Source organism: Mus caroli, unplaced genomic scaffold (assembly GCF_978045245.1).
Source record: "Mus caroli unplaced genomic scaffold, Mus_caroli_1 scaffold_8, whole genome shotgun sequence".
In the NCBI taxonomy this organism is placed as follows: domain Eukaryota; kingdom Metazoa; phylum Chordata; class Mammalia; order Rodentia; family Muridae; genus Mus; species Mus caroli.
This window is the reverse complement of record NW_028227263.1, coordinates 5,678,409-5,730,954: the sequence shown is the minus strand read 5'-3', so window position 1 is coordinate 5,730,954 and position 52,546 is coordinate 5,678,409. Positions and strand designations below refer to the sequence as shown.

General features: G+C 50.8%; 2 protein-coding genes across 4 annotated transcripts; both read left to right on the top strand.

Moving 5' to 3' along the window:
• The first annotated feature begins 1,480 nt into the window (after positions 1 to 1,480).
• On the top strand, positions 1,481 to 48,499 carry Kndc1 (kinase non-catalytic C-lobe domain containing 1). Its single transcript, XM_021167366.2, has 30 exons — positions 1,481 to 1,900; positions 7,544 to 7,742; positions 8,409 to 8,467; positions 14,294 to 14,440; positions 14,805 to 14,922; positions 16,283 to 17,019; positions 19,504 to 19,618; positions 20,004 to 20,075; positions 20,176 to 20,237; positions 24,955 to 25,113; positions 25,566 to 25,643; positions 26,201 to 26,294; positions 26,840 to 27,002; positions 27,079 to 27,692; positions 27,945 to 28,089; positions 28,830 to 28,915; positions 29,893 to 30,302; positions 33,552 to 33,645; positions 33,731 to 33,828; positions 34,057 to 34,277; positions 36,644 to 36,757; positions 37,287 to 37,434; positions 37,528 to 37,707; positions 38,340 to 38,546; positions 39,164 to 39,246; positions 39,495 to 39,645; positions 43,760 to 43,882; positions 43,958 to 44,017; positions 44,963 to 45,120; positions 46,731 to 48,499. The coding sequence occupies exons 1-30, from the start codon at positions 1,799 to 1,801 to the stop codon at positions 46,960 to 46,962; spliced, it is 5,229 nt and encodes a 1,742-aa protein (XP_021023025.1). The 5' UTR covers positions 1,481 to 1,798; the 3' UTR covers positions 46,963 to 48,499.
• Positions 48,500 to 50,969: 2,470 nt separating this feature from the next.
• On the top strand, positions 50,970 to 52,223 carry Utf1 (undifferentiated embryonic cell transcription factor 1). 3 transcript variants are annotated; one of them, XM_021168656.2, is made up of 2 exons: positions 50,970 to 51,594; positions 51,695 to 52,223. In XM_021168656.2, the coding sequence occupies exons 1-2, from the start codon at positions 51,039 to 51,041 to the stop codon at positions 52,153 to 52,155; spliced, it is 1,017 nt and encodes a 338-aa protein (XP_021024315.2). In that variant the 5' UTR covers positions 50,970 to 51,038; the 3' UTR covers positions 52,156 to 52,223. The 3 variants fall into 3 exon arrangements, with proteins under 3 accessions (XP_021024315.2, XP_021024314.2, XP_085698633.1); XM_021168655.2 differs by having other exon boundaries at positions 51,692 to 52,223; XM_085842507.1 differs by having other exon boundaries at positions 50,970 to 51,600.
• The last annotated feature ends 323 nt before the right edge of the window (positions 52,224 to 52,546 follow it).

Sequence of the window (52,546 nt, the reverse complement as noted above, 5' to 3'; positions counted from 1 at the left end):
CTGGGGAGCACACACCAGGGAGAGGATAGGCTGGAAGTGTACAGGCTGAGTGGAGAACAGGCTGGGGAGCACAGACCATGGGGAGGACAGGCTGGGGAGCACAGACCAGGGGGAGGACAGGCTGGGGAGCACAGACCATGGGGAGGACAGGCTGGGGAGCACAGACCAGGGGGAGGACAGGCTGGGGAGCACAGACCAGGGGGAGGACAGGCTGGGGAGCACAGACCATGGGGAGGAGAGTCTGGGGAGACAGACCAGGGGGAGGACAGGCTGGGGAGCATAGACCAGGGGGAGGACAGGCTGGGGAGCACAGACCAGGGGGAGGACAGGCTGGGGAGCACAGACCAGGGGGAGGACAGGCTGGGGAGCACAGACCATGGGGAGGAGAGTCTGGGGAGCACAGACCAGCGGGAGGACAGGCTGGGGAGCACAGACCAGGGGGAGGACAGGCTGGAAGTGTATAGGCTGGGTGGAGGACAGGTTAGGAGAGCACAGACCAGGGCAGCACATGGAGGAAAAGGTGGCTGAGAAGCATCAAAGCCTGAACAAAGGAAGGAGTCAGCTTGGCCCAAAGCAGAGGACTGAGGCACAGGGCTCAGCCATCTATCTAGAGCCTGGAGACAGGTTGTAGCTAAAGCCGGGGAGTCCAGACAGTGTCTGCTGGTCACATCTGTCACCTTCTGACCCAAAACAGTGTTGGAGGAGTGAGCAGACCAGAGCAGCACACCTGTAAGGTGTCTATTCTCCAACTCAAGTTTCCAGTATCTTCCATCACCTACCCTGGCTGCTAGCTCTTGAATAGCTAATAATTGGAAGCCCTAAGGGCAGGCTGTTGAGAATTAGCATCCCTAATTGTATCCTTGAACTCTGCATGACCAGTTACAAACCCACCCTCCTTCACTCAAGGAGCACATAGCAGAGTGTCTACTATTATGTCTGATCAGGCTAGGCTCTAGGGATAGGGCCAGCAATGCCAGGAGCCAATCTGACCTGCAGTGTGCTTCAGGAGCTGTGGTCCATAGTTCTGCCAGCTAAGGTTGTAAAGACTGTCAGAAACAAAAACACTAGCCTGTGGAAAGGGTTCTATGTCTGTCCTTTGTCAAGTTTGGGAGAGCCATCTAGTCCTTTACTGTGCTTGGGGTGAATGAACATCTGATTCTCTACCCATCACCGGACCCAACCAAGGAAAAGACTCCAGGAGCTAAAGAACCCAGTACCTGCCCCAGTCCGTGGCTGCCACTGGAGGTGACTGCAGCAACCCCGCCCCTGGGTTGGGTGGGACGGGAACTGCGAACATCCTGAGGCCCGGTGTGATCTAGGTGGGCTCAGCCCTGGTACCCTCAGCCTAGGCAGGTGCAGACCCCTAGGACGGCCGCTGCGCGGAGTGGCTCCGCCCCGAACTGTCACGGACAGCGCAGGCAGGCGCAGGGTGCATCCCAGAGGCTGACGTAGTTGAAGACATCTGCGGAGCCCAAACTCGGCCCCGGCCCGCCAGTGACCACGGCCCTCAGGGAGCCACCCCCGGCCCCGCCCCAGGCGTCCCCGCGCCACCGTTTGGCGACACTGCGGCAGGCAGCGGGCGCGTTGCCATGGCGGCCGGGCGCGCGTAGCTGGCGGTGCCCAGCTCAGCCCGGCAGGCTCAGAGGCGGCAGCCAGCTTGGACGGGGATCTGCCCGGGAAAGGACCCGCCAGAGAGGGGATCTGACCCAGAGAAAACCTGCTGGGGAGGGGATCCCAGACCGGAGATCTGTCCAGGGCCAGAGTTCCAACCTGCGCGCAGGCCCTGCTGAGCGCCAAGATGCAGGCCATGGACCCAGCCTCCCGGGGCTTCTACGAGGAAGATGGCAAGGACTTGGACTTCTACGACTTCGAGCCGCTCCCCACCCTGCCGGAGGATGAGGTGAGCCCGTCCCAGAAGCCCACCTGCTCCAGAAAAGGGGTGGGGAAAAGAAGTGGGTGGAACACAGCTCTCCTGCTGCATAGATTCTGGCCCCTCGTAGTAGCAACTGCTAGGGGATCCTGTCCTCAACCCCACCCGCCACAGAACAGCTGGAATGCTATATGGGACAGCAATGGGACTGTTCCTGTAAAGTTGGCTACTGGAGGAATGGGCTCTTGGTTCTAATCCTTGAACAGAATTGGGAGGGGGTGGGGAGATTCTGGCAGGTAGGGACAATAGGGACACACCTGACCTCCACAGCTGGCCAGGTGCTGAAGCAGATGAGCTTAGGAATGGCCAGTGAGACCCCTTCCCATAATTGAGGGTTCTTCCTTCTCTGGAAAAACCTCCCTCCCCCAAGTCCCCTGAGAGCTTCTAGTACAGAGTGGCTGGAGCTACACACAGCCCCTCTTGGTTGGAGAAGCGAGGGACCCCTCCCCTAGGCCCCCAAACGATGGTCATGCACAAACTCCATGTTTTGAAAAAGCATGGCAAGCAGCCCCCCAAAATGCTCCCGGGGGTATCTTGACCTCCCTCAAGAATACAGGACCTTTGAGGAGCTCCTCCAAACCAGGCTCTGGAGTCCCTGTGAAGAATACACCATTCTTTAGCCCCTTAAGTACCCTGGTGCTAGAGACCCTCCACCAGCCTTTGCAGCTGGCCTGGCCAGCAGATGAGTGAAAGTTAGCCAGAACCCTCCTGAAGCATAAGCCTATGTGGTCTGCAGCACCAGGCCCTGGCAGCTCTTCCCTTCCTTTTCCCTAAAAGAGTGGGCTCTGAAAGCATTAAAAAAAAAATTGCTCCTGCCTGTCCCACCTCCAGGGCCCTCTGAGTAGTGCTGGGGTTGGTGCTGCCCCCCACCCCTGAGTGGCCTGGATTTGGTGCAATTTAAGGCTGTGAAGAGGAGAGTCCAGGGAATAAATAAACCTTTGGACATCTCGCTGGCTTTGATGGGAAAGAAAGGATGCCCTCAGCACACGGCCTTCAGAACTGCTGGAGGACAGGACATGTTCTAGGGTATCTGTGGGAGCCTGAGCTCTCGGCTGCCAATAGAAGCAGATCTGAGAACCTCTGTGGCCTTTTGTATCAGCCACTGAGCCTGGAGGGCTCACTCTGAGCCTGGCATTTGAGGCAGTGGGTACCACTACATCAATGGAACCTAAGCGTGCAGGTGGAAGCTGAGCCTTGTACCCAGAGTGCCATCTGTCTACCATGCCCTGATAGCTTCTGTATTAGAAATGTCCTCGGTCCCTCTGGATTGGAGAGGTTTCACATACACAGTGCATGAGATAGCCATCCTCTGACTGTGGTGAGTCCTTTGTGTGAAACGGAATTCCCCCATTTTAATGGCATTCAGTGGGACGTTCAGGTGAGCCTCTCACCTGAGCAAGAGTGTTATTTTTATTCCTCTAAACAGGAGGTAGCTAGTAATAGGGCTCAGCTGTAGGGTGCTTGTCTAGCATGCACAAGGCTTTGGATTCACAAGGAAACTGAACAACAGAAACCGAGTCTCTAAAATAAGAGAAGAGCCTTAGGGTCCTGGCCTGGCGCCAACAGAATCCCATGTCTAAGAATTCAGCTGAGATTAGATTTTAGGCTTCCTGCAGTCAATTCAGTCCCCATTAAGGTTTTTAAATTTGTGTTCATCAAGGTCACATGACTCGGTGCCTGGCACAGCCTTCTGTGTCTGGCTGTATTTGAAAGCTGTCCAGAGTAGGGTGGCAAAGAGTTAGGCTGCCACTCATCCTGAATCTCCGAGCTGGTTAATCCCACGGGGTTGGTGTGACCCAGACAATGACAGCTCTTGTACAGGTGAGGTAAGGCCAGATCCAGGATACATACAGAGCACATAGGACATCAGAATTCTCTCTACTACAACCAAAAAATAAAATCCTACAGAGCTTCCAGGGGCCCCTAAATATCTTTACCCTCTCATGGCTCAAAGAAAATCCAAATAGCTTGAGAACATGCTGTCTAATCCCTTGATAACTGGTAGAGGGCTAAACAGGCTCACTGAGGACCTTACCATGATGGTCAGAGATGACCCTGAACGTGATATGTGTGAGCAGGTCCTTCCTCTGTAGTGGGGGTGGGAAATGCCCATTAGAAAACATCTTGTCATTTTCTTGTGATGAAGAGTCCAGCACCTGCTCCCAGCGATTTCTCCAGAGAATCAAGTCACATGAGCAGGCCACGTGTCTATGAGAAAACCCACTGAACACTTAGAACTCATCATGAATAGTTCAGCATGTCCCATTAGGTTGTGGAGGCTGAAGCCATGCTGTGTCTCCTGGTCTTTTAGACCAAAACAGCAAGAAGAACCTCCTGGATGCACAGTCGAGATACTCTGACCAAGAATTATGCAAGGTGGACTTCTTGAAGGAGGTGGTCTTTCCTGGATTCAACATCAGTCTTTCTGGACATGGAAAGTGGAGTCAGAGACAAAATAGTAAGACTGGACTCTAGAGCCATAGTTGCTGGAAAGGCAGGCATGCAAATGGCTGTGGCCGAGGGCCCAGCAGTGCTGATCAAGAGGTAGGTGATAAAACTGGACTTCAGGAGTGCAGAGAAGTACTGGTTTGGGAATGAAGAGGGCACCATTGGGTGTCAGCAGAGTTCTCACTGTTCCTAAGCCAATGGAAAGCCTTCCATAACCTCCTGGTGCTGGACAGGCCTTGGGGACTGAAAATGAACAGAGACCCACAGCAGAGATTCTCCCATAAAGAAAGGGGTATTCCCATCATGCCCTTAAAGTCCATAGAATATGCTTCAAAGTGGACTCTGAGCAGAAGACAAGCTAAAACAAGAATGGAACCCTGAGCCAGCGGGGTGGGCACTTGGGGGCAGACACAGCCCACAGAGCACCTTGCAAGCTCTGGCATCCCTGATGGGATTTGGCTGCTCATGATCTGAGGCTGCCAACAAATGCTGCCAGCATCAGTTTGAGTTTGATGTTGGCAGGCCCCGTTATGATAAGCTGAAAAGTTAATTGGTTATAAATGCACTTGAAGTATGCACGATGACCCCCCTAGAGTCCCTAACACCCAGCTCCAAGTCTGTCTAAGGGAGGGGGAGCTCTTTAGCACACATCAGCCCTAAGCAGGACACTCTGCAGTAACCAGATAAGGCCTTGCCCTGTGAAGCTCAAGGATCAGCTAAAGTGTCTCTCCCTGGAGCACAGTCCCCAATCCCCAGGGTCTCATCCCTCCCAGGTCTGGCTGAATTTGTACCAGTACACTGCAAGCAGAGGGCTGATCTGCCGGGAAATTACATAGGTGATCCCCACCCCACATCCTTAAGTACCACCCTGATAAGGATGGTTGAGGGGCAGGCTGGACTGTGAAAGAACTTCTCACCCACCAGGGATCTGAGCCTATATAGGGCAAATGGAGCCACAGAGTTGGCTGAAGACCAGACCATGCTGGCAAGAGCTGTGGGAGACTGCAAGCTTGGAGCTCACAGTGTCTGGGTCTGCACGAGAGTCTTAGTGTGCTCGGTGTGGGAACTCCATACAGACCCACATCTATAGGAGTAAGCTTTACTGCTCCTGGGCATCATAGTAGATCATGTCTGTAGTGGCTCCTGGACCTGATACCTTGTGGAACCAAAGTTAGACCCTGTGACAGGCTGAACATATTGCACTGGAACTGAGCTGTTTGGCAGAGAAACTGGGCTACCCCATCTCCAGGCAGTCTCTTGAGGAAGCCAATGAAAACACACAGGGTGGGCTCCTATTGGAATGGAGGGGGTATCTGGCAAATGGCAGCTGAGACTCTCCTGGTCTGTTATTCTTGTCCCCAGCCCATTAGCCAAAGCTTTCCCCCACCCCCATGCCACCCCCTCCGGTGGCATAGGTTTGGGCAAAAGACAGTCTTTTCTCCTGTCTAGCAAAACTGGAACAGCTGTAGGTCCTAGAAGCAGGTGACTCCAGAGCCCAGAATTCAGGCCTCTGGGTCCTTCAGTACTTAGCGTGGGGGTACTGGCAGGGGCTACAACTATGTAAGCTGACTCTGTCTTTGGAGAAGGCCATGGCTGGAAGCAATGACTCAGGGCCCACAGGTTCATCCCAGAATCATAGAAATAACCCTGTGCTCCTGCTTTTTCAAGTTATATACCCCTACCATAAATTGACACTGGGGGCTACAAGTCTTCAGCTGCTCTGAGATCTGCCCAGGCTCCCCACTGTCAGGAGCATCTTCCTACCATACCTAAGTAGGAGGCAGTGATGTAGGCTGCAGGATGGCCAAGCAGCATGTCTGGCAGGGTTGCCTTCTGCTGGCGGCACATCCTGTCATGGCTGTGAGCAAGCAGGCCTGTTGGCCAGCATGAGCAGCAGTAGTGGGGTGCCGGCAGGCCCTGCTGAGGGACTGACAGTGACTCAGACTCAGAGTGAGCTGGCTTCATCTCTCTTACCTGGCACAGCCCGCAGGGTCTACAAGGTTGCATACTACCTCGCTTAAGTGTCTGTGTAGGTTTGCATGAGCATGTATGTACAGGCATGTTGTACACTGTGCAGGCACATTCATTCCTGTGTGGAGGCATGAAGGGGTGGTATACACATGTGTATGCATTGTATGTGTGTGCCTCTTTGGCCAGGGCCAGTGGGCATCACTGGGAGCTTGGGTTCTTTTGGCTTCTAAGGAGTCCTTGGTACTATGAAGAAACTGCAGACTTGGAGCCCTGGTTAGAAAAAAAAAACAGCTTAACAAGTCAGGGGGCTTCTGTCTCAGGAGTAGGAGGTCTGGGCAAGTGACCTCACCAAGCCCTACCTTGGACTCAAAGAATGGAATGGCCTGAGGAGATGCAGGATCTAACACCCACCCAGAACCTAAAAGCTCAGGCCAGCACGTGAGAATTCTGTTTGATTTCTGCCTTTGGCTGGTCACTTGCTTGGTTGGTTGGTTGGTTGGTTTAAGCACTCTGTCTTCTCATCTGCAATCTGTGCTCATGGGGATGCCTTACAATGTCAGCTAGAGGCAAAGATCATTAAGGATTGTCATCTGCCTGTGTCCTGGGGTCACAGCCATGCCAGGAGAAACCTTCTTCAGCACCCTACCAATCCCAACAAAGGGTATCCACATCCTTTGCCCCCACCAGCCCCGAGCCCAGTTCTCAAAGACACTCCCGCCTACACCTGTAAGTGGGTGGTACACAAACACATGGACACAGGAGATGCCAAGGCCCTGACAGCAGCCAGGCAAGGGCCTTGCAGTCTTAGATATCTGATACGAATGAGTGCTAGTGTGTGTGGATGCGTGTGGGTAGGTTCGGCTGTGCTCATGAGTGTAGGTGTGTGGAACAGTATGCATTATTGTATGGGATCTTTTTTTTTTTTTTTTTACTAAGTATGAGTATGTGTACGTGGAGACAAGTATGTGTGAATGTCTGTGCCTGTTCTGAGCAGCACACTGGTAGCTTCACCAAATGCTCCATGGTTGTGACATTCAAGGGACAGCAGGATAACTCTGTCTATAAAAGGGCCTGGCCTAAGGCCCTTTTCCTGACTGTGAGTGAAGTATTCACTGGTGCAGTATTCTCCGGATGGACTACCAGGGCCTTCCTGGGGCAGCCCTCTGTGGGCTCACACCAAGCCTGTCTTGACAGGAAAACGTGTCTCTGGCTGACATCCTCTCCCTGCGGGACCGAGGCCTCAGTGAGCAGGAGGCCTGGGCTGTGTGCCTAGAGTGCAGCCTGTCCATGCGGAGTGTCGCCCACGCAGCTATCTTCCAGACCCTGTGCATCACGCCAGACACCTTGGCCTTCAACACCAGTGGGAACGTGTGCTTCATGGAACAGCTCAGTGGTGAGAAAAAGGGGAACATGGTAGGGGTGAGGGATACCCCGTGCAGCACAGAGGAGGTACCTTAACGTTGGCTGGGAGCACCGAGCAGTTGGGGGACACAAGGGAGGACATGGGATCCTCTATGAGGGAGAAAGGCCGACTGGATGTTGAGTTTAGGTGGCCCCTGTAAACCACAGCATCCTAAGACTGCCGTCCACTCCCTCAGAGAGCCAGAGAAGTGCCCAGCCACAATTCTGAGCTCTATTCAGGCCTTCCTCATAAGAGGATGCCTGGGTCACTGTCTCCCCTAGGCTGGCACCCCTTGCCTGCAGGAAACAGATGCAGGGGACCTGAAGGGTTAGACTTATCTGGCTACTTAAGCTGACCACCATTAGGGGAAAGGTTGGGTTTCTCAAGTTAGGAGGCCAGGATAAATTCTTCAAGAATCCAAACAAATTCCTTTTCTCTTTCTGCTTTGGAACTCTTGTGGCTCCAGTGTGGTGTATCATTCATTGCCTTGGATGCTTACCACCTTCCTTAGAGCCATTAATATCAGGCAAAGGACAGAGGCTCCCAGGAATCAGTCCTCCTCCTGTCCCAGAAGGCTCCCAGGGTCTGAGCTGTGGTGGGTGGGATTATTCTTTGTCAAAGGGCAAGATCAGAACGCCTTTTCTCTTATTCTCCAAGATGACCCCGAGGGTGCCTTTGTACCCCCAGAGTTTGACCTGACAGGAAACACCTTTGAGGTAAGTACCAGCAAGTGGTGTCTCCCCAAGCCCTGCCCTCTTCCTTTATAGGGTTACCTTTGTTACCATAGCGTCATGGTCTCCGTGTAATAGGCTGTCCCCAGAAGGGGGTGGGGCAAAGGCTGTCCTCAGTGGGGGCTGCCTCTAGGGCCCCCACCTTCATCCTTGGTGGCTACTGGAAGACATGAGGGTGTTTGGAAGCAGTGGCCTTGGACATCTCTGTTAGGGTTGTTGTTGAATTCACTTACTGCAAAGTCAAATCAGATGGCTTCTCTGCCTCACCAATGACTTGGTGGGAGGAACCAGAGAAGGGTATGCATGGCCACCACCCTTAAGAAACATCTCTGGGGAGCCGGAGAGATGGCTCAGTGGTTAAAAGCCCTTGCTGCTCTTAGAGAGCACCCAAGTTGGGTTGCCAACATCCACATAGTGGTTCAACTCATCCTTAACTCCAGTTTCAAGGGATCCCATGCCAGCTGCTGTCCTCTGATCAAAAGAGTTTCTCTGTTTTATTTGAAATAGGGTCTGACTGCATTGTCCAAGTGTCTTAGTTAGGATTACGATTGCTATGATGAAACACCATAACCAAAGCAACGTGAGGAGGAAAATATTTGTTTGACTTACACTTTCACATCATGGTCCATCACTGGAGGAAGTCAGGACAGGAAAGAACCTGGAGGCAGGAGCTGATGCAGAGGCCATGGAGGGTGCTTCTTATTGACTTGCTCTTTATGGCTTCTTCGGCCTGGTTCCTTATAGAACCCAAACACACTGTCCCAGAGATGGCACCAGCTACGACGGGCTGGGCCCTCCCCCATCAATCACTAATTAAGAAACTGCCAAGAGCCAGATCTTATGGAAGCATGTTCTCAATGGCGGTCCCCTCTTCTCAGATCACTTCAGCTTGTGCCGAGTTCACTGACATTCTCTCTAGTCTTCACATCGAGTCCTTCAGAGACACTGTTTTCCTTAGTGTCACTAGACTGTGGTTGACAAACCAAAGTTGTATAATTCCAGTGCACCAGGTGATGTTCCAATGCATGCTGATGCTATAACGACTTCGATATACACTGATGTTGAATGCGGCGTTTGATTTTATTTCACCCAGCATGAGTTAGAACTTGATCTTCCTCTGTGGCTGGATGGCCATTCCCCAGCTCTGTTTATTGGCTGCCATCCTGCACATACAACAACCATCCATCAGGATCCAGACAAAAGCCATCGGCTTCCAGACCCACTCTGGTCCATGGTCCCTCGCTCGCCTTTAAGCTCCAACCCTATTCTCTTACCTGCCCACTTCTTAGCAAGCCCTGTGACCTGGTGGAGAGCTTGCCTGCAGGGGCACTGACTTGCCAGACTCTTCCCTGTAGCGGATGTAAAATCTGGATACTGAGCTCCATCTAAGCTCTGTCAGCATGGTGACTAGAACGGCCTACATCATGAATCTGTCTGGGTAGAATTCATGTTATGTTCTTCATCTCCAAGACATCTTTTGCTTATTGACTTTTAGTTCATCATTGGATCCCTCTTCCTCCCCCTCCCCCCCTCCTCCCCCTCTTCCTCCCCCTCTTCCTCCTCCTCTTCCTCCTCCTCTTCCTCCTCCTCTTCCTCCTCCTCCTCTTCCTTTTTTATCTTCTAGAAACAGGGTTGGCCTCAAACTCAATATGTAGCCAAACATGGCCTTGGCTCCTGCCTCCATCTCGCAAGTGTCAGGATTACAAGCCTGCACCACCATGTCTGGTTTTTCCAGAGCTGAGGGTCTGTGTGTACTAGACAAGCTCCATAGCTGTCTCAGCCCATTGTGATCTCTCTTGAAACCCCCTAGGGATAGTTTAAAGCCCTTACTGTTGAAGTCCTGGATATCTTTTATTACATTTACTCCTAAGAACATATCAGGTCAGGGATGGTGGCACATGCCAACCTGGTCTACATAGTGAGTTCCAGGATAACCAGAGCTACATAGTGAGCTCCTGTCTCAAAAGGAAAGAAATCGGGTTCTGAGTCCATCCGAAAATTGATGGTTTGGTTATGTTTTGACTTTCAGCTTTCTGTTTCTTTGTTAGCTTCAGTCACTTTAATGTCAAACCATCTTGCAGAATCTTGCTACTATTTCTAACAACTTAGAGGACCTTTTCATTTTTTTTCCTCTTTCGCTGATCAAATCATCAACAGTGTTTCAATCTGTCTCCTCCGGGGACAAAGCTTATTTCTGTTCCAAACCTCAGTGAGTGTACCATCTAGTCAACAGCAGAAGTGCAACCTGCCTTGGAGGACTGCTTACCCTGACCTAACCATATGGACAGCACTGGCCTTGGCCATAAGAGTTCTTTTCTGAGCTTATCAAGGTTTACCAGGAACACATATTTCATATTATGAAATATTTCTTCTGTCCTCTGGAAATGATCATGCAATTTCCTTCACTGAGATGTTAATGTGTGCATTTTTATGTTCTACTGTTACCACCCTGCCCCACTTAGGAAAAGCTGGGCTAACCAAGTGTCATATCTCTTCTGGGAACCGTTGAATCTGACTAATAAGGACTTACCAGAGGTCTTCTAGGGTTTTCGTGGGCAGCTGGTACATTTTACCCTATGAATGTTTCTAACCAGCGCTGGTTTTGAGATTGCTCTGAGCTTGTCTGTTTGCTCTGTTTATACAAGAATGGGCTGATCTATGCCTTGAAAGTCTGGGAAGAGTCATTGAAAAGAACATCAGCTTCCTTTGTGAACAATTTCTCACTACCATCAATATTTAATAGTTATAGAACCGTTCTTGTTTGTGCTGCAAAGATTTTTCTTTTCTTTTTTTTTTTTTTAACTACAGCAGATGAAAACAGGCACCTAGTGGGCTTGGGGTGATACCCTTTGCATCTCTGTGATGTCTGCAAATTTCCTGTTTCCATGTGCTGGCCCTTTCTTCTTTGCCTTCTCTTTTTTCCTCTGTCAGTCTAACCAGAGGCTGTTTATCTTATTATTTCTCTTAGAGTATCCTCTGCATTGTCTGGTCCTTGGGGGTATCTGTGTGCTCTCGGCTATGGGTTCTTATTGCTGATTCTATCTTTTCTTTTGGTGCTTGTTTCTTATTCTCCTTTCTTTTGTTTGCTTTGAGTTCAGCAGCTGATTCTTTTTTCACTTCAGGGGGAAACTTGGCTCATCCATCTTCATCTCCTTAGAGTCGGTATTTCCCGCTGTGACTCTCCCTCTGCATGTGAGCTTTGTCATACCGTGCTTGCTTCTGGGTAATCTTGTTTTTTAGCTCAGTCTATGCGTTGTGCAGTTATGTGAATAGGCTGGGTATACACAGAAGGCACACATGTAACCAGTATACAGCCCTGTAATTTTTCAAAGGCTGGGGTCTCAGCGATCAGTATCCAAACGGAGCTATCACAATGAGAAGCTGGCACCACCGCCCCCAGGGTGGCTGTCCAACCACACAGAACAGAGATATTGATATCATTCTGTTCTGCGGCTTCCTGTGGCTGGACTCAGCAGGGCTGGTGGAGGCTGGCTCCTCTGCCCCGAGTTGTGAGAGCTGTCATGGGAGCAGAGTCACTGGAAAGTAGTCATGCCCTACAATTGTTTCCTATTTCTGAACACACTGGGACTTTCTAGTGCATCTTTGTCTTTTTTTTTTCCTTTGACTTTCTGACTCAGTCGGCTGAACCACTGCTGGGCCCCTCCCCCGCCCCCTGCATACCTGCTGGATACAGCAAGTGCAGGTTTCCTTTGTTCTGTGAACCCTTGTGTTCCTTGATCAGGTGCAGCCTCTTCCATGCAGCTCAGGCTCGCTCATCCATGTGTCTGGTTGCTTTATTCATTGTTTATTTATTTGCCCTTGTAACCATGCAATTCTGCCTCGGGGAACCGGTGACTGGGGCTCTTCCTGTAGAGGGCAGTATGTTCCCACCGTACAGAGCAAGTAGCCACTGAGCACCAAAGGATCCTTTTGCTCCCCTGGGGCTGAGCCCTGTGCAGAGGGGATTTCCTGTGGGTTGATTGCAGTGTGGTTATCCAAGGTGGAACAGGATGCTGGGGGTATATGTCAGAGAGGGGATCCAGGTCCACGGTCTCCTTCAGTTCCCTGGACGACCTATGACCTTTCTGTGTTCCACACACACAGAGAGTTGATTCTTCCTACCTTAGTCTTATTCTAGAGAGACTCTGAGTATACGTGGGGAGTGTCCCCACATCCACCCTGGGAAATATGGCTCTAGTATAAGCCATGGTGCCCAGGGTCTTTGTTCTGTCCCAGATTGGCTTTACTCCGAAGGACTTTGCTGGAGCTTGCCGGAAGCCGTAAACAGTCCGGGTGATATAACATCAACAGGAGCCCAGGGTCAAGTGTGTGTCCTGGAGCCTCACTCTGGCTCAAATACACCCTTTCTGGAATGTTCTGACACCAGCTCATCCACCTTGGACCCTCTGTGTTCCATACACCATCTAGACACACACACACACACACACACACACACACACACACACACGCACATCCTCTCCTCTTCTGCTTCCAAGACTAACTCCCCCAACACATACTCTAGAACCTCCTGGGCTTGCAGTCAGTCTTCTCAGAACTGAGTATGGTCAATGCCCTTGTCCAAAAATCCCCACAGGCTCACTAGCGTCCAAAAGGTAACAATCCCCCAGCCTCTGCGATGTCCCCTCCTCCACATACGCAGGTCCCTGTCGTGCCCTTGTCACTCTGATGGGCTCCTGTGGTAGCAGCCTTGATAGCCCAGTGCTGTCGACTATCATTTGCTTGAGACCACGGTCATCACAGACAACCATGATGATGGGAGACTATGAGTTTGTGAGCACAGCAGAGAGGCAACAGGTCCATCAAGGGTTGCAGACCTCTGCTCGCAGGTAAACTTCAGGCTAGGGATCAAAGGATGAGTTTAAAAAAAAACAAGGAGCTGCGTGATAAGGATAAGGAGACTCACACTCAGCAGGCAGCAGCCAGCAGGTCTGCGGTCCCCTTTCCTCACTCTGATTCCTCTCACAGAAGATAAGGGGACAACCAGGCTGGAAAAGGAGTGTTGGTCTGTGATGAGGGGCAGCCAGGATCCCAGCCCTGGCTAAGAATGCAGCAGACAAAGACCTTTAGCAGGGGCTAAATCCAGAACAGGCACACACACACACACACACACACACACAGGACCTAGGCCTAAGAGAACAAAAGACTTCCGACATATGAAAACAGCCCAGCTCAAATGGGTTCCTTTGTATCCATAGTTTCAAGCTAGAAACATAATTTAAGTGTGCCACTTATAAGAGCAACAAAACCCACAGGAATCCCAGAGATTAAGGCGGCAGATTTTTAAGAAATAGGGAAAAAATCAAGTATTAAGTTAACACAATGAACATACATTGAGACATCCTACTGTGCCCCTTAAATATAGATGGTTATTTGTGAGTTAAAAGTGTAAATTAAAATAAATGCTCTGACTACACATAGTGATTTCATTTTGTAAACAGATTAAAAGAGGAGCTAGTCCTTCCTGAATAACATTGGCTTCCCCACACCCACACCCTTCCACACACCTGGTGTCCCAGCCTTGTGCACAGCCCTCCCTCCCTCTCCTGAGCACAGACAGGACTGTGGCAACTTTTAAACCAAAAGAAAATTCTTCTTTTCTCCTGCTTGCATCCTGTTTGTGAAGAATGCCTCAGGCAAAATAGGCAGCTGGGGAGAACAGGATTTCTATGCCTTGGGCAACAGGCCCAGGCAGCACACTGAACACAGACTCTCTAGTCTGCTTAGCCCTGAGCCTTGGCAGGGGAAAGCAGCCATTTGCAGGGCAGGTACTAACACTCCTTGGTACCGCAGGCTCACATCTACTCCCTGGGGGCCACACTGAAGGCTGCCCTGGAGTATGTCCCAGAACCAGAGCTGGAGCCCAAGCTGAGCACAGACCTGGAGGGACTGCTGAGCCAGATGCAGGCAGAAGACCCCAGAGAGCGGCCGGATCTGGCGGTAAGCTCCCAGCTGGACACACATGGTGCATGAACACCTAAGCACAGGCAGCACAGATCCCGCAACCTCACTGAGGTTCCTTGGCTAGAATCTGGAGGCGCTGCATTCTGTTGAAGTAAAGGCCAGTCTTTACTAGACGTTTGTAATGAAATTTGTAATGGAAGTTATCAGGGACAAAAGAGAGTCTTTTCCTGCCAGGGTGTACGAGTTTATATGTACCAGAAAGTGCATGTGGAAGCAGGAGGACTGGTCTGGGGGTGATGGGTGCCATCCCAGAGCTGTGCAGTTGGCGGGGGAGGGAATCAGGAGGCTAGGTCTCCTTCTTGTTGAGCTGCATACCTGAGAGGCACCCTGGCACCTGCAGAGCATCATAGCACTGTGTGAGGAGAAGATGCAGCCTGTGTCCTCATGCCGCCTGTGCCGCAGTCTCTCAGCCATTGGAAGAAGGGTGCTCTCCATTGAGTCCTTCGGAGCATTCCAGGGTAAGCGCCATCACCTCCATGTCTATTCCTAGACATATATATACACACACATACACATTCATATGTGTATACAGGGACAGTGCACATCTATACAACCACCCCAGAAGTATGCACATAGTATGCACATATAGAATCATGCACCCTCACTCATACTCATCTGTCCTTGTACACAATACCACACTCACAGTCACATACATGTTCAGATCTAACATGTGTATCCCATGCAGACACACTCACATGTTTATACCACTGCATATGTAAATACACAAATGCCTGCTTATACTACCCACTCCAGTGTAAGCGTGCACACATCCACATTCAAGTGCACACCACACATACATTCACACACGTGCATGCTGGGCACACACCGGAATTTTCAGACTCAGGATTAGTGACTCCAGCCAGCCTTGTCTGGTATTCTCACCTCTTTGCATGACAAGCTGTTGTTATACGTCTGGAACTTATCATAGTCTCGAGACTGTGCTTGCCCCCTCAACCACCCAGAGCCTCAGAATGGCTAGAGGACCCTCCACCCCAGCAGCAGTGTTTGCAATGCTATAACCATGGTGACTAGGCCAGGTGTGGTGGCGCACGCCTTTAATCCCAGCACTCGGGAGGCAGAGGCAGGTGGATTTCTTAGTTCGAGGCCAGCCTGGTCTACAAAGTGAGTTCCAGGACAGCCAGGGCTATCAGAGAAACCCTGTCTCGAAAAACCAAAAAAACCAAAAAAAAAAAAAAACCAAAAAAAAAAACAAACCAAAAACACCATGGTGACTGACAGCAGCACCCCAGTACCAGCAGAGGGTAACATCTGCATGCAGAGCCTTAGACAGACTACAGAGTAAAACAGGCAGCAGAGTCACTGCAGCATGTATGCAAAACTGTGTGTCATAGTGTTTGTGCAAGGCTGTGTGCCGTTGCATGTGTACAAGACCTTGCTGCATGCCGTGTGTGTAGAAAACTGTGTACCCTATAACTGCCACCAGATTCCGTTTCTCCCCTTAAGGAGTGGCTTGTGTGATCATAATAGAAAAATAAGGAGCTTTGGGACAGAGTAATTAGACAGGCAAGGGCTGGTCCTCTGGGACACTCAGCCAAGAGGGAGACTTAGAAACCTCCACTCAGAGTCTCTAATTGGCTGAGTTATGTGACAATAGATCCTGGGGGCCTCTGGAGCCTATGCTAAGGGGTGAATGGGACTCTGGAAGTGCAGGACAGGTAAGCCTGCCCTGGGAGGCTTTGGGGGAGGGATCTGTGATGGTGAGTTAGGACAGGGTTAGAGGTGGCTCTCAGGGAGCCACCCTAGCACAGACTCCATTCCAAGCTTCCCGGCTGTAACTGTATCCTACCTTCTGCTCAGAGCTCAGCGAGAACACATGGAGGGGAAGGCCTGCTCCAAGAAATGTGGGGCCCAAGAAGATGCCAGGAGACCTCAGCACTGACCCAGAGGCACTGTTCCCATCAAAGGGCCTACTCCAGCCTCCTGCTTCCAGGGATGCTGAGCAGGAGGCTGGGCAGAGGCCCAGAGCCCCATCCCCCAAACCACTGCTGTCAGCCTCCATGAGAAACGGTGAGAACCCAGGACAGGAAGGACTGGCTGACCTTGTCCTGGATGCCAGGTGCCCCCTGGGCGAGCTGGACAGAGACAACCTCAGGCGAAGCCGGCTGAAAAAGGCTCAGACGTTTCCCAGGCTACTGCAGGAAAGCACAGAGACCAGCACCCTCTGCCTGTCACTGAACGGCTCGAGAAACCAGCTGGCCATATCGGAGTTCTTTCCGCCAGACCCCAGGAAGCTCTTCCTGGAAGGGAAAAATGGCCTTTCTGGTTTCAAAACACAGTCCAAAAGCAGACTGTGGCCAGAGCAGGAGCCTGGAGTCCAGTTGGATAAGACACCAGGTGCAGGCCGCAACCCACACAGGAGTCCAGGGGCCTCGGGGCAACTGGAGGCTTCATCTCCTAGCCAGGGATCTGTAGAGTACAAACCTTCACCCAGCCCCGTAGACGCTGGAGATTCAGACCATGAAGGCCACATACCTAGGAGTGAAGAGAAGATTCCAGAAGAATCCAGACAACCAGGAAGTGCAGCCACTGAACAGGTATGTGATGAGGGAGCAAGCAGGTGAGAAGCTGTCTCTCCTTAGCCAGGGGGTGTAGCTCACAAAGGACCTGCCCTGCCCTTCCTTCACTCCCAGGCAATAATTAACTGTGTTTCAGGGGAGACTTCCTGTTTCTAAAAGGAGCTTCAAACTCAAATTGGGGGAGGTGCCAGACATCACCCCCAGACCTGCAAGCTAACCTCTGGACAGCCTTAGAAAGCACTAACTTGCTCAGCCTCCATCCACCAGTGCATAGGTGCAGCCCCACAGTTAAAGGCTCCTACTGGTGCTACTTCAGGTTCCTTGAGCTTCACACCTCACAATGGGATGAAATTCTAGTGCACGAGTGTGCAGGCCAGACACAGACCACAACACTAAGTGTGACCCCCCACTTGACTGTTCTTTGGGTTCCTCAAAGCTCTGTGCCTCAGCCTGTTTCACAGGGTAAAGACACTTGAGCCAGTGGCCCAGTATACATACATCTGTCTACCAAGACATCTGCCTGCTGATGTCTACCAAGACATCTGCCTGCTGATGTCTACCGTCAGCCTGGTTTCCCACCAGGCTTTGTTGCCCCCAAAGGAGAGAGTGTGAGGCAGACGACTCTGTGGTGTATGTTGTCATCTGTACCCTGATGAGAGCTTGAAGAATTCCCATGGGAAGTGTGGTTACTTAAAGAGATGCAGGGTCCATGATGCAGACAATCCGTGTTGCCTGAGCCAGGGATGCACACATATTCTCAGCCACCATCACAACACCATCTTCTAGATGGATAAACAGATGCGTAGGTAGCTGGGGTAACCTGTGTAGGGGGAGGCAGTGCCAAAGGCAGAGAGTTGAGGTCTCTCCTTCGGAACAGAACACAGCAGACCAATGAGCCTAGCTTTCACCTGAACCATCTGGTCAACCTCCCTCAGACAGAAAATGATCAGGGCCCTGCAGACTTCAAATTCCCACATAAGAATGGCCCAGAGCTGGGAGCCCTCACCTCAGGTTCAAGGCTCATTGTTCCCTCCTGAGGATACAGTGATCCACCAAGAGCAGTGCAGATGAGCTGGAGAGCAAAGAGCCACAGGACTGACCTAACATGTCAACCCCTGCTATGCACAGGGCCAGTGGATAGCATCTTGGGTGAAGGGATGGCCTCAGAAAGCATCTGCTAACAGGCACTTCTGTGGTGACCTCGTTTCCAGACCTTCAGGTGGCCTCCACAGGCAGGAACTATCTCTTCTAGGCTCCATTAGTTCCTTTCACTTGAAGATATGTTAAAATACGCGTAAACACAACATCTACCACTTAAGCATCTCTACACCTGAGCTCTGCCTCCAGCCCACACTGACTCCCCTCCATCCCTCTCCACAGTCTCACCGCCTTCTACACTTTTTTGCCTTTACAGATACAACCTCATGTGTGAAATCAAAAAACCTTCTGTTCTGTTGTCTTGTTTCACTCAGCATAATGTCCTCAAGGTTCACCAATAATCAACACCACAGTGCTCCTCCTCCTCCTCCTCCTCCTCCTCCTCCTCCTCCTCCCTTCCCTCCTCCCCTTCTTCCATCCCCCACCCCTTCTCCTTTTCCTTCTCATCTCATGGTGCCCAAACAGTCCCGGAACTCACTGTGGAGTCAAGAATAAGCTTGAGTTCTTGGTCCTCCTGCCTCTGCCTCTCAAATGCTAGGATTACAGGTGTGCACCGCCACACCCAGCTCCTGAATGGTCTTATTTCCCTGGGCCATGCCATTAGAAATGGTTAAAACATTAAGTCTTACACGATGTGTTTTAAAACATAAGCTCACGGAAGTGAAAACGCTCTTCCTTTTAAAGGTTGAGCGATGCTCTAATAGTCTGTCCCATGGATGGGCCACATTTCTATTAACCTTTATTTTAATTTATATGTATGGATGTTTTGCCTGCATGTGTGACTGTGCACCATTTGCATGCCTGGTACCCATGGGGGACAGAAAAAGGCATCAGATTCCCTGGATCTGGAGTTACAGAAGGTTGTGAGCTCCTCTGTGGGTGCTGGGAATTGAGTTATCCAAGAGTATCAGGTGATCTTAACCACGGAGCCAACTCTCCAGCCCCTGAACCACATTTCTTTATCCACTCATCTATTCCTGGGGATTTGAGCTGCTTTCCCTTTTGGGATCTGGTGAGTGGTGAAAGGTCTTGAACCTGCGTGGTCTGCTGTCCACTCCAGTTTCCTTTCAGATCTTAGGGGTACCCAGTGTTGGATCTTGAGGTAATTCTCTGTAGGATCTGCCATCTTTTCTCATGGCAGCTGTACCAGTTCTTGGGTGAGGGCTCCTGTTTCTCCATACTCTTACCCACACTCGTGTTTAATTTGGAGAACTTTTCCAGTCCTTGGCATAGGGGGATACTGCAAGTAGAAACAGAAGCACTAAGCGCACATCTTTCTCCGTGGAAACCCTTCCTTGACATCAGGTGGTCAGAGCGTTCTTATGTAACCCTTCTTTTCCACAGAGCCTGTCCCTGAAGGACCTTCTGTCTAAGCTAGGCCGGCCCTTCAGGGAGTACGAGCTGTGGGCACTGTGCCTCTCCTGCCTTAGCACTCTGCAGACACACAAGGAGCACCCAGGTGATGGGTCACCCTGCTCTCCTTGAGCCCTGGGCCCAAAAGCTGGGGAGGGAGAAAAGGGAGCGGCAGAATCGCTGCGGTGACACTGCCACCTCTTAGCCTGGAGTCCAGAGAATTTGAAGGGCCCAACCTACTTCACCCAGCCATTTCCAGGAGCAGAGCAATATGGACCATGTCCCCATCCATCCTCCCGTTTATTCTTAATTTAATGAGGGTGATATACCCTAACAGTGTTCCCAGGCAACTATTGGATAGAATGGCCAGCCCTCCAGTGTCTGTCCAGTCTTGACAGGTTTCTCTGGGGTCTCTGTGTGGTCTGGTATCCCCTGATGCTGGCGAGGGAGCTGCCCACACACAGCTGCATACTTGATCCTCTCTGTTGCAGCTCACCTGTGCCTGGACAACGTGTTGGTGGCTGAGGACGGGACGGTGTTCTTCGGACCGCCCCCTGCCAATGGTACACAAGGGTCACTCTCGGTGGGGGGGGGGGGGGGGCGGAGAACCAGAGCGGGCTCCCCAAGGCGGGAAGAATAACCAAACTGCGGTTGCCTTTCTAGGCGCCTACAACTCACTCTTCTTGGCTCCCGAGGTGTCAGAAGAGAAGCTGGTGACAGAGAAGGTAACCAACCACATCACCTCTCGCTCCGTCCTCACCCTCTGCCCAGTGGATCGCGGGGCCAGATGGCCTAAACGTGGCACCCATCTTACTCGCGGGGCTACTGTAGCTGCGTTCACTGACGTCTTCTGAGTCATGGGCGTGCTCATGGGACGCTGGGCGGGACGAGCTCCAGTCCGAGGGCGTAGACCCGCCGCCACTAACAAGCTAATATAATAGGCTCTTATAAATTTTAAATTAAATGAACTAAATTACACTCAGAACCTAATACAGCCCCCACCCTGGGAACCAGGTTAGCTGATCCTCCAGGCTTTGGCTTATCTGGTACTCCACAAGGCAGGAACCAGGTCTTGGGAGGGAATGGGCGGAGCAATATAGAAGGCGGAGCCATGGGGGGCGGGTGGAAGGAGTGAAGGAGCAGGGTGATACCAGACAGGGCAGAGCAAACCAAGATTTTTTCAGTCTTCTATGCTGGACCCTGCTACTAAAGAAGTGGCACTTGGAAAACTCCGCAAAGGTAAAGGGAGCCTTCCCGGGGCCAGGCTTACTAGCCAGAGGGCCAGGAAGGAGCAAGTGACTTCAGCTGGCCTGCCTGCTCCTTCTGCTTGCACAATGTGTCTGGGGTCCATTGGCAGGCCTAGACCTGAGACCCTGAGAGCAACAGAGGTGTGCTGGCCTTGGCTGCTGATACTGAGGAGTCACCCACGACGGTGCGGGGGAGCTAGGACTATAGACATGTGGACAAGAAAAAGAAATGAGATCAAAATTTGAACAGGCCCAAGAAGCTTGCCCTAGAAAACCAAGCATTCATGGCATCAGAATTCTAGAAGGAAAGAAAACTGTGGGCGAGGCAGAAGAGCAATCAGTGAGTGAGTAATGAATGAAAAATATCCAACTGTGTCAAAACACATAAGCCTACACACTCAAGAAACGGAAAAGAAGGGGATAAACCTAAAGAAACCAACACTACGTTGTAGTGAAACCCCTTGGAAAGCTGAAGGTCAAAAGAGAAACAGTTTATCTATGTGCAGGGTAAACGGTTCAAATGGCAACTGAGTTCCTACCTGATGACCTTAAAAATGGAAACCTTTTACCTAGAGTCCTCTGTTCTGCAAAACCCCTATGTGTCAAGAAGCTCTCAGAAGGGAAAACAAAAAGAACTAAAAATGTATCACAGACAAGAGTAGTTAGTGCCGTGGGTTCTAAAGAGCCAAAAGACTGGGCTGGCAAGATGATTGACTCAGCGGCTAAAGCGCTTGCCGAGTAGTCTGGATTCAAGCCCTAGAGTGAAGGGGTTCTGTAGAAAAATCTCGCACCACAGATTTCACACACACACCATCCACACGCAATAATAATAATAATATGGTTTTGGAGCCGTGTGTGTGTGTGTGTGTGTGTGTGTGTGTGTGTGTGTGTGTGTGTTATAAAGACTGGGCTGGAGAGATGACTTGGTGGCTCAGAGCAAGTAGAGTTTTATTTCTAGCAGCCACAGCAGGTAGCTTCTCCGGTAACAGCCCCAGGGTATCGGATAACAGCTTCATTTGTTTATAAATGTCTGTGGAGGAAATACTTAATCAAAAGTGGGAGAGGCAAACCGGATGCAGAGGGCTGGATGCAGACTTGGAAGATGTTGACAATGATCCACTGTGCAAACAAGCCACTAGGAAACAGTCTGATAGACAAAGAGATGCCCTAGAAACAGAGCAGGTGATGCAGACGGAACTGGGAGCCAGAGAACCAGGAAGAAAGAAAGCATCCAAAGCAGAGATGGCAGAGGGGCATTTGCAGGCACCAGGACGGCAGGAGACACCGCAAGCAGCTTCCTCACGTGCTTGGCTGAGATGGACACAAACTCCACAGCTCAGCCAATGTGAAGTAGATTGTTGTGATGGCCCATAGCTACCAAGGGACTTGAGCTTAGAATCTGAACACTCTCTTGCGCAGTGGCTCTCAACCTTCCTCAGGCTGAGACCCTTTAATACAGTTCTCCTCATGTTGTGGTGACTTCCAACCATAAATTATTTTCATTGCTACTTCATAACTGTAATTTTGCTACTGTTATGAATCATAATGTAAATTTTAGAGATAGGGGTTTCCCGAAGAGGTCTTAACCCACAGGCAAAAGAAAGAAAGAAAGAAAGAAAGAAAGAAAGAAAGAAAGAAAGAAAGAAAGAAAGAAAAGAAAGAAAGAGAGAAATCACATAAAATTTAACAAACAACTTGGCAGGAGAGATGGCTCAGAGGTTGAGAGTACTGACTGCTCTTCCAGAGGTTCTGAGTTCAGTTCCCAGCAGATGATTCACCTCCATTTATAGTGAGATCTGGCGTCCTCTTCTGGCATTCAGGCATATATGCAGGCAGAACAATGTACTTAATTTTTTTAAAAAATTGTCTTTCTTTAAAAAAATTAACAAAACCACCTCTGGTGCTATAGATGTAGGGTAGTTACTCTGAATGCCTGGAGAAGTGGCTCTAACGCTCCAGGAAGTGGCTGGTGGATATTGTGGATATTCGGAAGTGTTGAACAAGGCATATTAGAGAAGCCCTAGATATGCTGTAAGCAGAGCTACCTGGAAGGGGTAGCACACGCCTTTAATCTTAGCACAGGGGAGGCAGAGGCAGTGTGACCTCTGAGTCTGAGACCAGCCTGGTCTACAGAGTGAGTTCCAAGGGAAAAAAAAGTTCACTTCAAAATGCTGACAGATAAGCCGGGCAGTGGTGGCGCACGCCTTTAATCCCAGCCCTTGGGAGGCAGAGGCAGGCGGATTTCTGAGTTCGAGGACAGCCTGGTCTACAAAGTGAGTTCCAGGACATCCAGGGGAACACAGAGAAACCCTGTCTCAAAAAAAAAAAAAAACAAAAACAAAAAATGCTGACAGATATGCAATCAGAAAAGACTGGGTATACACAGTTTCAAGTGGAAAGAAGCCCTTATTGGGAATTGGATTAAAGCCACTTGTCTGTTCTGGCAAATAATTTATAGTGTTCATGTTAGTAATTTTGATAAGACTGAGTTTAGAAGTAATGGACTAATTACCTTTTTTTTTTTTTTGGTTGGTTGGTTGGTTTTTTGAGACAGGGTTTCTCTGTATAGCCCTAGCTGTCTTGGAACTCACTTTTGTAGACCAGGCTGGTCTCGAACTCAGAAATCCGCCTGCCTCTGCCTCCCAAGTGCTGGGATAAAAGGTGTGCGCCACCACGCCCGGCAGACTGATTACTTCTGTGGAGAGGAGATCACGACACCACGTTGTTTAGGTTGTGGCATGGTTTCTTGCTGAGTGCTTGTTGCTAGAACTTACAGTGGCGTGGAAAGGTTTGAGAGCCTCGCCCCTAACAGAAGCCTCTGGAAAGTAGAGGCCGAGGACAGGCATTGTTGAAGAGATTAGAAGCACTAAAAAGAAGCCAAACGCTGAGCGGTGGTGGCGTACACTGTCAGTCCCAGCATTTAGGAGGCAGAAGCAGGAGGAGCTCTGTGAGCTCAAGGTCAGCCTGGTCTACACAGAGAGTTCCATGACAGCCAAGGCTATGCCGGGGGAACAAGCCTGGAGGGGATCTCAGGAACTGGCAGGACTCCACCCACACAGACTTCTGTGAGATCTTTCCTATCAAAAGGAAGGAATCAGTCCAGGGTGATAGGCTTGCAAAGGTCAGCCTAGAAAAATGTTTCCCGGGATTCATTTTACTGAAATCAACCTTCCAAACGCTCAGAGATTGCTATACAGCCACGGTCCAAGTGAGTTAGGCTACTGGTCCAGCCCACAGCATCCCTGGCATTGTCCAAGGAATGCTGTTATTGCAGAAAGAAGAGGAGTCACAAGGGCCCTGGAGACTCGAGGGCAGTAAGGTGATGCTGCTTTCCTGACAGGATAATAATAAAGCCGAGAGAGACTGCAGAGGAGACCCCAGACGTTAGTGACATCAGACGTACATGATGTGCTTTTATCTTGTTCTTCTTAAGTGTTTGTCACAGCAATGACAAAACTGACCAACAGTCAGTTAGCAAAACATACTCTACACTGGGTGGCCCAGGGGCTTGAAAAAACGTGATCTTCCTCCACCCAAAGTTTTGGTTTTATCTGATTGTTTTGAAATAGGCTAGCCTGGGCTGGCCTTGAACTCTCTGAGATCTACCTGCCTCAGCCTCCAAAGTGCTGGGATGAAAGATGCATGCTACTGCACACTCTTCTGCTTTGCTTTGATCACACTATCAAGATCCATGACAGTGTCCCAGGCAGGTGTGAGGAGCCTACACTGCCTACAGATGATGCTGTTGAATAAAAACTAGGGAGAGCATTTGGTGTGAGCTGTCAGCCTGGCAGAGAACACCTTCAACCCTGTGCTATTCACCCCTCCATCAGAGACAGAGGGCTGCTTGTGCAGAGAGCCGGCTGGTAACCATTTGGCCAGCACACTCACTACTAATTGGGAAAGAGCCCCAGCTGGGCAGGTTCTACATGATGCATGAGCAACTGGTTTTCAAACTATTGAGCTCTTACAGTGTCTATAACCTAAACAGGATAGGGAGGGGCCTGGCTCTGTTAAACATGTAGATCCCTGCCAGGCTATGACCCTGGCCTCCACATATCTAGCCAACATGGGGCTCCAGGCACTAGGCAGGTGACTGAGCTGAGGGACTGTGCCTTGGGGTGGAAGCAGTCAGTCCGGGTGATCTCCTCTAACCCCACTCTTACTATCTCTCTCCTGTCTCCCCACTACCCAGGCCTCTGTGTACTGTGTGGCTGCGGTTCTGTGGACAGCAGCCAAATTCAGCGTACCCCGAGACCACAAACTGGCCCTGCCGCGTAGACTCAAGACACTCCTTCTGGACATGGCCAGACGCCATGCCTCAGAACGGCCATCTGCAGCCGAGGCCATCAAGGTAACTGCACAATGGTCAGGCCTACTCACATTCTCAGGGGTTAGGGTGGAGGACAGTAGGGCCCTCGATGCTGAAGCTAGTGTTAACCACAGTTGTCTACAGAATTCCTCTACCTGGGTAGGCAGCATGTTAAGGATTGCCACATCTTGTACGTGGTTCGGATCCAAACCTGCTGTGACTCTGTAATCCCATCCCCCTTCCCAGCACCCTGCCTTCTCAATTCCCCACGCAGCCTCCCCTGAGCCCTGCTATCTGAGACTCCAGCTCAGCTCTTCAGTGTTATTCACAGCTATGACAGGAAATCCAGACACCAGGACCAGGATTATTTAGAGAAGCTCCAAGGGTCTCAGTCACAAATGTTCCCTGCAGTATCAGGAGAGATGGGGGCAGGCTCAGCAGAGTCAGTGCCTGCTCTGCTGGACTATTCTGGAGAGCTGTCTCTTTCATTTCAGGTGTGCAGCAGCTACCTCCTTCAGCGAGGCATGGACAGCAGCAAGATTCTAGCCCACCTGCGGGCATCCACCTGCAAGGCAAGACGATGCTTTCCCAAATCCACAGGGACTCCTTCATGCTCCCATTTGCACCCACAGGGCCCTGCTTGTCCCCTGCTGCATTGTAGGCTTAGAGGGAAGGGACGGTGAGTAGCCATCTTCCCAGCACCTCCTACTTAGGTGTGCTGCCGACCACTGACAACACAAGCACTTTTTCTTGAGAGACTGCCCCTTCTCAGGATCCCCTCACAACTTTTACATAGGAACTCGTCAGCTCCTAACTGGGTGGGAGACCCAGAAGATGGGGGTCCCGCCCTGAGGATTAAGGGTAGCAGTGGGCAGGAGCACTGGGTTCTCTGGGAGAGTTTGGGGATTGTTTCTCTACTATCTTCACGTTCCCTAGAAAGGTGAAGCTTCACCACAGCTTCACTGAAGGGGCCCCCATGGCTCTGAATACCTCTGTGGCAGCTCCCCCAAGCCACAGAAAGCTTGTACTAGGCTGGAAGCTGTGTCTGGTGGCTGTAAAGCATACCTCATACTGTACCTCCTCAGCCCCAGTTGGCCCTAACTGACCATTTGATGGCCTTCCACACCAGGTTCACCCAGAGGAGGAGACCATTGGCCTCCAGAACGCCTTCTCAGTGGTTGAACTGAAATCCACCACGGCACCTGCTCCTGAGAGTAGTCCCGGTGGGTCTACCCAAGCCTTCCCACTCATTGGCCCCTGTACCCCAAACCATAGCTGACCCCTATCCTCCATCATAGTCCTGCCCTGAGCGGACACTTGCAATGCATTTTACCCATAAAGCAGGATGATCAGGTCAAAGCATGTGGCCTTGGGCTAAGCCTTAGCTTCCCTTGCTGAGGACTCAGCCACCTGCAGCTGCTGTCTGTGTAGCCAGTGCCAGTTCTTCACCAGAGCCTCATCTGTAAGCCAGTCCTCCCACTGTCTGGCTTCTCTTTCAAGGCAGAACAGACCTCCAGTTTAACAGCATCTCAACCTCCCAGCTGTGGCTCCATCTCCTCACAATAGCTCTTCCAGGCATTGTCATGCACACACCCATACACAGGCCTTTAAGCTCCCGGGCTAAGCTTGATGTAGAACAGCCTCTGGGCATCTGAGGTGCCCACCTGTGGAACCTTAGTGTGGAGTCACTCAAAAGTATCCGCTGATCTCCCCCACTGCTCCCTCTCCTGTCTCCCTGTTTGTCCCTGTTTCTACATGCTGTCCCTAGGCTTCCTGCAGGTCAGCAATGATAGCAAGCTGGTCGCTGTCCCAGGGCCTGTGCCTAGTCTGCCCCCCTGCTGCAAAGAAGCCTGTGAGCTGCCAGCAGCCTTCACCTCTGAGGCCACTCACTTTAAGCCCATAGTCCTGGCTCAGGACGGGAGTGTTACCAGGTGAGTGTCCCCACTCCCTGCTAGCAGAGGCCCCAGGCACAGGTAACCCCTCCTGAGTTCCCATCTCTCTCCACAGAGACCAGCTTGCCTTGCCCTCAGAGTCAAATGAGAAACCCAAAGAGGGAAGTGGTCATCTGGACAGGGAGGGAACAAGAAAGCAGGCAGCCCTGGAGCTTGTTGAGGCCACTGACCTAAAGATGTCCAACCAGCTGCCACCTGGTCCAGAGCTGCAGGGAGCAACTCCAGACCCTGATGGTGACTCAGGGTCCCCCAGCTCAGCCACGGAATGCTCCTGCCCCCATGGCCCTGCTCTGGTCACCCAGCAAAAAGGAACATCAGGGACACCCAGCTCTCCTGCCTCTTCCCTGCCCCCTGAGCACAGGCCAGATGGTGAGGGACCACTAGGTACCACTGTGCTCCCAGGGCCCACCTCAGCCAGCCAGGGCTCTCGACACCCATGTAAGCCACCCAGGGGTAAGGCTGCAGCGAGTCCAAGCAGCCCTAGGGGCTCGGATGGTCATCCTGAGAAGCCTCGGCCAGCAGACCGCAAGCTCTGTCCATCCAGTGTAGATACCTCATCCCCCCCTAAGATGACAGCCTGCCCCTCGCTGCAGGAAGCCATGCGCCTCATCCAGGAGGAATTTGCCTTTGATGGCTACATGGACAACGGGCTAGAGGCACTGATCATGGGTATGAAAGCCACAGGGGCCACCCTGGAAGCCCAAGACTAGGGAGAGGTTGAGGGAGGTAGACCCAGTCCAGAGAGGGGACTCAGGGGATCACACATCTGTCCTGCTGAGGTCAGTCAGGAAAACAAGGGCAGCTTCCAACTTGAGCCTGCACCTCTTCAACCCCAAAGTCCTGAGACAGCTTCCCAGTGCAAGGGAACCAGAAAGCCTCCCGTGTGTAACCTGACTGGCCTATCTATCCTTTGGAAACCAGGGGAGTATATTTACGCCTTGAAAGACCTCACCTTCGCCACCTTCTGTGGTGCCATATCTGAGAAGTTCTGTGACCTGTACTGGGATGAGCAGCTGCTAAAGAACCTCTTCAAGGTGGTCAATGGGCCAGCCTCACCCTCTGAGAGGTAAGTGTCGGTGCCCACCCTTCCCTTTCTAACTTTCTGGGCAAACCAAGCCACCAAACTGTGTAGGATCAGTGCCTACAGTCACCCCCAGCCCCAAAATGGCCAAGGGCAACTCCATGGTGCTGCTTGTGATTGTTGCTGGTATTCATGGCTGGGGACAGGAGCGGGGGGCAGGGGGGACACCCTGTGACTGACCTTGAACTCACAGAGATCCACCTGCCTCTGCCTCCTGAGTGCTGGGATTAAAGGCATGTGTCACCATTGCCTGGCCCAGTTCTATTTAACAGTAAAAATTGCAATAGGCAGCCAGACGTGGTGGCATACATTTGTAATTCTAGTATTTTGAAGACAGAGGCAGGAGGAGCATCACCATTGTTTGAGGGTAGATGTTTGACATACTGAGTTTCAGATCAGCCAGGGCCACAAAGTATGACCCTTTTTTAAAAATCAAATCAAATCAAATAAACCAATAAATAACTACAGGCAAGTATACTTTCCCTGCCCTGCGCCCAACCCAACAGCATTTCCACAGCTCTGAGAAGGGTCTCTTGATTACACCCAGGCTCTTTCAAGTGGCACCGTGGAGCCACTACCCAGGGCATTTCTGACACCAGGGAGATGACGGGGTCCTGTCCTACCTAGTTTGTTCAGGTGATGCTCCATGCTGGGACCTCTCTGCACAAGCCCCAGGTCTCATCCAAATGGGGGCGGAGGGAACTGACTGATGTTCTCATTACCAGCACTTCTGAGGAGCCTGGATCCCAGCCAGAACACTCACCCAGCAGATGCTCACTGTCCAGCAAAAGGCCTTCCCTGCACGGACTCGGTAAGAGACAAGCCCTGCATCTTGAGGTCAGGCAAGAACTATTCTCAGTGGGGTCCCCTGGACAGCTGCAGGAAGACTTCTGTTGTCAAGGACAGCCCTGTGCTGGGAGATATCCAAGAAGCCCAGACCTTAGGACATGGGCTATCTGGGGACAGTTTCCTGTCCCTTCAACAACCAGCATGATGGCTCTTCTCATCTATGAAAGTAAAAGCCACTTAGATATTCTTCGAAATTCTTAGCCAGAACAACAAATCAACTTAAAACTCAAGGAATTGGGCCTAGTGATGCACACCTTTAATATCAGTACTTAGGTGGTAGAGACAATATGATCTCTGAGAGTTCGAGACCAGCCTCCTCTACATAGCAAGCTCCAGGATCACAAGGAGCTTAGGACCACATAGGGAGACCCTGTCTCCAGAAGCAAACAAATACCTCAGTAAGCAATTTGAGGAAGGGAGGCCAGACAGCCATGTGGCGGTCATGAGTGCACAACTGTGATCACGTGGGTCTGTCTACTAACTGTGATAAGACCATGTTGGTGGCTTCATCCCTATTTAAGTAAATCAAGGAGCAGGTGATTATGTCTTGGGCAGGAAGTCTACCTGCTCCTGATGGCCAAGGAGCCAAAGGCTACTGGCACAGAGCGAAGCTTCTAGAGTTGACAGAGTTCCAAATACCTGACAGGTTTGTATGTGGAACGTATGTGTATGACTGAGCTAGGTTTGAGATTTCAATGCTCCCGATGAGCAGATGGGATCAGAGGGAGGAATAGATCCTGGCTGGAATCGGTTCTAGCAGAGGAGAGTCCAAGCCTCAGAGAAGTTTGCAGCAGGATGAGTGCTTAGGGGAGCTGATCCTGTCTCAGCTCCACCGAGCACAACAGCCAGGACTAGCTAGGATCCTTGATGGGGGTGTTTGGGTTTCCTCCACAGCCGGAGGCAGAGGTACTACCCACTGACCATTATCTTTCTTTCAAGGCAAGGAGAAGCCAGCCGCGACCTGGGGCAGCGGGGGACCCTGCTCCCCCACAGCACTATCAGATATAGACTCCGACACGCTCTCTCAGGGAAACTTTGAGGTTGGATTTCGGTCTCAGAAGTCAATAAAAGTCACACGAGAGCAGCAACCAGAGACCGAAGTGGATGGGCAGCCAGGTCCAAGCCAGGACTCAACCAGCCATGCCTCGGACACAGTGGCCCGGCTAGCTAGATCTGAGGATGGTGGTCCAGCTGGGTCCCCAGGGGCAGCCGATTTCCAGAACTGCAGCCCTGGCTGGTCCAGTGCCTTCTATGAGGCTGACTGCTTTGGAGCCGATGTCTACAACTACGTGAAGGATCTGGAGAGGCAGAAGGCCAACGGGCACACAGAACTGGAAGCCCAGAGTCCAGTGAGTCCAGGGAGTTTACCCACTGTGGGTTGGGAGGGCATCTGTAGTCTTAGGAACACCCTGGGCAGTGATGCTTTTGCTCAGGCAAGGTTTTCAGGCCACTTAGGCCAATGACAGGGCCTTTCCAGGCTGTGTCCATTCTCAGTATTCTTCCACTCTGGTGGGCCCAACTCCCCTTAGCCTGTATTAGATGTTCTACAATGTGGGCACATGTTCCCTCAGCTGAGCAGCAAGGAGTGACTTTTCTTTCCTCTTAGCTGTGCCCATGGGTCCCAGATGACAGTAGTCAGGGGCCACTTGGTCTTTGTGTGCATGGTAAGTGTTGGGTTAAATCTACTGCACATGGCTGCAGATGCAGCAATCTCTTTCCTATGGCGTCTTAACTCTAGGTGAGAGACAACACCAGCAACAAGTTTAGGCTGGGACTTGGGGGTCAGTGAGGTCAGCAAGGGTTTCTCTGGCAGGTAGCACGAGGAAAAGCCCAGGCTCTTCCCCTGGTCGATAGGAAGAAAAGAGACCTGACTTTAGCAGCCAAGGCTAGCCAGCGTAGTAAACAGGAGAACTCCAGCAGTTCTGCAGCTGCTGCTTGTGCAGGCAGGCCCACTGCTGGGAAGAGGGAGGGAAGGCCAGCAGCCTTAGCATGACTACATATGGCGTATGTGAACTACGGGCACCTCCACACTTCAGTCAGGCAGCCCCTGGCACCTCAGCATTCTGGCCTTGCATCTCCAGCTCATCTCCAGCCCATCAGGAAGTGCTGGGGTTCAGTTTATCGTTATCTTCTTCTTGTCTACAGTTTCTGGTGACTCTGCTTCCTTCAGGTTGTTCACACATACACACACACACACACACACACACTATGCATTATGCGCACACACACATATACATAGATACCCAAGTGAACCCAGTAGCTTAAATTAGTCCTCAAATCATTCTTTTCTCCCTCTAAAGAACCAATGCTTCTAACTTTTATAACAAATTCAGGGTCAAATCTCACCATAGACAAAAGCTAAACTTATAAACTTACACTGCCCCCTCCCCTCTCTCTCTTTAATGTATTAATTTATTTGTTTGGTTTTTTTTTTTTTTGAGACAGGGTTTCTCTGTCTGGCTGTCCTGGAACTCACTCTGTAGACCAGGCTGGCCTCAAACTCAGAAATCCACCTGCCTCTGCCTCCCAAGGGCTGAGATTAAAGGCATGTGCCACCACTGCCTGGCTATGGCTGGGCTTCTTAAGCATAACTTAGAAGGGCACAGCGTTCCATCCCTGTCTGCTTCTTGACTGTGGATGCAGTTTGACCAGCTACGTCCTGCCCTTGCCACCAAACCTTCCCTGTCATAATGGACAAAAGCCCCAGAACAGTGAACAAAATTCACTGTAAAAAGGAAAGAAGAGCCGGGCGTGGTGGCGCACGCCTTTAATCCCAGCACTCGGGAGGCAGAGGCAGGCGGATTTCTGAGTTCGAGGCCAGCCTGGTCTACAAAGTGAGTGCCAGGACAGCCAGGGCTACACAGAGAAACCCTGTCTCGAAAAAACCAAAAAAAAAAAAAAAACAAAAACCAAAAAAAAAAAAAACAAAAAAAAGGAAAGAAGAGCCGGGCGTGGTGGTGCATGCCTTTAATCCCAGCACTCAGGAGGCAGAGGCAGGCGGATTTCTGAGTTCGAGGCTAGCCTAGTCTACAGAGTGAGTTCCAGGACAGCCAGGGCTACACAGAGAAACCCTGTCTCGAAAAAACCAAAAACAAAAACAAACAAAGGGAAAGAAGGCAGACTGTCCTGAGGGAGCATGCAGTGCACACCTGTAACTGCAGCACAGAAAAGCTAAGACAGGAAGACTGTGAGTTCAAGGAGAGAGTGAACTACAGAGCAAATTGAATGCCAACCTAAGAGACATAATGAGTCCCTGTCTTGAAGAGGAGAGAAAAGAGAAAGAAAGTAGCAAACAGAAGGGAACCACTTGGGGAAGGTACCCCTCCCTCCCCACACTGCAGACAGATAGAAATTAGAAATACTGCAGCCTGTGTGTTCAAATAGGCAGCAAACATCAAAACTTCAGCTCCTTCTCATGAAGTGCAGAGACATGGCAACCACATATCCAAGCCATCTGTCCATACTGTCATCTCTATGTCCCCCTGACAAAGTGAGGGCCCTGGAGAGGGGCTCCCTTTTTTTTTTTTAAGATTTATTTATTTATTATATGTAAGTACACTGTAGCTGTCTTCAGACACTCCAGAAGAGGGAGTCAGATCTTGTTACGGATGGTTGTGAGCCACCATGTGGTTGCTGGGATTTGAACTCCTGACCTTCGGAAGAGCAGTCGGGTGCTCTTACCCACTGAGCCATCTCACCAGCCCCGAGGGGCTCCCTTTATCCAGAGAATAAAGGCAGCCTACCCTGAGCCCAGTACTAGCCAGGAAGACTGGAGACAGTGAGAGGGGCTTTGGGGCTACACAAATGGGGCCTGCCTTTTATTACTGAATAAGCCTTTGTCTTTGTAGGCCCTGGTTCAGCGGCTTATCCCCAAGAACAGGGAAGCCACAAAAAGGTTTGCCCCTGGCCCTTCTGAGATGGAGTCTAGAGAACTCTCCAAAAGCAGCCAGGTGGAAACAACCTGGTGGGTGAGGAGAAGGATACTTCAGGAGATACATCCAAAGACTGGGCCAAGTCTTAGGGCAGAGGTTCTCAGCCTTCCTAATGCTGTGACCCTTTAATACAGTCCCTCACATTGAGGTGACTCTCCCGACCATAAAAGTATTTCATTGCTACCTTATAACCATAATTTCACTACTGTTATAAAGTGTTATGTAAATATCTGATATGCAGGATATCCGATATGCAGCCCCCGTGAAAGGGTCGATCGACCCCTGATGGAGTTGTGACCCACAGGTTGAGAACTGCTCCCTAAGGGGCTGGGGTGTAAGGATCTTCATTGGCCTCCCCTTTCAGCAGGCAGGCCACACGCACACACAGTAGTGGACTCTGGCATCGTTGAGGAAAATCGTTGAGGGATGGAGTACTGGTTTCGAGGTGAACCCCTGGAGCCCACTTCTGAGGTGTTCCCTCATTCATTTCCTTTGCCCTTCTTATGCCAACCACATGTCGGTGGCCCTAACACACACCTGTTCTTCCTGTGGCCGCTCGGGCAGCTCGCTAGGCAAAGGTGCCTGCCGTGTCTTCATCTTGTACAGAAGGCAAGTGGTGCCTGAGCCCGCAGTTGCTCAAGCTTCACCTGCTGTGCTTCCTCTCAGGAGCTGGAGCAGCAGCTCATGATAGAGAAGAGAAACTACAGGAAGACCCTGAAGTTTTACCAGAAACTCTTACAGAAGGAAAAACGGAACAAAGGTAACCCCGTACGGCCAGCCACCTGCCTCACATGAGGTGCTTTGTGCCCTCCGAGTACCGTGTGCTGACTCTGCTATGCCCACAGGCTCTGAGGTCAGGACCATGCTGTCTAAACTTCGAGGACAGCTGGATGAAATGAAGTCCAAGGTGCAGTTCCTGAGCCTGGTCAAGAAGTACCTCCAGGCAAGTAGCCTTCTATCCTGCCATTCTTCCAGAATGAGAACCGGGCCTCAGGTGGGGTTCCTTCAGTCACTGATTCATAGGAATCAAGACACATTAGGTCATGCACAAGGGCCCTGTGTAAAGTCTCAAAGTACTGAGAAACCCTGCCATCCCTGGGTCGATAGCAAAGTGACCCATAGACACACACCCAGTGACCAGCCATAATCCACTTCCTTTCCCCACACACAGGTCATGTATGCAGAACGCTGGGGGCTGGAGCCCTGTGCTCTGCCAGTGATTGTGAACATCGCCGCAGCCCCCTGTGACACACTGGATTTCAGTCCCCTGGATGAGTCTTCTTCCCTCATCTTCTACAATGTCAACAAGCACCCAGGCAGCGGCCGGCAGAAGAAGGCTCGCATCCTACAGGCTGGTACACCACTGGGGCTCATGGCCTACCTCTACTCCAGGTGTGTCAGGTGCCCCCAAAGGATTCTCTGGCCCTGATGTACAAGATTTAGAGAACAAGGAGGAGAAAGTCAAGGAAAGCTCTGTCTGACATGGGTTATGCAATTATGTAGAGACTTGTTAGAATTCACTCTAACGTGTGTGTGTGTGTGTGTGTTAGCTTCCACCTACCGCATGAACAGGCTGCTAGCCAGAGCAGTCTGTCACATTCCCCAGAAGACCCCCTCTAACCCTGGTTCTGGGTCACACGGTGTGACCAGGCAGCACTGGGGGCCAGGCTACTAGGTTGACATACCATCTGCAGGAGCCTCCAAGGTACCATCTGGGTCCAAGACACTAATCAAAATATGTCATAATGGACACAGAGCACTATCTGTATGATTTCTGTGGCCTCTGTCTCTCTGAGCACTGCTTTGGTGACAACCTGAGAATCAAGTTCTGCACTGCTTGCCCCTAAGTCAGGAAGAGTCTCAGATCTACTCAACTGTACCCACAAAGCTATTCATTCATATGGTGTGGGCCTGGAATCGCATCCCTCCTTCCCTTCTCCCTCCGGCACCATCCACCCTGCCTCCCTCTGCCCCATAGAGCTCCAGCCTTCCCTCATTTCTAGATAATTCCAGCTCCCTGCAGTTCTCCTCACTTTGATGACTAGGCCTGTGTGTAGATCTGGAGCCAGAAAGCCATTGTCACATCCATAGTCCTGACGCAACTTTTGGAGTCCTCTGAGCAAGAGGCTATCAGCTTCAGATCTGATTGGCAGGTAGCACTGAGAGAACAATAAGGAGACAAACTTCCCTCTGTAGAAGCCCAAGCTCCTGGAATGCACTTGATGTGTGCATGTGTAGTGGACATGCATATGTGTGGTATTTTGAGCTATTATGTGGTATGATATGTACTGCATAGGTGATGTACGTATAGGTATGTGTTATGGAGTATTACTGTCCACTATCATATGGTGTACATAATTGTGTGTATGTAAGTGGTGTGAGTATAATGTATATTATATGCAGGTCACGTGCTTATGTATACACATATGAGGTATGTTATCAGCATTGTGTAGTTAATATAATGTGTGAGTATATATGGGGGTACTGTGTGATAGCTTATATCTCATACGTGTGCTGGTGGTGTACACCTGGAAGACATGAATAAACATTTACTCATCCCAGATAGGTAACCAATGATAGACCAGAATAACAATATCATCCAAGTCCATCTTAGTAAACCAATGAGTTTATTGGGGTTACATTATAGAAATATAATGGGTGAGGGGTTACAAAAGCGTGAGCGACTCAAGGGCAGTTTGTATCACTGAAAGCCCACTCTAGCCTAGGGGACAGATCATGGAAGATGAGACCCTTGAGCTCACTGCACAACTTGCAGGCAAACAGGTAGGTCCCAGTGTCTTCTTCTTATGCATCACAGTTGGTCAGAGAGCATCTCTTCCATACAGGTGGTCTTATCCTCTTCCAGGCAGCTCAGCAGGTCTGAGCTCCTCAGCAGGCCCCACTACTTTTTTATATTTATACTTAGGAAAGGAGATTTTGTGTATCTGATAAATTTCAGATAAACTTCCTGAGACTTCTGAGTTGTTTACTTGTTCATAATAAGCCTCTCTTTAGAGCATCCTCAGTTTAAAGAGCCTCCCTTTAGACTGGGTGCAGGGGTTGTCTGGTGGATGTGAACACGTGTGGGAGAATACAGGGAATGGCAATGCTCTGTGGTTCGGTGCCTGTATGCTTATGGTCTGTGATGCATACTTAAGCAGACAGCAGAGGAGGGCAAGAGGCTCCTTGCTGAAGTAAACACTCACAAGGGGTTTTCTCAGCTCTGAGTACCCAGTGTGCACAGCCTCTACAGTATAGGCTGCATAGAGGGCTGCTTAGTCCCTGGCTTGAGATACAGCTATCAGTATCTTCATGTTTAAGTGTCTCACAGAGGTAGGCCAGTGACCAAGCTTCCTTGATCTTTGATATGATGTTTTCTACCCTGGAACTCATCTGTAGATGAGGTCTCTTGGTAGGACCCCTCATCTTATGGTTACTGGTCATCATATTCCCCAGACTGTCGAAGAGTCACATTCAGGGCTCTTGTTAGTGTCCCTTGCATGAGGCTTTCTGGGGAGTATCTGCTCTGAATAGGGTTGTTCAATGAGATGTGACAAAGTGACATGCACATATGTGTGCACGCACACAGTGAGAAGCTGCACACACACATGCACACACACACACTGAGAAGCTGCACACATACCCATATTCACATACGCACTTAGAATCACAGGCACGCTCACTCATTGCTGGGCAAGGCTGCAGGGAGGGTCCCAGCTGGCCTAGGCCCAAGGCCCAATACCACATTCTACCCTCAGTGATGCTTTCCTCGAGGGCTACGTGCAGCAGTTTCTCTACACTTTCCGGTACTTTTGCACACCGCACGACTTCCTGCACTTCCTCCTGGACCGCATCAGCAGCACTCTATCCAGGTACCACTGCATGGGCTCCTGGCCAATAGGGATGGGATTTGGGGGGGACCTTGTTTAGCCCAGGAAGAGCCCTGACAGGGTACAGATGACATGTCCCTAGGAAAGGTCAGGGCAAGATAGCAGGACTAAGGGATTATGGGTAAAGGAACCCAGCAGGGAAGGACAGCTGAGGTCTTTGTGCTGGGCTGGGGAAGAACACTGGAAGGGCCCTTACTGCTTACTTCCTCAAGAAAGCAGGGGCTAGCGGAGGCCCAAACAAGAAGACAAGAGAGAGAGGAGCTCACTAGCCTGACAAGGATAGGCCAAATGGAAAGAGGCCAGTGAACCCTATAGCTTCTTTCTACAAAGCACCCAGGCCAGCAGATTGGGGTGTGAGTGGGGGACTCACAAGTCTGGGACCCAGAGAGAATGGTGGTGAACATGAGCGGGGTGCTCTGTCCTCCACTGTCATCACTTGGACTCCCCCAGAACTCCTCACCCTTCACATGCCCAGCCGGGGCCTATGCTGAGCCTTACCATCTGCCTCCAGGGCTCACCAGGATCCTACCTCGACCTTTACCAAGATCTACAGGCGAAGCCTCTGCGTCCTGCAGGCCTGGGTGGAAGACTGCTATACCGTGGACTTCATAAGGAACGCGGGGCTGCTGGGACAGCTGGAGGACTTCATCTCTTCCAAGGTGAAAGCTGCACTGGGATGCCTTCTGGGCTCTGGCAGAGAAAACCACTGCCTGGTCCCAGGAACAACAGTGACACCTCTTGCTTCTGCCTAGATCCTACCTCTAGATGGCACTGCCGAGCACCTGCTGGCTCTCTTAGAGGTGGGCACTGAGCGGCGGGCTGACAGTGCCTCTCGAGGTGCAGACCTGGAGGATCCTAAGGAGGCAGAGGAGGACACCAAACCCTTTAATGCCCTCTGCAAGAGGTTCTCAGAGGATGGCATCACCCGGAAGGTGGGAACCTGGCCTGGGGAAGGTTTCTCTAAGCAATAGTGCATTCTGGAAGATATAGCATATGCATGTATACAGATGCATGCACAGCTGTCTACATATGCAGAAGCAAGACATGCGTGCACACACACCCAATGAAGACAAGCATTTGTGAATCTATAGAAATGCACATATAGATATGTACAGACACACCATACACACACATGTATGCACATAAGTGCTCCTTATTCATGACCCAGCCACTTCCCTACTGGGCTGGCACTTCCTGGCACGTGGAAGGAAAGTCATGGACTAGCAGGATTCACTCTGTCCTAGCCAGAGTCCTACTATGATTCCCTGAACTTGCCTTCCTGATCCCCAGGGAGAGACCTGAGTGGAAGAATCCACTGGGGTCCGTGAATGAATGGTCTTTCCACCAATACAAGGAGATAGCACAGAGTCTGAGCACTGTGCGTGGGTGATCTGCCCAAGTGAGCAGGACAGAGATCCTGCCAACAAGCCTGGATGGAAGGCACTTACCCTCTGGCTATACTTGAACCTGTCTGAAGAGTCCTAGGTTGGACCAGCCTATCCTCACCCTACCACATCTAGCCTGGCCTACTCAGCCTTGACAAGGGTACCTGCCTTATTTGCAGAGCTTCTCTTGGAGACTGCCTCGGGGCAACGGGCTAGTGCTGCCACATCATAAGGAGCGCCAGTACACCATTGCATCTGCCCTGCCTAAGCCCTGCTTCTTTGAAGACTTCTATGGCCCCTATGCCAAAGCCAGTGAGAAGGGTCCTTACTTCTTGACAGAGTACAGCACCAACCAGCTCTTCACTCAGCTAACACTACTGCAGCAGGTGTGTGGGAGCTGGGAAACCAGGAAGGAGACACAGCTCTACATTTGGGCCAGCTGCTAGTGTCATGGTGTGGGCTCAGGGATGCTCTGGGTGCTGGCCTCAGCAGAGACTTCATAGAGGGAAAGATGGATGGTCAGCAGAAGGACCTGGCTGCTGGGTGCACACGTTCTGTCTTTAAAGCAGGGAGACCCTGCCCAGCAGGATTCTCCTCTCCAGCTACACAGGGCACAGAGAATATCATGCATTGTGCGTTCACCTACCAAAGGCCCTCATGTTCTTACCCAGTCCTGGGCACTGATCACGAATCCCTCTGTCCCTGTCCTCAACCCAGAGCCCAGGCAGGACCTACCCAGGTCTTCAACATCCTGCAACCCTGTGTCCTGAGTCAGGTGACAGCACTGGGTGATCCTTGATACTGTCATTAGACCTTAGCAGTGTCACAACCCCTGAGGTGACCTGCACATAGTGGCCTCTAGCAGCCCAGCCATGACAACTCAGCAGGTTGATCGATGGTTGCACAGATGGCTTCAAAATACTGAAGCCCTCTTTGGGATACTGCCTTGGACATCAGGCTTTTGGGAACAATGGGCTGCCTGTCTGCTTTTTGTCTCTGACAGGAATTGTTTCAAAAGTGCCACCCTGTCCACTTCCTAAATTCACGAGCCCTGGGTGTCATGGACAAAAGTGCAGCCATTCCCAAGTGAGTGTCCACTCCTGAAGGTGACTCTGGCATCCTTGGTTTTGAAGGTTGGTGGTGGTGGGGGTCTGGAGGGAGGGGGATTCTCCAAAGGGCTCCATGGATGCTCCTAGCTGAAGGGAGACACTTGGTTCTCACCCTGAGGGAAGATGCTGTGACTTCCTCCCTCTTCACAGAGGCCTCACAACCCCAGGGCTTAGCAGGAAGAATTCTCATACCCCTAGGTGACATGCAACATCTTTTTCTTCCAGAGCCAACTCTTCTGAGTCTCTTTCTGCCAAAACCTGCAGTCTCTTCCTACCCAATTACGTCCAGGACAAATATCTGCTACAGCTTTTAAGAAACGCAGATGATGTCAGTACCTGGGTGGCTGCTGAAATTGTGACCAGTCATACCTCCAAGGTAGACGTCTCCATGGCTCTGAGGTTGAAATGACTTACAGGGTTCTGTAAGGCAGGGCCCCTGTGAGACCACAGTCAGTCCCTTCTCTGGGTGCAGGGAATCCACACTTTGTTTTTTTTTTATTTATTTATTTTTTTTTTTTTTTTGGTTTTTCGAGACAGGGTTTCTCTGTGTAGCCCTGGCTGTCCTGGCACTCACTTTGTAGACCAGGCTGGCCTCGAACTCAGAAATCCGCCTGCCTCTGCCTCCCGAGTGCTGGGACTAAAGGCGTGCGCCACCACGCCCGGCCACACTTTGTGTTTCAGCGCCATAGTAAGTCCAAGGCAAATGGAAAGAGTGAAGCGCTTACATCTAACACTTAGTGCATGGTAGCCACAGCCCATCTTGATACTGTCCCCTCTTTCTACTGAGGCTGATCCAGATCTGTGGGCCTCTTGGAAAGCAGGATGTATGAACCCTCCATCAGAGCACTGTACAGTCTCTTATATACACAGTCACTAATTCAGTTCTTTGTACACACAGACAATCCTTCATACATGGTCCCTCACAACATACAGTCTCACACACACACACACAGGAGTTGGGAGGGCAGGAAGGGACAAAGAGAACAGGAAACTGCCTCATGCACACAAGTCTCTTATAGCTCCTCATGCTCACATCCCCTCACACACACAGTCCACATAGCCCTTTACACCTTGTCCCATGCAACACACACAGGCCTTCACCCACTCACAGTCCCTATACACTGTTCTTTACACAGCTGCCAGCAGCTTACCTGTAACTATAGCAGAATGCCTGACATAAAAAAGTTGAAAGGAGGAACAACTTGTTTTCTGTATAGCTCCGGAGATTTCAGTCTGTCATGGTGAAGATGGCATGATGGGGCAGTTCACAATGGTGGACAAGACATAAGGCAGAGACAAGAAGGAGCCAGAACAAGACACATCCATCAGAGGCATGCCTTTAGAGGTTCAGTCCTTCAACTCTACCTATCCTTCCACAATTCTGTCAAACTCCATTCAGATTTTGAATCCAACAGTGGAGTAAATCATTCATTAGACTAGAGCCCTCATATTCTAGTGGCCAATAGAAATGGAAACAGGGGGCTGGTGAGATGGCTCAGCGGTTAAGAGCACTGACTGCTCTTCCAAAGGTCCCAAGTTCAAGCCCAGCAACCACATGGTGGCTCACAACCATCTATAACAAGATCTGACGCCCTCTTCTGGTGTGTCTAAAGACAACTACAGTGTACTTACATATAATAAATAAATAAATCTTAAAAAAAAACAGCAGAAATGGAAACAGAGGTGAGCCTTATGAACTGTGGTATTTCTCAGTCAGGTCAACAATAGGATTAACCATTGAAGAGATAGTCTCTCTCTCTCTCTCTCTCTCTCTCTCTCTCTCTCTCTCTCTCTCTCTCTCATACACACACACACCCACACCCACACACACACGTAATCCTCATACAAACCCCTTCACACACACACCACAAGGCTCTCACACAAAAAGTCCTCCCACTAACTCCCTAGTGCACAGTTGTTCACACTCATTTCCTCACACACAGTTCATCGCAGTCCCTTACATTCAAGCACTCCTTCATCCTATTCCTTTACACCCACAGACTCCCAAACATAAACTTCTTCTCACACAGTTCCCCACATGCATAATCCTTGGCAAACATAACAGTTCCTCACGTGTGTCCACCCCTCCCCACTTGCTCAGTTTCTCTCACTCATACTCCCTCACCAGTCACAGTACACACCTATCATCACGGTATCTTGTTCCATCTTTCCCTGGGTTTATTCACAGGATCATTTGTCCCCCCTAAGCTGCCCTGCTTGCACTAAGGCAGTGATCTTCCTGGCTAAACTGTAAGCCACTATTCCTCCCCGGCAGATCCCACACTGCAGACTCTCAGCTTGTAGGATTCTAATACTTTGCTCAGTACCTGGTCAAGGTCAAGGACCAGCTTTTGCTGGCCTAATCCCAATCCCCCTCAAGTCCTATGGGCCTTGAGCTAGACTGAGTATGACCCAGGCCGCTCACAGGCAAAGTCCTGGTAGCATGAAAGGGACTGGCTTAGTTAGTGTTTCTTTTTGTTGTTGTTTGTGTTTTGTTTTGTTTTATGAGACAGGGTTTCTCTGTGTAGCCCTGGCTGTCCTGGAACTCACTTTGTAGACCAGGCTGGCCTTGAACTCAGAAATCCACCTGCCTCTGCCTCCCAAGTGCTGGGATTAAAGGCATGCACCACCACTGCCCGGCTTTAGTTAGTGTTTCTATTACTGGGACAAAACATCATGACCAAAGAGCGAGTTGGAGAAATGGGGATTTATTTAGCTCATACTTTCTTATCTCTGTCCATAATTGAAGGAGTTAGGACAGGAGCCCAAACAGGGTAGGAACCTGCAGACAGAAGCTGATGCAGAGGCCATGGAGGGGTGCTGCTTACTAGCTTGCTCATCATGGCTTGCTCAGCCTGCTTTCTTACAGAGCCTAGGACCACCAGCTCACAGGTGGCATCACCCACAATGGACTGGGCCCTTCCCCATCAATCATGAATTTAAAAATTGCTGTACAGGTCTGCCCACAGCCCAGTCTTCTGGAACCATTTTCTCAATGGAGGTTTCCTCCTGTCAGATGACTACAGTTTGTGTCAAGTTGACATAAATCTAGCCAGCACAGTGACCGTAGCCTGCCTCGGGTCAGTGCCTCCTTCCAGGTTCCCACCCAGGAAGAGCCAATGTCCACAGCTTCTCAAGACAGAGTCCTCCCAATCCTGAAGGTCTGCACCCCCACCCAGATCTCTAATGTATTCCCTTAGGTCAATACAAGGTGGGATCACGTGGGGTTTTTCCCACACAGACAAACAGAGGGTTGACTGAGTATCAGGATACAAAGGCTCTGTCTGTTCAATGTAGTTTTTTTTTTTTTTCTCTCTTCAGCAGGAAAAGTGGAAACCTCAAACTGGGTGGACACCTAGCACCACCAGGACCACAATGCCCTTAAAGATAATTCAAACCCAATGATCAAGGCTTCCCTCAGCATGAAACCCACACTCTCTAGACAAACTCACCATCCACACTTCTGCCAGGGCACGGCAGCAGAAGACCTAGGCTGCTCACTTTGCTCTGATGCTCCGAGTATCATGTGTGTTATTAAAATGTGTCAGGGGTTGGGTATGGTGGTGTATGCCTTTTATCCTACCATTAGAAAGCTCTATGAGTTCGAGGCCAGCCTGATCTATATAGCATGTTCTATTACAGCTAGAGCTACCTAGAGAGACCCTGTCTCAAAAAAAAAAAAAAGAAAAGAGTTGGGCAGTGGTGGCACACAACAGAAGGCACCCAAGGGTAAAAGCCAGAGTGATACATCCCGGTGCACAGCAGTCCTTCTGAGTCTGCAGGGTGGGACATGAGGACTTATACCCTGGGCTGTGAGCATCCATCTTAGAAAGATGAGAAGAGCACAGAGCATCCCAGCAACAGAGCTTCTGCCGCTGCTGTCCCCACGTCGTTTAGAAGGAGCAGTGTTCAGCAGTGAATCAGGAAACCACTGGGAAATGCGATCCTAAGATCCATAAGGCTACACGTATCCTTTCAACCAGTGAGCTTGTCACATTTTAAAATACATTATGGTATTGATGTTTTACGCTTTACTTACTGTGGTGCCAAAACCCTCCAAAGACTGAGTCTTACACCTGTAAACTGATAGCCCCAGAACATTGTTGAAACATGGAGTTTGGCCCAGATAGTACAGTGGAGTCAACCAAAGGCACTGGGAGAAACAGTCTGACCCATTCAGATGTTGTCCAGTTCATGGGGGCTATCTCAAGCTATCATATATGACAGACACCCCAAGCTACTCACTCACAGGGACCACTCTGGAGCTCTACATCTTTCTTTTTGAACAAATAAGTCAATCATAGGGCTCAGGGCCCAGAGGATCAGCTATTCCAACCGGTCTCAGTTGTCTTGTTTGGCTTTGTCTACTTTTGTTATGTTGGTACCGGGGCCCAAGCTCACTGCAATCTTGTAGCGGCTGAGCTCTACCACTGAGCTGCACCCTCCCTGTTTGTCTTTAAAGACACATGAGCATCATTTTCTCATTTCAGCTGCAGGTGAACTTGCTGTCCAAATTCCTGCTGATTGCAAAATCTTGCTACGAACAGAGGAACTTTGCAACGGCCATGCAAATCCTGGGCGGGCTGGAGCACCTGGCTGTGAGGCAGTCCCCTGTGCGTCACGTGGGACTCAGGGGCTAAGGGTATGGGCACAGGGCCACAAGTATTTCACCAGTGCTTCCTCCTCAGGCTTGGAGAATCCTGCCTGCGAAGATTGCTGAGGTCATGGAAGAGCTGAAAGCTGTGGAGGTTCGTACAGATTCTTTGCAGAGCTTGCCCTGAATAACTTGTTTCACATGTCTTGGGGAACTCGTAACAGGCTCATCTCAGAGAATCCTAAACACACAGGCTGGGCATGGTGGCACACACCTATAGTCCCAGAACTCAGGAAGCAGAGGCAAGCAGATCTCTGTGAACTCAAGGCCAGTCTTGTCTACATGGAGTTCTAGGCCAATCACAGCTACCTAGTGTGACTCTGGCTCAGGGCTGCAGAGCATAGTAGATAGCGGGTTGCTGGTTTAATCTGGCCTGACTTGTTTGACTTGTTTACAGGTTTGACTTTCCAAGGTGTCCTTGAGAAGGGACACAGGTATACAGTCAGATCCTGGGCCAGGACAAGTGAGAGGCCTGTTCCAGTGGCTCATAGGTGACATCATGAGTTGACAGACCGGAAACACAGACTAAATGATTGTATATTTCCCGGTGAGGCAGCAGGAGTCTCACAGACATTAGCCTGAGGCAGACAACCCCAGAGTCGCCACAGCCTTTGCTGTTCCTGAGCTCAAAGCCCAGCCTCAACTCTCAAGGACCAGGAGAGAACTGAAGTCTAATCACTGTCTACATCTGCTCAGGACCTGCAGAGGCTCCTGCAGGCTCCATTTGGGAAGGGCGGGAGGTCACCTGACTCTTCTGGAACCAGAAATAAGGAACTGCCTGTTTGAGTAGCGCTATAGTTATCAGTGTGCTGTGGCAGCAAGCTTAGGATGTCCAGCCTTTTGACCTGCCACCCAAGAACCTCAGGCTCATTTTGGACTGGGTGTTCAGTGAGGTATTAGGCAACTCTTATGCCCTAGAAGGACAGGTATTAACAGAGACAGGTAGGCTGACCCTCTGAGATAATTACCACCTGTCCCTCCCCCACCGCTCTTCCCATCCCTTCCTCCACCCCCTTCACTTCCCTGGCTGATCCTCCAGGTATTCCTGAAGAGTGATAGCCTGTGTCTGATGGAAGGACGGCGCTTCCGGGCCCAGCCCACCCTACCCTCCGCCCACCTGTTGGCCATGCACATCCAGCAGCTAGAGACAGGAGGTTTCACCATGACTAATGGAGCCCATAGATGGAGCAAACTGAGGTAAGGGGACTCCATCTTTCCTAGCAGAGCCCACAAGTCGACTAAGATGAAGAGTGAGGGCTTCATTATGGAGTAGGGGTTTCTTCATTATGACCAAAGCATCCCACCGATAAAATCAGCAGAGATGAGGAAGCTGCTCCCAGGCCAATTAGTCCCAAAGGTGAGCACATCCGATGGTATGTCACCTCTGGTCTCTGGCTCCTTACCTATTCTTTGGCTTCCTCTGCCCAGAGCCATCCACATGGCCCCAGCCTGTAGCTTTGTTCCATATCTTCACACCCTCCCACACCCGCACCTCATTGTCCACCGTAGAGAATGGCCTTCTTGGGTAGATGAGTCCTAGGGGCATCTTGTAAATAATGACCATAATGGCCACAACCAGCCCAGTGCAGGATTCCAGCCCCGCTCTGAGTATGTATGTGTGTGTGTGTGTGTGTGTGTGTGTACACGTGCATATGGGGCCCAAGGTCAACTTTAAGTATGATGCCTTAGGAGCCATTCACCTTACTTTTTGAGACAGGATTTCTCAGTGGGACCTGAGGCTCACTGTAGATTAGGCTGGTTGGCCAGCAAGACCCAGGATTCTGAATAGCTCCAGCTCCTCAGTACGAGAGATTACCAGTGCTTGCCATTGCGTCTGGCATTTTTTAATTAATTATGGGTGCTAGGGATCAATTCAGGCTCTCGTGCTTGTACGGCAAGCACTTTGCCAGCTGAACTGTCTGGCCAACCCTGAGATCCCCTCTTTAGATAGCCACCTAGTTAAAAAAAAAAAAAAGAGGTGTGGTGACTGATGCCTTTAGTCCCAGTACACAGGAGGTAGAGGCAGGTGGACCTTTGTGAGTTCGAGGCCACCCTGGTCTACAAATCCAGTCCAAGACAACCAGGGCTTGTTACAGAGAGACCCTGTCTCGAAAAATCAAAAAGAAAAGGAAAAAAATTCACTAAAAGTACATGCTTATTGCAATAGAAAAGAAAGCTATGGTGGTAAAAACAAAAAAACAAAACAAAAAAACAACCACTGGAGATAATGTTGCAAAAAAAGGGTGAAGAAATCTCATCTGTTCTTCATAGCTTTGTGTATGCACAGACATGACTGTCTTTGAAAGAGCAAAAGCAATGATATTCTTCACTTCAGGTGGGCAGCCCTGTCTGCAGGTCTGTTGTGTCCACCCCCCCCAACCCCACCCCCAAGCAGGAGTAAGGGTCCCTGAGTTCCTCAGTGCCCAGGAACCACCAGAGGTGTGTCCACCTGTGTATTAACTGAGAAGAGAGTTCTCAGTACACTGAGTCAGAAGCCCCCAAGCAGAATTAAAGCAATCAGCATAGGTTTGGGAGGTTTTGTTTGTCTTTCTGTGTTGCAGACTTCAACTGAAGCAACCTGACTTGGGTTTTCAATGAATATTTATGAAGGGGGTGGGGAGGGTCCAGGTATAAAGCTGGTCCTTATGAGTGAGCACCGAAAACCCCATCATCCTTCCATGCTGCCCTTTGGAAAAGGTTTGAAATGGTTTGAGCCACTCCAGAGAAGGCATTAGGATAAGCTGGCCAGGGAGCCTTGTAATCTCTGCAAAGTAACTAACTGAGCCTTCTCTCTCCCCCCACAAAAGAAACATCGCCAAGGTGGCAAGCCAGGTGCACGCGTTCCAGGAGAACCCCTACACGTTCAGCCCTGACCCCAAGCTACAGGCCCACCTCAAGCAGAGGATCGCCCGCTTTAGCGGGGCTGATGTCTCCATTTTAGCAGCTGATAACAGGGCCAACTTCCACCAGATCCCAGGAGAGAAACACTCACGGAAGATCCAAGACAAGCTGAGGAGAATGAAGGCCACATTCCAGTAGCCAAGTGGATTCGAACCAGGACCAGACTAAGGAAAATGGGTCAGGTGGCAGGAGCCCCCTGAGGGCTGCTGGCGGAACCTCAGGCACACTGAGTGCCCTTAGGGAAGGCAGGTTTTTTTTCTTCCCTGAAAGAAGTGCAAATGGCAAGGGACCAGCCTGAGGCCTTAGGGAAGGCCGAACCAACTCTACCCTAGCCCCATCCCCAAGGCAGCGTGGACACAGCATTCAGTGGGCCTGTTTCTGCTAGAATTTAAAAATCCAATTTAAAAAATGAAAAGGAAATAGATTCAGCTCTCCCCAGAGCTTCGGGCCTTCTTATACCTGGGTTCCCATTTATTTATCATTGACCCCCTCCAAAACCCAACACATACCCACATCTGACTCCAAAAGAGCCCAAACTTAGCTGCTTGCTGACCGGTGTTTTTGTTTCCACTCAGCAAGAAGGACCAAAACTGTCTTTTGCACTCGGCAGCTCCAAGGGTCTGGAACCTTCCACTGGAGCCCAAGATTTCTAGCAACCTGTCTTGGCCACGTTTATAAATCCACCCCACCCTCAGCCTATCCTGCCAAGTCCCCAGAGAACGGGGAGAAGCAGCCTCTGTCCCAGCTGGGCCTTCTGCCTTAGCTGTTGCCCCTCCCCGTGGCCTGTTGTTGCTCTCCACACACCCACACCCACCCCAGCTTAGAACAGCTGCAGTTGACAGGGATGCTGGGCAGAAGCTCTGCCCCCTAGAAAAGGGGGAAGAACACTGCGCACTAACAGCAGCACTAATGCAGGTTCTCCTTCCTGGGACCTCTGGGAGCAAAGCCCCTCTTTACAGTGCTGTGGGCCCCAGAAGCAGCGGCCTACCAGCCTTCAGCAGCTGCGCATGCGCACACCCATCCACTGTGTTCCCTTGGCTCTGCACACCACTAGCGCTTTGTTAGACGGACAAAGACGTGAGTCAAACTGCTGCCTTAGTGGTATCAGACTTCTCGATTTCTGGATCCTCAACAACTGGCGCTGGGCTTTGGCTCACTGGGAAGGGGTCGTCTGGCCAGGAGGGCTGGGAGTAAGATGGACAACAGCAGGTGGGAAAAACTCCCGCTCGGACACCTTAGGCAACAACCCAAGCCCTGCCTGCCACACGACCAAGACTGTTCTGTATTTTAGAAGTAGGGATTTTGTAGTGAAGCAGCTAGTGGTATTTCTAGGAAGCTGTGATTTGTGACCAAATGCTGGACTTTTAATGCTGAGAGGAGTTTCCTCACATGAATTTGCTGGAGACGCCAGCCCGTGCTTACACTGGATGTAAGTGGGACTGAGAGTCCTGGCATGCATATGCAACTTACTGTTTTGGGACTTTTCTATAAGGATTAAGTTCTGTTGATCAACGCCTACGTTTTCAGATTTTGTATCTAGTGCAGGAGGTGTCCAGCGCAAACCAGCATTCCAATGGTGCTGACTTATTGCGTGGGGAAAGTGAACAGGCTTTTGGCTTCAGCACTGTTTGCATGGCGCCCTAATGTCACAAGGTACAGATTTCTAAATAAAGTAATTTCTACCAAGCTACTGTTCTACGGTCCATTTTGTAGATTTCAAAAGCAAAACCCACGCTGAGGCTAACGTCTTTCTTGGCTGGGCAAGGGAACCTCACCTAGGATCTCCAGGTGCTTCAACGGGAAATAAGCTCAGCCTAGTACTGAAAGCCAAACTTCCAGGTCATACCCCATTCTGCATGACATTCACTCTCCTTATCACAGGGACCAGGTCTGGCACACTCACCTCTAATGCATCTGTCCTCTCCAAAACCAAGACTCTGATGACCACAGCTCATTTCCCTATAGCACCAACTGTGGAGGGGTGAGGGGACGGTTGCCCTGCTGTAATCTGTCCACCCCAAGCAGTTTCTACTGATCGGCCTGCAGACAAGACAGAGCTGGCCAGTTCCCTTGGCCACCCATTGGGACCTCTCCTAGGCCTCCAGTGTCTCAGAGATATGAAGGGGGTGGGGAGCAGATTACATCTCTGTGTACTCATTCCGGACACAGGAAAGATAGTGACAATAGAGTTACCTGCCTGGTGATGATAAAGAGTTAAAAAGGGGGGGGGGGGGACAACCAGTGGCCCAAAGGCTCAGTGAACCTTACCTCTCAGGTCCCGGCCTTGTGCTGAGCCTGGAGCTTAGTCCTGAGCACCGTACCTGAGGGAAGCCTCCAGCACAGATGGAGTTTAACTACCCTAAGACCACTAGACTGAAAGTAAGCTCAAGATGACCACATGGTGTGTTGAATGGACAAAAAGGTGCCACCATCGCCAGCTGCCTGTCCCCAGAGCCACCAGATCCCATCACATGGGGGGTGGGGTGGGGCTTGAACCAGGTGATAAAACACCTTGAAAACAACAGGCTGTACTCAGAATACTGTCCCCAGGAAGCTAGGCTTGGAATGGCAAGTAGAGGTGACCTGGCCTGCCCCAGTCCTGAGGAACACAGCCAGTGGTCCTTAGTCTTTATTCAAGCCCCCAGTCACAAATCAGTAAAGAAACAGCCCGCTAATCTTTGCGCTACATTGTTGTTTTCAGTCCCACAGCAGGAGACCACCACAGTCCCAGAAGCAAGATGGCAGACTGGTACTCCCTTTGACTTCACTGATCTCTGTAAAACTGGGGCTACTAGGGACTTACTTGCCATCTTTTTATGATGTTCCTTTTCTTGTCTTAACTACGTTGGCCAAGAATTCTACACTAAGACGAACTTTGAGTATCTTTTTCTTAGTCTTAATCTTGAGGGAAGAGGTGATATTTTGTCACCTTTTGTTAATAGATACATTTTACTTTGCTAGAAAGATTCCTTTTTGTAGTGTGTGTGAACCCTGACCGCTATCAAATCTAGCACCCAAATGGCCTCCTTAGCTAGATTACTCAATTAGATACAACATGTATCCATCTTCCAAAGCCAAAGGAGAGTGGAGAGGATGGGCCTACTAATTACACAGATAAACAACACATTCTGGTGCACTAGCCATAAAAGGTGCCAGAGCTTTGTGTTTCTAGAGCTTTTCCGCAGGCTGTTTATGAGTAGTAATTAATGGGCGAAGCACAAATATAAAAACAAAAACAAAAACAAACGAGCTGCCTCCTCCCATCTGTCCTCTTCACTCGATCTTATTATATTGTACCTTGATTAAATGCTTTTAAAAAAAGATTTATTTGGGGCTGGAAAGATGGCTCAGCAGGTAAGAGAGTGCTCTTACCGAAGGTCCTGAGTTCAAATCCCAGCAGCCACATGGTGGCTCACAACCACCCGTAATGAGATTTGACACCCTCTTCTGGTGTGTCTGAAGTCAGCTACAGTGTACTTAGGTATAATAATAAATAAACCTTTTTTAAAAAAGATGTATGTATGTATGTATGTATGTATGTATGTATTTAATATGAGTACATCGCTGTCTTTTGACACACCGGAAGAGGGCATCAGATCCTATTACAGATGGTTGTGAAACACCATGTGGTTGCTGGGAATTGAACTTAGGACCTCCGGAAGAGCAGTCAGTGCTCTTAACCACTGAGCCATCTCTCCAGCCCCAAATGGTTTTTTTTTTTTTTAAGATTTATTTATTTATTATATGTAAGTACACTGTAGCTGTCTTCAGACACTCCAGAAGAGGGCGCCAGATCTCGTTACGGATGGTTGTGAGCCACCATGTGGTTGCTGGGATTTGAACTCTGGACCTTCGGAAGAGCAGTCGGGTGCTCTTACCCACTGAGCCATCTCACCAGCCCTGTTTTGTTTTTTTAAGTAAAAAATTTATTACACGTTCTGTTTTGTGTAGCAGGGCAAAAACCTCCGTTCTCAGGTCCTAGGTCCCTAAGGAAAGGACTAGAAAAGGGATGGGCTAGAATAAGCAAGGCACAGGCCAAGAGGAACTAGGAGGCGAGGGGGCGGGGCGGCTAGACGATGGGAGGGTCGCGACGACCAGGTTCAGACGCAGAGGGCGGTGCGGGGTCCTTAGAGCGTGTGTGGGCGGCTCTGGAGGAGCCCTCCTCTCTGGTGAGGCCACGCCTTGGAGTGCACGCACCTCTACCTGGCTCAGGGATGCTGCTTCGTCCCCGGAGGTTGCCCGCTTTTTCTCCGCCGTCGCCAGCTAGCCCCGACGCTGAGCTGCGGCCGGCCGGAGATGTCCCGGTGACTACGTCTGATGCCTTCGCTACTTCGGGCGGGATGGCTGAACCCGGCTCGCCCAAGGCTCCGGTGTCCCCGGACTCGGCGCAGCGCACGCCCTGGAGTGCCCGAGAGACGGAGCTACTTCTGGGCACGCTGCTGCAGCCGGCCATGTGGCGCTCACTACTGCTGGACCGCCGGCAGACTCTGCCTACTTACCGCCGCGTGTCCGCCGCACTGGCCCGTCAGCAAGTTCGGCGCACGCCCGCTCAGTGCCGCCGTCGCTACAAGTTCCTCAAGGACAAACTCCGAGACTCCCAGGGCCAGCCGTCCGGACCCTTCGATAACCAGATCCGCCAACTCATGGGGCTATTGGGGGACGATGGGCCGCCGAGGGTCCGTCGCCGCTCTACTGGCCCTGGACGTCCCCAGCGCCGCGGCCGCTCGTCCCTCTCCGCGTTAGCACCCGCACCTACACCGGTGGAGCAAGGTAGGAGCAGCCATGTGGGCAAGAAGGGTCTGGGTCTCCTGGGGAGGGGCGGAGCCCTGAGTTGGGATTCCGTACGTTCCGCGCGTTTCTCTCGTAGAAGCCGAGCTGCCGCTGGCTGCGGAAAATGACGAACCTGCCCCTGCGCTCAGATTCAGTTCTTCCACTACGAAGTCTGCAGGTGCCCACCGCATTACCAGCTCTCCTCCTCTTACGAGCACCGACACTCTGCCTCCTGAGCCGGGCCATACCTTCGAATCCTCCCCGACGCCAACCCCCGACCACGACGTGGAGACCCCGAATGAGCCTCCTGGCCTTTCCCAGGGCCGTGCTTCTTCCCCGCAGGTTGCTCCCCAGTCGTTGAATACCGCATTGCTGCAGACCTTGACGCACTTGGGCGACATCTCAACAGTTCTGGGCCCTCTGCGTGACCAGCTGTCGACCCTGAACCAGCACGTGGAGCATCTACGAGGTTCCTTCGACCAAACCGTTTCTCTGGCGGTGGGGTTCATTCTGGGCAGTGCAGCCTCCGAGCGGGGCATCCTTGGGGACTTGCGCCAATAAAGTTTTGTTATCAGTCCTCCTCTCCAGAAACGACCCCCAGTCTACCCCGACCCCAGTTACTGTCCCCATCCCCATCCCAAACCTAGGTTCTTACGAAAATAAAGATTGTGTTTTCTACTTAATCCTGTGAATGAATTCGGACTCCAGGTCGCGGTAAGAATGGAACCCTGTGGGTAGAGGCTAAAAGACACAGCCCCTCGCCCCACAGCTGTGCATCTTTTCGGTGAAGATTTGGCGGAGTGGTACACAGTTGTTACCTGATGTTAGGGGAACCTGATGTGCGGAACCCGTCCACTGGTCAGCAGTGATTGAAACCCAGGGGCTGGCTGGATAAGGTACGTGGATGGCGGGTAGGCTAAGAAGTAGAAGGGCCTCTCTCAAGGCATTATGC

Bases quoted from the DNA above. Each gene is read 5' to 3' on its own strand.
- Kndc1 (XM_021167366.2), top strand. From the start codon at position 1,799: ATGCAGGCCATGGACCCAGCCTCCCGGGGCTTCTACGAGGAAGATGGC. The intron at 27,003-27,078 runs GTGAGTGTCCCC...CTCTCTCCACAG, and splicing joins CAGGACGGGAGTGTTACCAG to AGACCAGCTTGCCTTGCCCT. The intron at 39,646-43,759 runs GTAGACGTCTCC...TTCTCATTTCAG, and splicing joins TGACCAGTCATACCTCCAAG to CTGCAGGTGAACTTGCTGTC.
- Utf1 (XM_085842507.1), top strand. From the start codon at position 51,039: ATGCTGCTTCGTCCCCGGAGGTTGCCCGCTTTTTCTCCGCCGTCGCCA. The intron at 51,601-51,694 runs GCAGCCATGTGG...CTCTCGTAGAAG, and splicing joins ACCGGTGGAGCAAGGTAGGA to CCGAGCTGCCGCTGGCTGCG.